A 72,089-nucleotide genomic window follows, 5' to 3' on the forward strand; every position below is an offset into this window, starting at 1 on the left:
CTCCAAGGGAGATGCTGTCTCATACATCATCAGGGAACAAAAGGCCTGGTTAGGGGGGCGGTAAGAGAGGAGGTGGAAGGAGGTGGGCCCTTCCTGCCCCTGAAACACACACACACACATACACACACACACAAGCCTCAGACCCTGTATCCAAACCTTGCCATTCCCCCTCATCTGTGTGTACCTTGGAAAGAGGAGGATTCGGTCTCAACTTGATGCTCATTTCAAGAATTTGAAAACAATGAGACCTTCTTTTAAATGGCGACTGATTGCACAAAATACAAAGCAGCATGTTTTTTTTGTTTGTTTTTTTTTTTAAGAGTTGAGGTAAATCTTTATATGGAACCCGACTGTAAATGAGAAAAAAATAGAGAAATAAAAGCAAGGGGTAGTGGGGGGATGAAGGGGGTCCCAGAGAAAGAAGAGGACAGCCCCTGGCCACAGCATCTGACAAGCAGCATATTAGCATAGCAATGGGAAACTCCACTGTCAATGACTTCAGTGGGTCTCACCATCCCACCCCCACTCCCTGATGCTGGTTCAAGTAACAATTCACTGTCTTGTATTCAGAACAGGGTATTTCAGTGGGAAAAGCATAAATGAATGCTTTCTCCATACTGATTTTTTGTTTTAGTCTGTGGTCGTTTTCATCTTCACCTTCAGGTTGAGGTGGTCATTTACCCATCAATTAACTTGGCACTTTATCAGACTTCAAGGGACCCCTATCAAGAGTAAATTAATTCACAAAAGAAAAATAATAGGATGAAATTTTCTGCTGATGACCATATTTAGGGAGAACAGGTGGAAAGATGTAAATTAACAAATTAATGTCATTTAATCAGCTCATATTTCAAGAAATCTCCTCCTTTCTGCTCCTTTTAATACATATTTGTGTGTGTGTGTGTGTGTGTGTGTGTGTGTGTGTGTGGATAGAGAACATAAGTTCATGCACTGGAAAAGGATCTACAGTGATTGCAGAAAAAAACAGGATGTAATTATTGCTGTTTTTTTTAATATAGAGACACAATGTTCAGGCATTCAAAGAGAGAATATTATGCATTTTGCATTGAAAATCTTCATGGATATTTTTCTCAGTCATCACACATTTGCTCTTTGACTGGCAGCAAAAGCTGACATTTGATTTCTGATTGCTGAGACTTTTTTCTGATATTTCCAGCAGCTCCACTGTGGCCTATATATTTGACCAGTTTTACATTGGAATAACAAAAACACTCGATCTCATGTAACGTAAAATTCAAAATCTAAAACTGAGTCTGATCTAATCAAAGTACCACACCAAACCAAAGAACCTTTGAAGAGCCTTTCTTTTTCCAGGGTAGAGTTTAGAGAAGTAGGACTCAAATCTCCCCCCTGTGAAAGAGACACACCGTGGATTGATGACTGAATTCTGAGAATATTTACACAATGTAATCCCTGTTATTCTCACCCTGAACTCTGACACACTCACCTCATTTAAAACTCAACTCAGATCCCACCTCTTCAAGATCACCTACGACATCTGACCACCTTACTTGTCTATTTCATTTGTGTGTCTGCTTTTGTAAAGTGTCTTTGAGTACTTAGAAAAGTGCTATATAAATTTGATTCATTATTATTATTATTATTATTATTATTATTATTATTCCATAAATACTGCCCAGTGCAACCCAGTGAAAGCACACAGCACATATCCCGCCAGGACACACTGGTGCAGTCTAATTTGAACAAAAGTAATCGTTTCTATAGAAGCACCAAAAGTGATGTATGGAGCCGTTCCACTCCATTGTTTTGCACTTTGCTGGCCCTGTTCTGATTTATAGGGACGGAGCTGCAGGTTATCTTCAGCCTCACCTGAACTTTGTTTTTTTCCCCAGAATGTGTCTCAGTGGAGCAGAAGATCTTCCGAAACAGTATGGATACCAAAGCTATGAATTTAGGCTCAGCTAATATAGTTATAATGATCTGATCTTTGAAAAAGCTTTTGGAAAAGCTCATTTTATTTCACTTCCCCTCCAGCTGTTCTGTAGGACAGTAGTGGTGCTCTCTTCCTCTCCTTGTTACTGAGTGCTGGATACTGGCTGGATGCTCCACATGCTAACTGTTAGCCTCCTGCCATTGAGGTGCACTTCACTCCTGTGAATATTCTTAAAAATAACCATCTTAATCCAATTTAATACACTCTAAGGATTTAACATCACTTAACGAGTGTTGCTTTCCAACACAAAAATGCATATATGACTGCTACACATCATTAAACTCAGGCTGATGGAAACTTTTTTTTTTTTTTTTTTTTTTTAACAATTTGAATGGATTCAGCCAATTATTTTTCTGAATATTAGCTGGGAGGAAGTCCAGTCATCCAGCCAGTAACCAGCTCTCAGTAACAATGAGAGGAAGATAGCACCACTAATGTCCTACAGAACAACTAGGGGGTAGTGAAATTATATTATTCATTTATTTATTTATTTATTTTGAAATGGGTGAATCCCTTTAAGATTGAGTTTGTTTGTTTGTTTGTTTGTTTTTTAGTGTTGGATTTGAACCAGCGAACTCAATTACATGTCAGTGTGTCTTTGGAGGCAAAAGCTGGGAACTGTTTTATGTCACGTTGAAGGCGTAATAAAAATGACTCCTTTTTGATCTATAAGAGTACGTTTTATGGTTGGATCTCTGTAGAAACAAGGCCCCTGCTATGAGCCGAGAATGAATGAGCCTCATCAGGCCAGAGGACAAGGTATCTACCTCCACCCTGCATCTGTCTCCACATCCTCTCAGAGGACAGGGAAGACTGTCCAAATTACACTTTTCTCCTGCTATATCATCTATGTGTGTGTGTGTGTGTGTGTGTGTGTGTGTGTAGTTTATCATCTTTTCTAATCCAAAGGTCTCAACTGGTCCGTCAGGGTCTGCAGCCCAAGTGTGAAAGACACAGGGAACACAGTATGACGTGTTTGTTGTGTGTGTGTGTGTGTGTCTGTGTGTGTGTGTGTGTGTGTGAGTCAACACACTTTTGCTGTGATAGATGGGGTATTAGAAGTCCTGTCAACTTGTTGTAGTTAAACACACGGTGTGGCCGGGTGACTTCATCAAGATGTGAAGAGACCGATTCATGCAGTGGAGAGACAGAGCATCCATTTTATGTGAGTGGCCCTTCAAATCCCCGTCCACTCCATCTAATAAATGTAATGATGTTTAAGTGTCTGCAACTTCTCCTGCTCTTACAGTTACGGGCTAAAGTGTGAGCATTACAGCAGAGAACCTAAGTCGCTCTTGTTCATGATTGGCAGAGTTGTTTTCGTGTCAGAGGGACCCATTTATTCATATTGTCATTCGTTCACTGAGTCTCATCTTCAGCGTCAGGCTCCCGTTTGTTTTAAGAGTGAGTGAAAAATAATATGTCAGTGGGATTAAATAATCTCACTTGTTTCAAGTGCGGTTTCACTGGTTTCCGGATTTTTTTCTGGGGGCAGGAATGGGAAGATCAGCCACCAGGATCAAGACAATGACACTTGATTTAAGAAAATCTGGAATCTGGATTTAAAAAAATCTGGAATTCAAAACCTTCTATAATTACAAATTGTACGTCTATCTCAGTGCTGAAATGTAGACTTAAATATCTTTTAATAAATGACTGATTTTATACTCTGTATCTTACCCTGACATGAATTGAGCTGTTTTCTTAAAAGTTTCCATTATTGTTAATATTGATGCTATTTTTGTATTATATTGATTTATTGTATTGATATGAGATGTTGATACATATGGATGGAGTGATGTGTATGTGTGTATATATATGTGTATATGCATGTATATGTATGTTTATATATGTGTACATATGTAAATGTTGTATTGAATATTGAATATTAGTATTGTTATTATTACTATACTGTTATTGTTATTATCATATAGCATTGTTGTATTGTATAGTATAGTGTTATTATGTCTCTTTTGGGGTGAGGCTCCTATATAAGGCGTTTGGGTTTGATGTCTCACCCTGCACATGTTTTTAACTGCTTTGTTGTTATTGTTTTTTGTTTTGTTTTGTTTTTTTGTTTTTTTGTCACTTTTATTGTGCAAATAAACAAACAAAACTAAACTAAAAACTCTGGAAAAAGTTGATTAGCGTTGGAAACAAGTGGGGTTATCTCAACCAACTGGCCTAGAATGATTTGTTAAAATGAATATGTAGCTGCTAATCCTCAATATTGTATTTGTGTTTCTCCATTCACTTCCACAGTGTAATAAAACAGCTCCCAAAATAACGCTTTTAGCACATAGGTGAATGTGAAAAAGTGAACTATGTCAGAATAAAATACAAGATGTCCTGGTGCTTTGGAGGTGAATGGAGAGATGAAATTATTGTACTCTAGATTAGCAGCCCAGGGGAGCACCAAATGAGGATATTTCACCACCATGTGGACCTGTTTCACTGTAAAAAAAAAAAAAAAAAAAAAAAAAAATGTTTCAGTGCCATAATTTAAAGTATATGTAATGTAGTAATGTCAAATACAAATCTTTGACAGCCACAGAGTAAAAAAAAAGAAATAAAAAGCAGACACATTTTGGGAGATGGGACATGTTGGGAATCATGTATCAGTGAAAGGGACATGCTGCAAAAGAATGACCGTGGTGTTGAGTACAAGCGCTCAGGCTGCTGTAATGTTATAGCCACTTCTGTTTTATACATCAGAGCATTGACCTTCGACCCTTTGACAGTGCTAGAACGAGTGACTTAAAGTTCTGGTGTCAAAGCTCAGAAGTACAGAGCCAAATAAAGCACCATTTATTGCCTACAGGAAATTCTACAGTACAGTGCACCCACACTGTCTTTATTGGCCTCCCGCTTTATTTTGCTCTGTTCAGTCCCTTGTTTGCAAATCTTTCTATGAAACAGAGGACTATTCCAAGAAATATTGTAGACTATTTACTGTAAATTCAACAAATACAACTAAAAAATGTATTGTTTTCATGGTGGACGTGTTTTTCAGGAAATGGAGATTTTTGATTTTCTGTCATGAGGCAGGTTTCGGTGCATGTTCACGGCTGTGTCTCACAAACCTACACGAAAACCTTTGCCCAGAAAACCTTTGCCCAGAGAAAGAGGCTTTTTAATGCAAAGAACAAACATTAGCATTGCGTCGTCTCCTGCCACTGCCCTTCGAGTTATGCAGACATTTTTTCCAGGGAGCTAATGAATTTTGATCTTTGGCCGGGACTGTTAGCGTTCTTTGAAACAACAACAGAGTTTGCTTCATTCTCTACGACGGCTCAACTGAACGAGGCCACAGCGGGGCAGCGAATGAAAGACTCCTCATATCTTGAACAAGTGGAATACATCACAAAATAATGACAACTGTGATGAAAGACAACAGGGTGCCTATTGAGGGAACACAAAGGCCACGTTGACGGGTTGCAGTAAGTGATCCATAAGCAAGCAGACTGTTGTCATTGTCTCATTGTCTCAAGATGCTGATTCCAAAGGACAGAGGAATATGTGTGTGTGTGTGTGTGTGTGTGTGTGTGTACGGATATGCACTTTGTGGATATGCACTTTGTGTACGTGTAAGTTTGTGTGTGTGTTTGTGTGTGTGTGTGTGTATGCTAATTCTGGACAACCCGAGAATCACTCACTCCATTCAGAGTTCCTTGGCCGCCGCTGTGAGGAAGGCATGATGATGAAGCTTGCTTGACTTCTCTGCAATGTCAGTCATGCACATTTTAAGCAGCCAGGGAATAATGTTGGCTTTATGTCTGGGAAACAGCAGTAAATGCAAATAAGATCTAAGACAAACAGGGGTTTATAAAAGTTTTCCCTCAGTGAATGCACAATTTCTAACAATGTTTTTTCTTCAAACTTACACTCTGCTGCGCTATGGGACCCCAGATAACGAAAGCATGCAAATGTGCAAATGTTCTTTTCATAGAAAGACCCACCAGAGTCAAGTTGGCCAAAAAAGGACTTTAAAGGGATAGTTTGTCCATTTTTCAAAACGTGATAAGAGATTAGCCCTTAGCTGTTATGTATAGTGGTGCTATCCTCCACTCATCACTACTTATCGTCACTTTACTTTCAAACTAAAATGCACAGGTGACTACTACAAAGCACAATGTGTTTGTGAGAATACAAACTGAATTTCCCTATGGGCAAAAAATGCTGTCATATCAGATACATACAGGAACCATATGTATGGTTTTTAATGTAACTTGTATGTTTTTATTGTTTATGGGATCTTTCAATAGCTTGTTTTATCATTGTTTTATGCATTTGTATTATGTTTTATTGTTGTATGGGATCTTTTAGTAGCTTGCTCTATCATTTTTTATGTGTTTTTATTTGTGATTTGTTTTTATTGGAAAGCACCTTGTAACCTTGGTTTGGAAAGGGTGCTTTATAAATAAAGATATTATTATTATATATAATTATGCATACACACTCATGTGCATAACAGAGCTCATGGAGCATTCAGTATCGCTGCTCTTTCTTGATTCACTCTTATTGTATCTCAATCCACTGAAATGAAATGAGTTTAAATATTTCCTTTAATTCAGCCTTTACCCTTCTCTCCCCGTTTCCCACCTCCCACTTCATTCATCCACCAGGCCCGTATCTGTGAATTGAGTGAACCATATCATTATGATGCACTTCATTCAGTTGGGCACTATTCACCATCCCTCCCACGTGTCTCACTGTCACACATTCTCTGCCCCCCCTTTTTCTCACTGTTAATATTGTTTAGTTTTATCAAATGTCACACAAATACATGTGTTAATCTTATTCAAATGTCAGGTGTTTTCATTCAAGTATCATTGAGTTGAACAGTTGTTGAGGTTGCCCCATGCTCGCCGCTCCCTCTCGCTCTTCCCTCCGGTCCCTCTGCATCGGGCACTTGTCAAACACAAATCCCCTTCAGATCACCTCCAATACAAAGACATGATCTGGCCCTGGCTTTAGTTTTGTTCTTAAAATAGGTGAAATCATGTAAGTGGACATGACATATGAGAAAGGTATTCAATATTTTAGCATATTATTGAATTTCTTCAATCACTGGGTGGATGTTGAAAACAGATTTTGGGTCACTGGACGTGGAATGGTTGTATCATGAATTCTGTTCTTGATACAACATGAATAGGATTTGGTGATGCAGCTAATGTCACTGCCAAAACTTTGTTTCTTTGCACATGCTCCCGAGACACTGACCTCAAACAGCTGCCAGTTTCATCATTCTCTGTTATTTTGAACAGTTTGTATTGTGCGTACTGTATGTGTAACATTCAGTAGTCTCTGCCTCGTTGTCTGTGCATGAACACGTCCATTAGCTGTGTTTCCATAAAACATTAGAATTAATTGTCAATGAACACTTTAGTTTCATTTATCTTTTAACTAAGACTATGTCCGCATCCCAAAGAAGTACTTCTGTGAAAATACAGGCGTGAATATCTCCACTGTCCTGAAGATATTTTATATGAATGCAGATAATGTGACAGCTGTTCTGTAGGACAGTAGTGGTGCTCAACTCAACTCAACTCAAACTTTATTTATAGAGCACATTTAAAACAACCGGGGTTGACCAAAGTGCTGTACAGATTAAAAGCAGCACAGATGATAGCAATAATTACAATAAATAAAATAAATATTAAAAATACTAAAATAAAATAAAATAAAATACTAAAAATACATAAACACAGTACTATAAAACAGAATAAAACAAATTAAAATTAAAAAAAAAAAAAAATGGATACTGGCTGGATGCTCCACATGCTAACTGTTAGCCTCCTGCCATTGAGGTGGACTTCCCCCCAGTTAACATTCTGAAAAATCCACTCAAATTGTTCCATAAACAAAGTTTGATGATGTATAACAGAATTTTTACTGGACAAAATTCTGTAAAAAAAAAAAAAAAAAAATGTAAAAAATCAACAATAGAACTATTTTCTTCTGTGGTCTAAGCTCTCTGTGCTGGTCCTCAGTTACGACAGCGTTCAGGCTCCTGCCAGCCACTGTTGCTGCTTCACTGACAAAAAAAAAAAAAAAAAAAAAAAATGAGCAAACTCAAGCACATGAAGTACAGTTCCTAACTGCTCAGAGCAGAATTGAGAATGGCAGTTCAGAGGTTTGACTACCTGTCGGTCTGAGCCTCTGATTTCCGATCAAATGAAACTAATTGATTGTTGCTACACTTTTTTTTCCACACTATCTGTTATAGTTTCCGGAAATGAGGGTGGGTTTCTAAGCAACATGTCTCATCTTCTAGAGCAACGCCATTGTGCCTAACTGAATCATCCTGACAGAAATGTGTGAGTGTGTGTGTGTGTGTGTGTGTGTGTGTGTGTGTGTGTGTGTGTGTGTTTGTGTGTGTTTAGACCTATAATAAGCTGGCCTCATTATTTCTCAAGAGGATTTTGTGTCCCCTCACTCGTCATGCATCATGCATAAAGGTGAACCCAACACTCATTCACTCACTCACTCACACACACGTACAAACACATACACACACAGAGACACACAGACACACACACACAAATGCATTGAAGTGTTCACACAAAAACAAAAACAAAATGCATGCATGTAAAAAAGCTACTCAAATCTAAATCCGCCTACAAGTGCGCCAGTTGTTTAATGATACACGTGTAAATCCACGCACACACACACACACGGTTTGTATAGTTTGCTTGCTTGCAGAGTGTTTGTGATTCCGGTGACTCAGCCCCCGTGTTTGGTTGTTGTTGGTCACACCATGCTCACTTCCTTCCTTCCTTCCACTCCACAGAGCAGCGACAGACAGACAAACACAATGACACACTGGTTCATCTTCATGGAGATCACTGGTTTTGTTGGACACGCAGGAAAGAAGCAGTCAAAGCCTTACCTTCTCACACAAAACAGCGATCCATCATGCTGATTTGCATAATATTTCATTTTTAGCTGCAACCAGCGGCTCTGTAGCTCACGCTGTCGGTTGGTTGATCAGTCAGTTGGTATGTAAAATTTCTCCGCCCTTTGGTAGCCACAGTTTTTATTCAAGGAGGCTGAAATCTGGCATGGATGTCATGTCTGTGTGTGCGTCAAGGTGTGAGTGTGTGTTCTTGCCAGCTGACTAAAAGCAGACTTGGCCATGGGAGTATCCTACTGCAAAAAGATGTGTAACAGATTCACAGACTTGCACAAGATATTGTGGAGAGGTTGGTCATGAGCCGAAGGAGCTGATTAACTGTACAAGCCAAGTGGCAAAAGGAGACTGTGGCACTGGGAGGGGCCTGTAACAAAAAGGCACATTACTGAACTAGATTCATGTAACGTGGCCAAACTTCGTAGAAAGCACTTCCCCCCACGCAGACTAGAGTGTGGATACGTGCTTATTCAGCTATCTTTGGTGCAGCGCCAATTGACCATCAGATTATCAATAAGCATAAAGACATTATAGCATTCTCCACTCTACTTGCCCGTAGGAGGATTCTCATGCATTGGAAATCCTCGATTCCGCCAAACACTTCATTATGGATGAGTGATCTTATGCTCTACTTAAGTCTTGAAAAAATTAAATACACACTTACGGGGTCCAAAGACCACTTCTACTCTACCTGGAACCCAGTGATGTCTTATTTTAGCACACTTAAATCACTCCCTGATAACTCGTGAATGTTTAATGTGATGACACCCGGTCCAACACAACCACTTCTTGTAAATCAAAAAAGTATGCCTGTATTTATATGCCTGGAAATCTTTCTTGCTTTCAATAAAAAATAATGTTCAAAAAAAAAAAAAAAAAAGAAAGAAAGGAATTCTGTCCGGGTTCACTTTGGTTTGGTCACATCAGCATTATTTTAGTGACAAATTATGGATCTACTGTCTGTTCTGGGCAACTTCCTGTATAGTGCTGGAGTTAACATGATGACACTGAAGGCAACACATAGGCTAGTTCAGGTGGTAAATGTAACTCAGCGATGGAGGACAAGCAAAGTCTCAGTTGGGTTGGGTTTGGACCCAAACAAAAGGAATGCCTGTGGGTTTTTGGGTCCGGCTCGGTTACTATGCTCCCATCTCGGGTCGGGTCCAGACAAAAATGTGCGGCCTGATCCACACTCTAACGCAGACACACACACACCAGTTTGTCATGTTCCTTTTTGCAGCCCCTGAACCAGTTGTCAGACACATGGGAGGCATCTCTGGACTCAGCAGAGGTTCCTTTTTCATTGGTGAAGGTTACCTTTAATTTAGCCCCGCCCCCATTCATAACTCATGAACTGTTTGTCATAGAGCATTATTATTATTATTATTATTATTATTATTATTATTATTATAGAGCCTTGAGGGGTGCATCGCTGGACTTTCGACCTGCAACTTTCGACCTGAGGCTGAGGCTGATATTTACCATGGAGGTCAAGTGTTTGTGAGGTTGTGTGTGTGTGATTGCACGCACACCTGGAGCATGCATTCACACACACACATTGGACGCCACTATTCTTGATGCATCGCAGACCTGACTTGACTTCATTTTCTAATCTGGTCATGTGTGATGACTCTCTAATCATAGAAAATAAATGGAGGCAAAAGGTTCATCTCTCAAAACAGTTTGGCACGCAGCTGGCATAAACTAATAATTGATCACAAATCATAATATCTTAGCAAACCATTTGTCAGAAAATCTGTCCGAAGATTAGGTTTTGGACATTTTGTTGGTAAAGATATTTGATGCAAGGACTTTGCTGCAAGATAAAGTCGATAACTGCTTAAATAAAGTTAATAACTTTACATGAGTGGTTTTAGCCTCTCAAACCATGCAAAACAACTCTCTACTTATCTAGGCTATCCATTATCTAGGGGCCTGACGTGTATTATAAAGGTTTCTACAGTCTCTATTGTATATACTTTTAATTTTAATTTTTAATTTTTTGTTTTTATTGATGATGCTGCTGTAACGTGTGAATTTCCCAGTCTGGGATCAATAAAGTATACCTATCTATCTATCTATCTACCTATCCTATCTATCTATCTACAGGTGTAGTTCTTTGATAGGCAGAATGAAATAAACATTGCCTTATGAGCTCAAAACCCATCCCTGGATTATAATTCCTTTAGCTTTCTCATAAACCCAATCATTATCTTAAAAGAGAAAGGGGAGTGAGAGAATACAGCATGAAAAAACTGACAGAGGATGTGATGGAGGAGGGGGGAGGGGTGCGGAGTTCAATGGCCTGTCTGGCCTTCCCCTCTCCAATGGTCATCCAGCCTCGGGGATTTCTGGGAATTGTAGTCTTTTGAATGCCACGCGACATTCATTTGATTGTTTTCGGGCACATCGGCATACATTGAAATCACACGCAATCATAAATCAATTTCGGTGAGATGACCTGGTGAGCGCGCACGCCACTGATGTTGCTCTCACGCACGAGCGACGCGCTGTTAGTCGCGGATGAGAACTGCAATATCCCATGCTGCCTCGCGTTTCATGCGCAGGCACCGTGAGCGCAGACGAAGAGGTGAGACGGGGTGGAAAATGACTGGAGGGAGGTTGCTATCTGGAGGTGGAATTATACTTTATCATCATGGAGTTCCTCATGTTTTCACGATAAACGCATTTTTATTGTGTTTGAACGTGGACTTAGCACGCCGGGGTGAACTTTGGTGAGATCCGGAAAGCTGCGGGGCGTTTGTTTTGGGCAGGGTCGTACCCTGAGCGGAGCCAGGGCAACACCGATAACCATTACGTTAGTTGGGTGTTTTTTTTTTTTTTTTTAATTTTCTGTAGCCAAAATGCCGCGGGACAACAAAACTCCTCTTATTCAGAAGATAGCCAGGAAAGCCTACTCCACCTTTAAAGACTTGAACAACTCCTCTAACGGGGACCACAAAGCCCTTTCGGATAAAAACAGTGAGCTCATCGCGTTAGTGACCGCGGTCAGAGCTGCCGACCTGAAAATTGCTCCAAGGAAAACGAAGGCTGGCTCCGGGGCGGCGGAGCTCCAGAGCCCCCCGGTCACCTACATGCACATCTGCGAGACGGACGCGTTCAGCATGGGCGTCTTCCTGCTCCGGACCGGCGCCTCCATCCCGCTGCACGACCACCCGGGCATGAACGGGATGCTGAAGGTCTGCAAACCTTTACACACTCTCTGCATGGCCTTCTCCAGCGCTGATAAGATCTGCATGGAGAGGACGTGACGCCAAACTCTTTTACGAAAAGCTGCCACTTTACTGTTCCCTTGCGTAAAAGACACTCCTTATGCCACCTGGAACATAGATTAAAACTCTTTACGAATCATCAAGAGCTTTTTTTCAATTCGGCATATAAATGGTAAACCAAGCATCACTTAACTGTAATAAAAAACAAACTTTTACGGGGGTGAGTGCTCGCTACCGCCCTCCATGGTGTATTTTAGTGGAATGGCGTGAGTACCTGTGAAAGTTGACATTTCATTGAACGAACTGCAGCTTGGTGTATTTGATTTATGCCGAATTGAAGAGTGGGTTGTGATGATTTGCTCGAGGTGTTTTGTTGTGTTCTGGGAGGTGCTCACTTTTACTGGGCAAGACGGCAGTGACTTGCCCGATTTCCGAATGATGTTTGTTGTAACACCATACAGAACAGGATGGTTCAGACCAGAACCCTCTGTAGACCTGTTATATAAATTAATTTTTTTTTTTTTTTACTCTATATTCTCATTCATATACAGATGAATAGATAAAGAATCAGAATTTTAAAGATTTTTTCCATTTATTCCACTCACTTTTCCAATTACATATTTCATACATTTGAAATTTTTATGTAATACAGATTCAGGGTTCATATTTTTTCTTTGTCTCTCTTTGTGCAACGTTGTAATCCATAGTTTACCCAGCACTTGCACATAGTCTGTGTAACACATTGTAGTGTTATTTTCCTCTGCAACAGCCCATTCATCCCACAGGATTCATTAAAGTTTCATCTTATGTTCAGGTGCTCTATGGGAAGGTGAGCATCCGGTGTTTCGACAAGCTGGAGGACAGCCTGACCGCCAAGACGCCCCCGCCTCTTTTTGAGCCTCCTCTCTCCCCGTTCCAGACCGGCTCCCTGCGGCGCTCGGTGCTCCGCTCCATCGGCGAATTCTCCGAGGAGAGCGGGCCGTGCCTCCTCACTCCTCAGCAGGATAACCTCCATCAGATTGATGCGGTGGAAGGGCCCGCAGCTTTCTTGGATATCCTGGCACCGCCGTATGACCCGGATGACGGGCGGGACTGTCACTATTACAAAGTCCTGCGGGTTGCGGAAGAAGCCGGGGCAGACGTTAAGGCCAATGAAGAGCAGCAAGGAGAGGAGAAGGAGAAAGAGAAGGAGATGTGGCTGCTAGAAATCCCCCAGCCAGATGACTTCTGGTGCGGTGGGGAACCCTACCCAGGCCCTCCTGTCTCTATTTGAATAAAACGTCCTATAGAAGGCAGAGGACCGCAGCATATAATAGTAATGTAATGATAAATGTGATACTCCGCCAATTCCCCAAAGGGAAATTCTTTTTTTCTCCAGCCCCCTTCTACAGGAAGGTCAGGGTCAAAACATGGAACTGGCAGGGATTCAGTGCCTTGCTCAGGGACACGACAGCAGGACAGATGCTTACAGACATGGGGCCTTGAACTCAGGTCATCTGGTTAAAGGACAGGTTCTCCAACCACCAGACCATCCTGACACCACAAACAGCATAAGGACCACTAAGTTGCCTTCTAAAACCCCCAGTAGCCTAACTGGGACAAGTGTTGCGTTCGTGGAAACATTTGGAATCAGTATTTGTGCCCTGTTGTCTGTTGCAGACCACAGTGTTGGCCTGTAAACATGTGATAATCATTGACCAAACACTATTTGCAGTGGTGGGATATGTTAAGCGAGGCTTCACTTGCCTTTTACACATCATTACATATGTTGAACATTTCACTCTGCCACGGAGGACTTCCAAACACTGACATGTCTTAATGCCAAAGCCTGTAACTTATGTCATCCTTCAGCCTTATTCGTGAATATTGAATGTATACTTGTGAAGAGTGTCATATTGTACACCCTCATGTCTTCTTCCAGAGTGCACACACACTACATTCTATTCATTTTGTTGTTTTGTTTTTAATTTATTCCAAAGAACATGGCTACACAGGCCTGAAAGGTATGGGGGAACACTGTTTTGTAAGATGGATTTACCACACAATTTATGAGGCAGTACATTCACTACCATGTCACATATTATTTCTCTTTATCTATGCAGTGATAAGGATTATATGATATTCATATTGCCCAGTTATGACGAGTGTGCATTAGAGATGTCAAGTTTGAAATGTACGATCGAATTGTTCTGGCACGTGATGTCACATCCTGTTTTGGAACGAGTTCTATACAGTTTTGAAACTTTAATCATGTGACTTATGATGTATGGGTTAAACATGGCAAAGCCAAAGTCTTTGCAGTTGGTTTGGACGCTGGGAATTTGGGACCAGTTGTACAAATGAAAACAAATGGGTGGATTTTCCAGCAAGAGATAAAAAGGAAAGGGTGTACGCTAGGTGCAAAAATTATATCTCTGTTTTGAATGTTGAAGATTTGTCACAGCTCTCATTCCAAAAATCTTAAGGTTTTAAGCCTCAGCACCGGAGCAACTGTTTTGAATTGGAGAGCAGATACTTCCTGCCCTTGCGTTGTAATTATTGTAACTTAAACTTGATCAGGTTGAAAGCAGCAAATCTGCAGTGTCACTTTTCTGTTAATTGGTCCACAGTAATAGAGATATGATTCTTATGTTTTACAATTAAAACGCAGAAAGGAAAAGAAATCAAGAAATGAATGAATTGAGTGAGTTTGCTTTTCCCAGGGTTCCCACACACCCACAAATTGGGAAACTGATAAAATATCCTGGAAATATTAGTGAGAAACTTAGTGAGATCCTGGAAAATTATATTCAATTATAAATAATATTCAGTGTTCCCCTCAGCTCACATACATATTTGTAGCTGCTGATGCCTTGTGTGAGCACCTGTTTGTAGCCAGCTAGTGCATTTTGGTGTTCTGCAGCATCACATGTATGAAAGGCCAAACATGCCTAGGTTAATGGGTTATTTTTTTTTTTTTTTACACGTTAACAACATGGTGGAAAAAATGCTCAAAATGTTTTGATAACATGTCATTTCAGGTGTCAGTTTTGCTCAGCTTTGAGCTATTTAGCCACTTTGTTCATCATTCTTAGATGACTTGTGAGCAACAGCTAACATGTAGATAGGTCATTGAATATGTCCTCGAAAAGTCCTGGAAAGTGATTTCCAAAAAAAGAGTGGGCATGTTGTTTTCCATTTAACATTCCAGAGAAGAAAAAAGCAAATTTGTAGCTTTTTGTTTGTTGTAAAGGTACACACATCGGCATGCCTCATGAAAAGTCCAGTCAAGAAACTGGTGTAAGAAAAGGAGAAAATGTGTAGCTAAATCCTGAAAAAAAAATAGTATCACTACGTGTAACTCTTGGTTAATATTTTTTAAATGTTGAGCAGCTTGATGAACCTGCCTGTATCACTCCTGTCTGTGTGTGAGCTTCAGTGTGTATCGTGAGCCTGTTTGGGCCCTACATTAGATTCCACACAGGTCCAAATCTATCTCAGTTCTCCTAATTGTTCTGTTACTCTCATGCTGAATGTACTTGGAGCAATAAACTAGATGTGAATATTCATGTCAGATCTTATTGCATGGTCTCTCTTTTACTCTGTCACCTCACAACACTGTGTTTAAATGAGAGAAGCCTCCACATGGTTTCACACTGCTGGAAGAGGAAAACGTGGCTTTCCTCAAAATCAGCTCCCAAGTGGTGTGTGTGTTTTTTTTCTTCTCTTTTTTTCTCGAATCCAGACAAGCTAAGTGTCTACTCCCCATCTCTGCCAGCAGCTAAATTGTTATGGCTGCCTTCCTTGATTCCCAGAACCCATTAATTTAATGGCTGATGATGTCAAATTACTCGCTGTTCCCTGCTCCGACCCCGCTATGCCGCTTACATACGGAAACTTTTTATCTCCCAAAAGCTCACTTTGATCGTGAGGCATGTGGCACGTTTTCATCTATCAGACTGAGCTCACAGGATAGACGGCTGTGCACGACCTATTTTATTTAACATACGTCCTCCATGGCAGGGTTCGACCCTGAGCACCCAAAGGTCCCGACAGCGGCCACATGTCCACCCCTGTCTCTGAGCAAGACAGTGAAGATTCCCTCTGAGCCCTCCGGTGTAGTGCGTACATGTTAATTTATCTCAGAGGGGGTTGTAAAACAACTAATGTAATTACACATTAACATGCTGACTGTGTGCTTGAAGCATTTTTCTAAACCTGAAACAACCTGCTAACATGACTAAAAGCAGCCTCTGTGTAGCATTACACAATATCAGGACCACCTGTTCTTTCCATCAAATAGACAGACCAGATGAAAGCTCACATCACTTTCTGTCTTTAACGCCACATGCCGAGGGGGGATATATTGTGGAAATAAAAAGCAAGTGGGTAGAGTAAATCCTTGAAAGAGTGTGGAAAGCCTTAACAATTGCGATGAGGATGATGTTGGAGTTGGTATGGCAGCATAAAAGTGAACAGTGTGACCATGATTTCCGGGCTTGACAAGATCACAAGTAAAAAAAAAAAAACAAAACCAAACAGAGGCCTCTGGAGAATTTCCAAGATTTAAGTGGTAAATTTATGAGAGAAAAAAAAACTCCAATTCATGAGAAAAAAAAAAACGTATAAATTCTGAGATTATACAGTCACAAATTTATGAGAAAAAAACTCAGAAAACTAATTTTTCCTCTACTCTGGGATTTAGTAAGAAAGAAATCCTGGTGATTTTTGCCCAGAATCACATTATTATCACCAGCATCCAGACTTTGCCATGTGCTTCCTTGGCCAAAAAAAAGAAAAGAAAAGAAAAGAAAAAAGAAATGAAATGAAAAAAGAAAACAATTAAAAAAAAAATTCACTTATATTTGTGATTTTATAATCTCTGAACTGAGAGTTTTTTTCGTGGAGAGTTTTTTCACTTGGCTTTATATATATTTTTCCCCATAATGATTCCAGTGCGCCGTCGTAGATAAAACATGAAAAATGACTACTGCAAACTCCAAACAAGACCTTGCAAATCATTCTTGAATTTGATGTCCCAGGTGAATGTGAGGATTCTGGACTAAAACAGGACTGTTCCAGTCTGCAGAATGCGAGGACATAGGTTGTGTGAGAGGTGTTGAATTTCAGTTATTTAATACTCAAAGTGTTGTGTCATCTTGTGAAGTGTTGTACCACAACATCATGCTGATGTTCAGCCTCTGAGCTCCCAGGGCAGCCAGCAGCTTGGAGCTCCATCAGGCAAACTCTCACTCAGTTTATTACCAGCTATGAGCACATGATTAGCCACAAGTAGGGTTTACGCTCTCAAAAGCCATTGGGCCTAATTGGAATTTGAGCAGGCATTTTTGTGGTTTGAGTGAGGTCAGGCTCAAGGTCTAGGCCCCCCCCACCCGCACCCCCTCCATGGGTGCAAGGGGCTGGAACCTATGACAGCATAAATTAATCCCAGTCTATCTTGCATGGGATATGGTTTTTTTTTTTTTTTTTTTTTTTGTGGTGCTAATTTGACTTAATTTGACTTAACGTACCCAAAACATGTAACATGAAAATTCCCATTTTATATTTTAAAATTTCACTCAAATAAGACCTGGAAAAATCATAGTAAAGTTCTTGGATTTTGATATCCAAGTGAGTTTGGGAACTTAGGACCAAAACAAGAATACTGAATAAAGTCTTGTGACAGCCAGGACTAAGACTGTATAAAAGGAATTTATTTATTTATTTGTTTGTTTGTTTGTTCTCTTAATAATTTATTTAATTTTTTTGTTGTTTTTTGGGGAGGAGGTTGCTTTTTTATGCTAATATTCTGGTCATTTTCTTGTAATTTGTACTCGCTTCTCGCTACTGGTCATTTCTTTCTAATTTGCTAATCACTTTTCCCCATGTTTTTGAAAGAAATTAAGTAAATTTGCTCAGGTTTCAAATGGTTAAATACCTCTATAGCATGTCTGATTTTCAAGTTGCCCACTATGCAGGTATAGGGTTCTTGTCTTAAAGCAAAAGTCTTCACTTGATGTCTGAGATTTGAAGCAAAGAGCTGCCCGTTCAGTGTGCCCTCTGTCTTATATTGACTGACAAAATGGACATTGTTCGGCCACCAAGCCAGCTGTGGAATCACTGAGGGGGCATCTGAAATGTGGCAATTTCTCAACTGCTGGAATCTGAAGGAGATGGAAAACTGAAGGGTACTATAGAAGCGAGGATGCTGTGCCACTTCATAGCCCTGAATAAGTCATCAGAGGGTCACTGCACTGCACAAAGAAGTCAACTGGAAGTTAAAAACTTTGAGGGGGGACGTCAGGACAGCAGGGTGTTCAGCCGATCTCTCGAATAAACAGAACAGCCCACAACCTCACTTCCCCTGAAGATAAACCACTCAGCTTCAGCTTACAAAAAAAAAAAAAAAAAGACCTGTTGTCACAAGGATGGGATTTTTCTAATTTTGTATCGGGATTACAAGTGTTTTTGGACCCTGACCTCCCATGGGTTCCTAATGAACATTCCCCTTTCCCTGCCTCCAACCCCTGCTTTATTGTTCTGTCCTGAGTGATTCCATCCTTAAAGTATTAAAATGACCTCAGTTTTGGATGTTTACTGGAATAGCACTTAACCTCGTGTTCAGGTGTCTTTAGGAAACAGAATCGAGTTCTGCTAAGGCTTAGTTACAGTCATTCCATAAATGCACAAATCATGCACATTGATCTGGATTTCTGCTCTTAGTGTTTTTTTTTTCATATCTTGACGTTTTACAGCATCTGACCATGACAGAATCAACAAGGCTCACTGTTACACAGAAAACTGCTCAAATTCAAAAATGAAAATGGACTTCTACAAATAACAAAAAATAAATTTAAATAAATATATAGATATTTCTTGAAGATTCAGACATAATTTTTCATTAGTTGGACAGACTGTGGGTGATTTAGATGATTTCACTATAAGTATACCTGTTTGTGGAAAGTCCTACAGTTGATTGGAACATTTCATCAAATAAACGTGATCGTAAACATATAAAGAAATCATAAAGAAATGATTCCAGTGAATTTCCTGAAAAGCACAGAGCAAAGGATGAAAGCCTTCCCCTAACCCTGCTTGTCTGCATTTGAGTCTTGAAGGCTTTTGAAGACAGAGAGTGAATACAACAGTGACTACAACAAAATACAAGAAAAAAAAACTTGAGGAGATCTGCTGGAGAACGTCAGCTTCCATGCGGGACAATGACCCCAAACCAGATCTAAACAGAAACTTCAGAACAAGCCTTCAGAACAAAAAGGTCAACGTACTGGAAGGGCCAGGCCAGACCTCAAAGCAATAGAGAATTTGAGGCGGGACTTGAAACTAGCTGTTAATTTCTGGTTCCCATCAAACTTGATCAGTCCTGGGTAATGTAGCCAAGAGGACTGGGCACAGCTCCTGATCCACATGTGCTGCGCTGATTAAGGCTTATCCAAACAGAGTCACTACTGCGATTCTGCCAGTGCTACTTCCATTAAAGGGACTGGAAACTCGAAAATATTTCTCCCATGTTTACTGATATCTGGGTGTTTCAGATAGAAGAAAGTAATGCTGGGCAGTAGCACCACATATAAGCACATATGATAAATTACTGTTTTAGGCATGAAGTCAATAACCCTCTCCTCTCCTGTGTTAAAAATCCAAAGTGCGCCAACATCACTGGATGTTTTGTAATGACGTAGTTTAGTTTGCCTCTGTGTAATGAGATTTATTTGAGATCCCCATCCTACACACACACACACACACACACACACACACACATACACACACACTTTTCAGGGTTGGAGGAGGGAACTGGGAATGCGGTCATGTAATAGCACTGCCTGGAGGGGAATAGTTCATATATCAATTATTCCGTTTTAACCCACAGAAACCGGTGCAAATTCATTTGATTTCTGTGAAAGCTTATTAGATAATTTATCAGATAATTAGTAACCTATGACCACAGAATAGCAAAAAACAAAAGTTTTAAAAATACAAGAAAACTATCCATAATTCTTTTTTAATTCCAATTTTATATTTAAAATTAAATTGCGAGACAATTCCAAATAATTACCTTAAAAATGTAAATAAATAAACACAATTGAAAACTACCTCCAGAGAATTTAGAAATAAAAAGAAAAGAAGTGAATTTTGTTTATATGGTGAAAGAAAATAAAAGCTGATCCCTGGGCTCCTGGGATTCTTTATGGTAAAAAAAATCTATTTTCAGTCTACAGTGTGAAGAGGTTAAACAGTGTTTAAATGTGCTGCATGTGGAATTTTCAACATCAGTATGCCATTGTCAAATTAATTGTGATATCTACATGGAAAATCCAGACATATGAGACATTGGTAAAGATAATTTGTTAGCCTCTTTCTTATTGTTAGTGCTAGAGTTTCATAAATTTGAGAACTTTTTGTCCCTCCTCCCATTTCCCGATGACATTGTCTGAATATCCTGTTTATCCTGCTGTATAGCATAAACATGTTACAAGTTATTTTACCAGCGGCCTTTCACTTTTTTTCACCCTCTGTCCTTGCCTTCTGTTTGAACAGTAAAGCAGTGTTTCATTGTGCTGTAAAGCGATGCAACAGTTTACCTGCCAGGTTACTGTCGGTAAACAATGAAAACATCAGTGTGGAGAGCAGAGGCTGTTCATCTTTAAGGGACGGGTCACTCATTTTGAAATGTTGATATTATTTCACTTCCCCTCCCAGCTGTTCAGTAGGACAGTAGTGGTGCTCTCTTCCTCTCATTGTTACTGAGTGCTGGATACTGGCTGGATGCTCCAAATGCTAACTGTTAGCCTCCTGCCATTCAGGTGCACTTCCCCCCAGCTAACATTCTTAAAACTAACTGCCTTAATCTGTCTAATCTTACTGGATGTACATAACGGGAAAAATACAGCTTTAAACAGTAATTTGAACCAAACTGTCAGCTGCATGAACTCAGTAGCTGCATGTGCATTTTGGCTTTGGAAAGCAACACTTGTAAAGTGGTGTTGAAGACCCCATTTTACTTTCTTGATTTGACGTATTTCCTGGTGAAACAGGATGTTTGGTGCAGGGAACGATCATCTGCAAGTGCAAACCAATAGGATATCAGTGTGGGGATCATTTCATGGGGACTTCAAACCTTCTTTAAATGGATTAAGGTGGTTATATTTAATGGGTGAACTGTCCCTTTAAATCACAAATTACCTGCGTTCATATAAAATATCTTCAAGACAATGAAGATATTCATGTCTGTGTTTTCACAAAAGCTCTTATTTGGGATTCTGACATATTGACTGCGTATCACTCCACCAAAGACACAGCAGTTTCTCTCACCCCTTCAGCCAGGTCAATGGCTATGCTTCCAATTAAATACAATTACAGTCAATTTCCAGTGTAAAGTGTATCAGTCCAGTACATCAGTATGAGGCATACTTGTGGTGCAGCTGGAACAAGAAAAGCCATTGTGCTGTCAGCTGCAAGGAAGAGATGCCAGAGTTGATCTGTGTGTCTTTTATCCCATTGTGCGCTGCTCCTCATGTATGAATCAGTTAAAGATTTAGTGCTCATATTCAGGAAATTTATCCTGTTCTGTCATCAAACAGGTACAGCGCAAAAGTGCTTATTCATTCAGACAATGAGACAAAGCAGGACTAGCAGTGGGCATTAAATATCATGTAATATAACATAAACCAACACAGTGACAGGGGGTGATGAATAATGGGGTCCTTTGTTAGGTTTTTGACTTTCTCCGGCATTAGCGATTTGTTCTTGTGGTCAAGTTAGTATCATTATCTTTGCCACAGTGTTTCTTAAATCTGTGGACCCTAAATGAGTCAAGGGACTGAGAACATGTTTATTCCAAGAGCATGAGTTCTGCGGTAAGACTATTTTTACTTGATTTGGTTGGAAAAAAATGTAAGAGGCTCTGCTTTCATATGTTTGAGCAACTCCAATCTCACAGAGACACTCATCCGAAAATGTATGCTTCTCTAGTTTGTTTTGAAAAATGAGAATTTTTTTTTTCTTTATGTGAATGTAGACAAAGGCTGTAAGGCTGCATCGCAATTCTGCATTGTACACACTCTATTCCTGAAACAAAAATCATGGTCATAAAATGTCAAAGCTTTCTTTGCACAAAAAGAACCACAAGGTAATCCAAAATCTGTTGAAAAATTTTTTGTTCATAAGATGTTTTTTTTCCCTTAATAATGTAAAGTTATGAACGGTGCCTGGCATCTTTCATCCGATGGCCTTCAGCAGAGTGAGCAGGTGTGTGTTCTGTGTGTCGCTGAGAAACTCTTTTACAGGGCGCAGGAGGGGCACCCAGTGTGCTGCTGTGCAGCTCGACCCCATGACCAGGAAACCACCCTGCTGCCATATGGGCTGTGGGAACTGCGAGGAAAAAAGGGCTTTTTACTCAAATGCCATTTGCCTTCTTGAATTTAAACAAGTTTCTTATTTCTAAATGCAGAATTCATTGATGGAAGATATCCACCTCAGAGAATCGGGTCCGTTCCAACACTTGATTCAGTAATTTATTAGCCAGAGCTGACCTAAATGTTACTATCTCATATAACAAATGAAACAGGTCATAGGTATGGGTGTAGAAGCTTAAAGAAAACAGTCTCATATCAAAACTTTTTCAGTGGGAATATTCAAATCTGTCCCCTTTTATCTAGATATAGAAAAAGAGAGTCATTCAAGGGTTTGGTAGATCTTGGTTAGGTGACTTTTCTGACTTGATCAAATCTAAAATCCCTTCTTGCCATTACTGTTTTGTGTTATTACACAGAACCCTTTTTGTTCAAAATGTACAGACTTTAGGGAAGTGAAAGGTAAATGGTTAGTCGCCCACTCCTGAAGGGTGATCGAGGAAAGGGTAAAGCATAGGTGATCAAGAAATGACAGTACAAATGAACTATGAAGTGCATAAAGAGGAAATGAAAAATGCATATGAACGCTATTTTTAGATAAGCAAGCCAGGGTGATAGCTCAGTATTGACTGACAATTGATTTTTCTACAGTAGCGGCACTAAACACCTTTATTTAATGTGGATCATGAGGCATTAAACACATTGGATTCCTTTTTAACTTGCTCCTAAAGCCTAACAGAAACATGCTGTTCACTGTTTTAATCAACTGAATATGTATATATATATGTTTTATTTCTTACACACCTGGGACTGATAATTTCATTTTTCTTCTGATTCCTCAAGGATATTTCTTTTCTGTCCCTTTTCTCTTCTTTTCTTCTAAATTGTAAAATGAAATCACATCTTAATAGGCAGGTCGGAGGTTGGTTCTTTCCACAAATTTGTCGAAAGAATGGCGAAATTGTACAGTCCAATAAACTCCAACTTTACTGCGGACAAACTGTGAATTTATTCTGATTTGGCTGAGCTCAAAACAAAATATTTTCATATTAGATCACAGAGCCTGAGGAGAGTTGCAGTTTAATGTTCCATTTCCGTTATCATGGCTTGCTGTTTGTGTAACCTTAGGTGATAAATAAAAAAAAAAAGTGAGTGGGTGAAAACTGAGTCAGAAATGGGTGACGCAACGTGGGACTTACCCACTTTTATTTTCCAACATCAGCACAGTTTTTTTTTTTTTTTTTAATTGGATACGTCTTTTTCTCCTTTCTTGGTATGCAGATTCAAGAGACTTTTGACCATCCGTCGGTTTCGACCCCTCGACCTTTTTGACGACACTAAATGCATCTCATAACCAATCACACAGATGCCACCACGTCTCTTACTCATCATCACGCATTTAATGAGACTCCAAAAACAACCACAACACAAACGTCAAGTCAGTATGAGTTCAACTTATTTACATCCCGTTTTTCTTTTACATGTGAACTACAACTTCTCAACACTTTGAGTTACACGACACGAAATGTGTACAAAAATAGAATAGATCCCATCTTTCCATATTAAACGACACATTTACATTGCATTCAAAGCGTCCTTGAATCAGTCAGTGTACAAAACAGACACAGAGCAAGGCACTAGAGGGGGAGTATAGCAATCAACAAACATGTTAGAATGAACACTTTGTCAATTCAATAACTTAAAACACATTTTCAAAAAGTTATTGCAGTTATTTCACATTTCAACGTGCAGCTTATTGCACGTTCACACCGTTGGCCATATTAGAAATGTCCCTTTTATATTACAATTATGGTCCTTGTATACTGTTATGAATTAATGGCTATATTTACTTGTATATTCAGTAGACTGTGCAGACAAAGTGCATTCGTGTCAGTCTTTCCATCCAGCCCAGTCCCTGGAACGAGGAATTGTGCTCAACTGTGCGTAATTGCGCACGGCTGCAGGTAGCTTGCAGCTTCTGTTTTTTTTACTCCCACCCCGGAGTTGCGGTCGCTTCCTTTAGTTCATAACAATATAAAAATCACTTTTGATACAACTGTTCATTCAGGGGTTAGTGTGCGTCACGCTACCGGTGTGACAACCGAGTTTTCCGGTAATAACTATGAACAAATCCCGTTGGTTGCGCTGATGCCGCCGGACGCCCGCTCCAGGCCAGAGCTGCTTGATGAAGAAGACGAGGAGGAGATGGTGGAGGACTTCCTCTCCTTCTGCCTCAGGTGGATTTTAGTGTGTCTCTTCCTCTCGTCGCTCCTGGCGAACTTGCGGCCGCAGAAATCGCAGGCGAACGGCTTCTCTCCGGTGTGCGTCCGGATGTGGGTGGTGAGGTGGTCGCTGCGGCTGAAGTTGCGCATACAGATCCGGCACTGGAACGGCTTGTGTCCCGTGTGGATCCGGATGTGTCTAGTCAGCTCGTCGGAGCGGGAGAACCGCCGGTCGCATCCCTCTGCAGGGCACGGGTACGGCCGCTCATGAATGGGCGTTTTGCTGGGTCTGTTCGGGTACTTTCTGGGCCGTAGGATTGGCCTAAGTGGCAGGTTCTGTGGGCTGTATGCAGAGGGAAGCCTCGCCGGCCCTCCCTCACAGCCGCTTCCACCTGGGCCACCCAGTGTAAAGTTTCTGATAGTGTTCAGCGGGGTCAGAGGTGGGGGGACGCGGAATGTGTCGAGCGGGCACGGGCCGAACGGTTTCCGGTCCGGGATGCCCGCCGTCTGCATGTCCCGCTGGCACGCCGGCTGGAAGAAGCCGGAGTAGTCAGGGATGATTGGGAAAATCCCCGGTGCGTCTGAGGTACTTGGCGGTTTGGGTGAAGAGTAGGAGGGCGGCGGGTAGGAGGCGATGGGGCAGGTAGAAGTGGACAAAAACGCTGAGGGGTCCTGGTAGACCTCCCCACAGCCAGAGGAGTAAGGAGGCGGGGGGGAGTAGAGGTGGTGATGGTGGTGGTCTATCTCTCCCTGGTTCTGAGCCGCCATCGTGCAGCTCAAAGCTCCGTTGGAAAAGTGATTGGGAGATCCAGAGGAAGCCGGGGAGGAGGAGGCCGAGGAGGAGGGAGGAGGAGGGGGAGGCGGCGGTTGGGCCATGCCGAAGATGCCCGCGGAGACGATGTTGATGACTCCCTCGGGGTTCCAGTTGCCCGGGTACTGGGAGTCAATTGAGAACTTTCCCATGTAGGTGAAGGTCTGGTTGCGGTGGGAGGAAGGCTGAGAGAAACCGCTGGAGTAAGAGGAGAGATCCAGCGACCGCTTCTCTGCGCTCATGTCTGCGCTCATCAGGCCATCTGCACATAAAAGCAAAACAACTCATCAGCAAGACGGACCCTTGAAGACGACAATTAACCTTTCGGCACGAGCAAGGAAATCGATTTTTAAAGCGGGAGAAAAAAAAAGACACAGCAGTCACGCTGGTGCGTCTCCGCTCCGTTACGCACGGACTTTGTCACGCTGATGTGCGTCCGGTGCGCTTCAGCACACAACTCTGTGAATTTTACAGATTGTCTATACATTTTACAAGTTGTTTTTATTAATGAAACGTATTTCGACCCCACGTTTGAGTGTGTATGTAATAACACTATCCAAATAGCTGACACGTTTCAATATTAGACTTTGTAAACTTTTTGAATAAGAGCTTCATAAAGCTGACTACTGCTGTAATTATTATTTCGAGTTTTAATAGCGACACCAAAATATATGCATATATTATGGGTGAAATAAAACTAAACAGGAGACAGACTACCTTGTACAAAACAGTAAGGCACATTTATTCTGAATAACTCAGGCGGTGACGACCTAAGTCTGGTCTCATCTTACCTGCTGCCCCGTTCATCTGGTCGTAATGCCCTCCCAGATCGGTGTTGGGGAAGATGGCTACGGAGGTTGGCAGGCTGGTGGCGATGTCATCCACAGAGTAAACGGTCTCGGCTACGGGGTGCGCGAATCCCCCGAGACTCACCGGGACTTTCTCCAAAGTTTTAGCCGTCATTGTGGGGAAAAAAAACTATACCGAGTCTGTTGTCTCTTGTCTGTTTTTCCTCCCCCACAATATCTGTCTGCCAGCCCAAACAAGTTTGTCACTTGAACAGGCTACCACTGCATTTCTCTTTCTACAACAGCACCAATGGGTGTGGGAAGGAGTCCGGGTATCTGATTTACTTCATGCGCTCTGATGGTGAAGTTACTCTGTACAGACACAAACACTGTTATTGGGAACAGGGGCCCTGCTGCTACTATGTATATATGGGGAACCTTTTGAATGCGCCGCCACGTCATTACCCAAATAAGGAGTGGGAGGGAGACGGGTAGAGGCGCTGCGATCCACGATTGGCTAGGAAACTCTGTGACGACACCAAAGGGAATCACTTGTCAATGGAGAACCCGCTTCTCCAGTGCAGATAAAACGGACTTTTTTCCACTCGCTGGTAAACTGTTAAAAACGTCTTTAAAGAAAGGTACTCGTGGAATCATGATTTAAACTGCATAACAGTGGGGTTACAAAACTGTAATGCCATCATTTTTCTTTATTATAGCCTACTCGTAAAAGTTTTTCAAGTCGACTGTTTCCTCTATCTAATCGCACTCCGACATTAAAAGAGGAATTCCGGTTGATCTCCTTAAGCCATAAAAGGGTTATCCGGTGAATCAAAAAACACCCCTGCGTCCATATTTGGCTGGGGATTCCGGAATATAAGCATCGAACCAATAAGCTGCCATGGCAAAACCACAATCAAATGAGAACAGAATCACGGAATTTACACCTATGGGTGCGCTAGGCTGCATGGGCTCGGAAACATTTGTCAGTCTCATTTGACTATGCTTTAGGAAAGAATATGTTTGGTTTACTGAGCAGTTATTTATAGGCTTGTTGTAGTTATTTATAGTCATCAGCAAGAGGAGATAATAGCATACCGGTAACTGAATAATTGAATAAAAATCATCACCGCATCTGAAAAGTGGAAACAATATTTATGTTTTTATCATTTCTAACTTAATTTATTCCTCATGTATTATAACGTGATACATGGTAACAGTATAATTGTCAAATCGAGGTTACTAAAACGAATAGACTATTTGAACCTGCTGATATATTTTACCCTTATAGGCTAATTATTGTGATTTCTGGTTACTGCTCTGACCTGTTTTCCCCTTAGGGAAGTGTTGCCCTCCTGTGGCCTCATTAGGAACTCTCTCTCTCTCTCTCTCTCTCTCTCTCTCTCTCTCTCTCTCTCTCTCTCTCTCTCTCTCTCTCTCTCTCGCAGGTCACAGAGTTGTTCTGCTGGTCTGTTTGATGGGTAAAGTCCCGTCGTGGGTGGTGGACAAAGTTGACAGACAGAAAACAGAAAATATTGGGGTGCTTGGGTGGAATAGAGTTTCCATCGTGTGTGTGTATGTGTGTGTGTGTGTGTGTGTGTGTGTGTGTGTGTGTGTGTGTGTGTGTGTGTGTGTGTGTGTGCGCGCGCGCGCGTTTGCTGCGCGCCTGCATCAAACAATCAGCACCGTGTTGCTGTAATCTAAATATAGAGTTATGACTCAAGATTGGTTGTCACACTTTTGAAAAAGTCCAAAGCGCTGCTCAGGGGAAGAACTCTCACTGCAGGGTCAAGTAGAGTGAGGTGCCGCCTACAGACAACAACCTGTTGATTACAATAATAACATCAAGACAACCACTACCAGTAACAACAACAACGAATAATAATAATTATTATTATTATTATTATAATTATAATAATAATAATATCTCTGCTACATTAACAGTTCCACTACTAATAATAATACTACCGTTATTAAACGTACACACTTTTTTGTTGGTTTTTTATTCCAATTTCTGTTTTATTTTGTGAGGCACTTTTGAACTAAGTACTTCTTACTACTACTACTACCACTACTATTACTAATAGAAACATGAATGCGGATTCTAATTTTAATAATAGTATTGCTACTGTGCTGCTACTACGAATATACTAATTCTACTTCTACTACAGCTACTACTACTACTACTACTACAATGCTAAATCTAATACTAATTCTAAATCTAATACTAGCGCTGCTACAACTACTACTACTACTATACCACCACTACTGCTATTTCCCCTACTACTATTACTATAGTGGTAGTACTATGCTACTACTTGTACTGTTCTACTAGTAATACTGATGCTATTACTACTACTATAATACTTGTATAATTATAATACCTATTCTAATTCTAATCCTAGTACTACAACTACTACTACTGATACTACTACTATTACTATACTGTTACTGCTACTAAGACTGTACTACCATCTCTATTTCTACCACTGCTGGAAGTAACAGTAGCAGTATTTGTAGTAACTATGAATATGAACAGCTGTGGCCTCAAGGTTAGAGAACGAGCATGTTAGTGGAAGGTCGCCGGTTCGATCCCCTGACCAGCAGGAAAATTTGAGTGCGGTGAGTAAATGAATAGCGCTCTCAACCAGGCTGATGTGCCCTTCAGCAAGGCACTGAACCCCCAACAGGGCAGACTGTGGCTGCACTGGGCAGCTGGGCAGGGCATAGCCGACTACCCTGGCTAAATAAAACAGCAATAATAGTGATAATTTGAAAGGAGTAAGAAAGGCGATAAATACAATCAGTTATACTCTTTCTTTAAACCTGTTTACGTGTCTTTACATTGAACAAATGGTTTGACTAATGAAACATTTAATTGTGCTTTATTTTAAACAGCCTCTGAGCATTGTGTCCACACACATTCCTCACATTAATCAATGAATTGGTCAATAAACTCTGTCAATAACAGCTCTATTCATTTAACACATGTCACAAGCCTCTGTGTGGCTGTGTGTGTGTGTGTGCCTATCTGCATACCTGTCTGCTCCACTGTGTGTGTGTGTGTGTGTGTGTGTGTGTGTGTGTGTGTGCATTGTGATTACCTTCAGTGGGGATATGACTTTGAATTAAACTGCTCATTCATTGTCCAATGGCATTTGACTGAAATAGGTGGGGCCCTTTGCTTTGGGTGAAGGCCTACTAGGCAATACAACACGCAGGGAAAATTCCCCATTATTTCCCCATCTATTCTCCCTAAGAGGTATGACCTATAAACCGGCGCCTGTATTAAAAAAATGCACTATCAAAAAGGATGTTATCCACCTCCAGAGTGTGGGATGTCACACTGTAGCAGAGAAATGAAATCATTTTGAATAAGTCATCCAATGACCTCAAATGACTTCCTGTGGTATAGTATAGATTTGCTGATTAACTCAGTGTTGTTTGTAAAGGCCTGCAGGTATACATGGCACTCTCACATCACATTAGCTGTTTATAATGTCCATTATAGTGGGATATGATATTTTAATTTCATTATTCATTAGTTTACCTGAATAGGGACAATACAAATTTACATACAACATTTTGTTGGATTACACAAGAGATTATAGCTAGTGTAAAAGAGGTATCTAGTTGAGCATTCGCACAGCAAAGCAGAGTATAGGCATCTCTTTTTTGATATGTAGAGTGTGTTCTCTCACCAGCAGGCCTAAACTGAGCCTGGGAACTTTTCAAACATCTCATATAGAGGAAAAACACACTTTCTGTATTAGTATGCTTCAGCCGTAAAAAGAAGGAACGTGTGTGCTACGTTCCAGAGATGTCGTGCCCTGAAAAATCCAACACGCTGATCCTTCAATTTGAAATTCAAAACGGTAGATTTTTCCACGTTTAGGTTTCCATGATCTAATCTGATGTCTTTTTGCATATTTAGATTCTGTAAAAATGCACGTCCATTTGATTTTCAGCCTAGCATGACTTTAATACGCCTGTGTGATCGGTTAAATATGTAATTGTAAAAGGCCAAGTCATGCTTATAATAGCTAACATTCTATGCTAACTCGCTAACTTTTCCAAATATCATTAACTCAAAATTAGCTATGGCACAGTGCACAGAATTTCACTTGGGGCGAATCTACTTTTTTCCGGTGTCCGTGTTTCTTTTCGGGTGTTTCTATTCCGCTAATTCCAGCTCTGAATGATTTTCACCCAACAAAATAACACAGAAAATAAAATCAAAGCTTGCCAATTCCACTCGGGTCTGCATATCAGCCCACAGGCTAGTTAGGCTACAGCAAACCCTCTTCTGAACTAAGACTACACCACTGGCACGAAGTTGATATGAGAGATAATAGAATTGTTTTCTAGCCTACTTAAACTGTCACATACAACATCAAGGCAAAACCCACACTGGATACAGTTTGCTTTTATAGCCCACGTACTGTGAGCTCCCTTTCTCCATGTGGGAGTACAGCAGCAGGGGTGTGTGCATGCCTATTTGTGAGTGTATGTGTGTGTGTGCTGGGAGGGGGGGGGAGGGGGGTGTAGTGAGAGAATGAGTGTGCAACAGTGAGAGAGCAAATTTGGTTTGAGCCTAAAAGCTCCTCCACCTTCAACTGACAGACTGTAAAGCACCAGTGGAGTAAACTTCCCACATATGAGAAGTATTGCACATTATGTTGGACTGCTCCCACATACGTACTTTTCACTTGTATTTTCTGACCTACAAATGCGCTTAGACAGATATATGGAGCTGATGATAGTGTTTTATTAAATATCACAAGTCATTTAGACGCTGTTTGTTGTGTCATCCACCTCTGATTGATGGAGCTCACAGCCACAGAAAAACAGCCTGGAAAATTTGGCAGTGACATTTGATTTTCTCTCTTCATTTATGTTATGTAGCATAGTCGTGGTGCTGTTCCTCTGGATGCTCGAATGCTAAATGTTATCCTCCTGCCATTCTTGAAAATTTATATCACTCAAATTCATAAATGCATGAAGTATGAGCAGGACTCCCTGGAAGAAGAGACATTGTGTCTCAATGGGACCTTCCTGGTAAAATAAAGGATAAATAAATAAATGAGTTTGATGATTTTTTTACAGCCCCGAAAAGGCATAATAATGTTGATTGTTTAGGACAAACTGTATCAGCGGTAGAAGTATAGTTGTCTTGTGCAGCCTAAGCTTTCTGTGGTGTGGCTGGCAGGTTCTTGAAAGGTAGGTGAAACATGAGCAACAGAGAGGAGCAGAAGAAAAGAAGAGGTTAGTTACAGCATTACTTGCCAGTTATCTTTTACTACTCAGAAGAAAGTTGTTATTTTTGTCCCCCGACATGCGTACACGTGTTCAGTGACAACAAATGATTGCTCAAGCGAACTCAAGCGATCTACTTGCATCTCTGTGGTCGCTACTGCTCTGTGGTGATACAGGAAGGGCAGAAGTTACCGGAAAAATACAGTATAATTTTAGCAAAACTATTGTTCATGTGTATACTGACATGCAATTGAGTTTGCTAGTTCAAATCCAACACTGAAAAAAATAATATGTATATGTAATATGTAAAATATATATATAATAAATATATACATGTGTGTGTGTGTGTGTGTATAGATAGATAGATAGATAGATAGATGTACAGTATATATACACATGGTGGTATCTATATATTGGTGGTAGTGGTGGTATCTTCCTGGTTACTGGCTGGATGACTGGACTTCCTCCCAGCTAATATTCAGAAAAATAATTGGCTGAATCCATTCAAATTGTTAAAAAAAACAAAACAAAAAAAAAAAAAAAAAACAAAGTTTCCATCAGTCTGAGTTTAATGATGTGTAGCAGTCATATATGCATTTTTGTGTTGGAAAGCGACACTTGTAAAGTGATGTTAAACCTTTGAAAGTCCACCTCAGTGGCAGGAGGCTAACAGTTAGCATTTGTAGCATCCAGCCTGTATCCAGCACTCAGTAACAATGAGAGGAAGAGAGCACCACTACTGTCCTACAGAACAGCTGGGGGAAAGTGAAAGTGATCACATTTTTTGAAATGGGTGAAGTATCCCTTTAATAGTTCAACACTTAATGAAACAATAAATGATACATCTAAAGGCAGCAATGTATTTCATTAGTGTGGGTTTCAGTAAAGATGTCCTGTAATAGTGTAAATGTTGTCTCAGAGACTCTGACAAGGATGCTCTCGGAGAAACAACGAACAAAATGGTTTAAACATACTTAAATGGATTATTGGAACAAAACATTGGCTATTGGCAACTTCAGTCTTAAAGTAGCAGTAATAATGGTCTTTAAAAGAATTGGTTGGTAGAACCCCACCTCCTGATGTCGCTGTAGCAGATGTGGTTTTGCATGCTCTTCCACAAGAGGAAACCCTGCAGCACGACTGCAGGGCTGGCTGTTTCCCCTGCACCAACAGTGAGCAAAACGTTTGAGGTGACCCATAACCCCATAATATCTACATTGATATGCATATTGGTTTAGGTATATACATATGTAGATATAGATATGACATGGTTGGAGAATGTAAAAAACACAGTATACTATATTGTCACTGTAACTGCCATAGTGAAAGGTGCTTGGATCCATTCTTGCAGCAATATTCATTCGTATAACAATATGCTGTGTATGTTGACCATAAAAGCCTTGATATGCTTAAAATTTAGTTTTCAGCAAGAATGGGCAGTAGTAAACAGGAAAATCAATGTGAACAGCAGAGAGACTGGTAAAACAAAAAATCAGTATCAAGACAAATGCATACATAAAGAATCTGGGTCCAAGTGCATTTTATTATTCTGTATTTTGTTTGGATCATGCTCTGCATTAAATATGTTTTGTCTTTATGCAGAGGAAAGAAATCATGAGCCAGAAAAATGCTGGTGAAAGTAAATGGCTGGGTCAGCATTGCTAAAGCCAGAGATGGCCTCTAGGCAATAAGGTGCCATTTTAACTGCTATTTTCAGGCTTAAATCATGTAAATCCCCTGCTCTCCTTTCTGTCATTAACCCACAGCAGCATCCTGGTGGCCCTAACACGTGCTCTTAACTTTGTGGCTTAATACCTCACCCACATCACTCCTACCCCATCCTCTATCCTTCCTGTAGTATACATACAAATATTTATATATATATATTGTGTCTAATAAAGCAAGAATGACAGAAATAATCCTAAAACAGAAAAATAATCCACAGGCAGCCTATCATCCAGCCCATCCAACCTCTCCCTCCACAATAGCCAACATTAATCCTTACAAAACAACTAACATCTTTCCTATCCTTAATAATAAGCCTATTAAAACAATTCATCTATTCAACGCTAAAAAAAATACATATATATTTTTAGAAATATGTCAGAGTTTTTTTTTTCATTAGATAGCAGATGCCCACTTGTTAGTGTGAGTTTCAAGCCCTCCAACTACAAAATGCTCCAAAATGAGACAAAATATAAAATATGATAAAAGCTGAACTTTATCTACCCCCTATAGCAAATTTGAGCAACAGATATAGGATAGGGCACAAGAAAAAATATTAATATGATCAAAACAAATGGCTGCTAATTAAAAATAATATAGCTAACGTTTGAATGAGCATACTGAGGCAAAAAAAAAAAAAAAAAGTGCACAATATGAAAACATACCAAAAATGGGGAAGACTGTATGCTACTGTATATGACATGACTTAATGTGGTGTGTTCTTGTTTGTGTGTCCTTTCCTGATCAGGTTCACAGGCCTTTTAAACCAACAGAGATGCAGCTCCATTCCAGTTCAAGAACCTATTTCTGACCAAAAATAAACTGGAACCCACAAGTTTGTTTCCCAGCTGGAACTGAAAAGTAGTAAGTAACAAGAGTGGGTCTGTTTTATTCTACATGGAAGATGAAGACGATGGAGAGATGGGAGAGCATGCAGTTGTCAGCCGAGGAAAATTAAACTTTCACTTTCAATTTGGACATCTCATGAGTTTCAGGAAAAGATGGAACTGCTAGGAAAAGCAAACTATAGCTTGAAATTGCTGAAGAGTTGGTGAAGGCTGGGCTCATCAGAACCCAAGGCCAAATTATCACTTAAAAAACTGAAGGGATACAGGGACTCATGAAAAGCGGTGTTGGATACGGTAATATAGGTCAGTATTATGAACTCATGCGGCAAACCAGCAGACTGAGGCCGAATTTCAGCCACAGCAATGCAGGAGTCAGTGGCCAGTGACCCGGCTACACCTCCATCACACTGGTTCTAATAAAACTCAAATGCAAACACGGACTGGTTCACTAGTCAGCACCTTGGATCCAAGACTTCTGAATGAAACCAGTTCAAGAACCAGAAGTGTTTTGGTCAAAAAGAGCTTTCCTTCATCTGTGTTTATGTTGCCTCTGCTCAAACTGCTGCTGCTGAGCTAAAAAATCTGCAGCCAAAATTCAAACCCACAACACATGCACATGCTACACATTTCATCTGAGGCATTAAGCTGACACTTTTATTCAGAACAGCTTACAGTGAGCAGCTCAGGGTTCAATGCCCAGCTCAAAGACACTTCAGGACAGTCTTTCTAACCACTAGGCCATTGCCCACAGGGAAGAACGCCAGTCTCATTTTTCTTTAGGGGTCAATCATTACTCCATTTCTGAATGAAGTCACTGCTTTTAAATCCATAATTCTTTCTTTAAAGCAGCTTTCCTCCTACCATGACTGTCAGCTTTGTTGCTTCACAGACCGACAGCTTTCATCACTTGCTGTGTGAAACATGAAAGACAAGTAGAATTGCTCTGATATTGGTCCAAGACACAGAGAGAGAGAGGACAAGAAGAGAATACCCAGAGAGGCAGAGAAAAGAAGAAAGCTCTGGAGAGGTGAAACCTCCCTCCTACAGTTCTCAGATGCCTTGAACTAGTTTGGCTGGGGCAATAGTGAAAGTGTTGCTCTTAACATTTATAATGTTGTTCATTGTTATTCAAGATACTGCATATTATTCAAGATAGTCACCAAGTGAACAAGAAATTGTATAACTAGAACATTTTGGCATGTACTTTAATCACATTTTTGGGGGGTAGTGTAATGTTTATACTCCACCTTTTATAATAAAAATATACAGACAACAGAGATTCAAGTGAATTATGTGGCAAAATAGTCTATAGATTAGCCTTAGGATTGGAGTTAATATTAAAACTAAGGCAAAGTTAGGGGTGGGGTTAATCGGATCAGGTTAAAGCAAACTTGAACTGAAGTGTTGGGTTGTCTAGTTGCCTGGGTGTGATATGAGTCCACATGGTGGTGAAATCTCCTTTTTAGTTGTTCTGTGCTCCTCTGGGCTGCTAATCCACAACACTAGTCATATCTCTCCATAGCAAAACAGCCCCCAATTAACACTTTTAGCACATGAACAGGTACCAGGTCTTGTTTGTTGAGTTATGATCTACTTTGTTTGCATATACATTCATGTTAAAAGTGTTATTTTGGGTCACCGGTGGGGGGCTCGAGCCGTGTGCCGCGGCTTGGTCCCGGACGCGGTGGCCGGGGTTTGGGGTCCTTTTCTCTCTCTCTCCTCTGCCTTTCCTGTCTGTCTCCACTGTGGCTGTCAAGTAAAGCAGAAATGCCACAAAAAATAATCTTTAAAAAAAAAAAAAAGTATTATTCTGGGAGCCGTTTTGCTGCATTATGGAAGTGAATGAAGAGATACCAATGTATTACTTTGGAATAGCTAGACAACCCAACACTTAACACAAGTTCAGTTTTGTTTTAAGGTTGGGGTTAAGTGTTAGGCCGAGTTCAAGTTGAGGTTGTAATAGTCTGTGTGGTCACATCTCGAGGCATTAGCAGACGCATAGATGTGTGTGTGTGTGTGTGTGTCTGCTGAAACACTGTGTAGCAGATTGTCACCGGTCTGCTTTGCACACAGTTAGACGTACACCACAAGAGCAAACCCACACACGCACACACAACAAACACACACTGAGTCAGTACTTGCTCATCTTCTTTCTCTCTGCCTCACTTTCTTGCTATTGATTGACTTCCATTCAAATTTTTCTTCGCATGAAAAGGAAGAAATTTCTGTTGCCAAAGCAATATCTAACCAAGTGAGACATTATCATTATAGGCACATAAAACAGTGTTATTGGCAATGATACAATTCATTTTTAATTCACTTTGACACTGATATGTAGGATGTAAATTATAGAAACAGAATGGGAATATACAGACACTGAAGCCTCCCACCCTTGTAATATTACCATGTTGCCACCCCTGTAAGGTTCCATGGTAAAGTGTCAGAGCCGTAGCAGTACAGTCATCCTATCCATTCTCATCTTCCACTGCTGTACACTACGACCTGCTGACTGCTGCTGTGGTCTGACTGATAGGTCACACAAAACAACACTGTTCCACTGTGGAAATATCACCCTCTCTACTTTGCTGTGTCTCTGTTTTATTCTTCTCTTCTCTTCTCTTCTTTTATTTTTAAGCCACTTCTACCACAGTCTGGTCTAAGATGTTCTTGCCTGGCCTGGCCCAGTTTGGTTCAGGCAGGAACCGCTCCCACGATGCATCGGGTGGAAGGTAAGGAAACATCCCGGACAGGTCCCCAGTCCATTGTAAGGTCTGAACGCTGAAAGTGTCGGCACAAAATAAAAGATGTGAGTTCTGTCTTCATCATCCACCAAGATTTGAGAGTTCCTAAAAGTTGAGTTAAAGTGGAGCTTCAGGAACACCATAGGAAAAAAAATCATGATTTGATTCGGTATCAAAAAGATTTGACATTTAGAGATTTCTGTGAGAATTGCATTTTTCCTACACTGCACAGGTAATTCTGTTCTGGGAATGTGTCAGAAACTCACCCTTATTGTCAGTCTACCTGGAAAACCAGACTTCTTCTGAACGGCCTCGCTTTCTAGTTTGTGGCTGTAAAGTGTCATGAGGTTGTGATTATCCTAGAGGTCACTATAGGTCATTTTATACAGTGATGTCATGTTTGAAAAAAATGCTCTGACTGCAGTGAAATGGCTGCTATGGGGGCGAACATCATCACACATGAATCAGATGTGGCTCATTGAATCCACAAGAGTCTCCAGTCAAAGCCAACTGATACGACTCCAAGGCTGTTTAGACCCCAGTCTGCACAAACACACCATTTTACAACAGGCCACAAGAACACATGTGGACTGCAGGGTTTGTGGCTCAAACTGCTTTTAGAACTCATTTTCATTCAGATATCTTGAGGTCAGATGTCAAGGGACATTTTCCCCTCTCCAAAATCAGCCTAACTTTGGAGTGATATTTAGCCCCATTGCCGACAATCTAGCATAACATTTGCCTTATTACACCCTTCGTTTGATATGATACCAGCATCTAGTTTTAAAACTGAGCCCACTACAGCCTTTGAAAGACAGTGTGTTGGCCAAAGATGCCAGCATCCCCGTCAGAGTTTAAAATGTTAAATGGAGGGCACACACACACACACACACACACACACACACACGTACACAAACCTGCCAGTCAGAAGCCAAAATGTTTTCCTTGCTAATATCTAATCACATGTGACTAAATGGGAGTAGCGTTTGACAAAGATGTCAAGGCCACAATGATAGCCCAGTGCTAATGGTGAAGCCCTTTAAACATCCTCCCAATGCCTGAACACACATAATAATGAGACACACACACACACACACACACACACACACACACACACACATAGAGATTGCATATACATGAGCACACTCCCATCATAGCACACCTAGAGGGATAAAAGGGTGGCATGTATGTACGTAGACCACACCCCCAACCCCCACCCCACACACACACACACACACACACACACGCACACACACACACACTCATGCTGTCACGCCATAATGAAAGTTGTGACTAATGAAGCCATTCTCCATTTTACAAGCCATGTTAATTGTGTCCCTTGTCGCTCGCTGTAGATCATCTGCTGTCTCTGGCAGATCATGGAGATCGGCGCTGGCAGGGAATTAACTGTCTGTTAACATGCTAATTTACCTGGACTTAAAGGTTTATCACTGACACATAGATTTACCACAGATAACTAATGTAGACATCACTTCCTCTGTGTGTGTGTCACCTGACTTTAACCTGAAATCCAATTTCTTTAACGCTTTAGATATTTCAAATCGTTGACGGGGCCGGGACTCTCCAGGAATGATCAGCACCAGTGTGACTTCACAGATGGAGGAGAATATCGAGTAATCGGACGGTCACAGGTTTGATTCCTGCAATAGCCAATCTGTCCATCAGATTGGCTATCGCAATGATCAAATGTCAAATGCAATGATGAAATGTAAAAAAAAAAAAAAAAAAAAAAGAAAGAAAAAAGAACACCTTGTGCTTTAATTGAAAATCAAGTCAAATACTCATTACATGACAACAGAGAAGGAATCTATTCAAAAAGTGATCCATCAGTCACAGTCAACCTGCCTATATTTTGTTATTTGACTTTTTAAATGCATTTGCATATTTTGACCAAATTATACATGTAAATTTTAGTTTTGTCCAGTTAGATTTGCATGTCAGTTTGTAAGCTTATGTCATTATGTAGTTGTTTTACATTTACATTTTTTTTTTATTATTATTTAAGAGGGAAACTTTACTGAGGGAGGATCTGTTCATTCAATTAATATGATTTTAATCGTAAACTGTTGCTCTGCACTGTTGCACGTTGCAAATTTTGTAAACCAAAAGACATTAAAGTCGTTAACGTGTTTACAGTAAACGCATCGTTTGCTAGTTTATTTTGTTACTTTTCAACACACCACATCCAGCATGCCACTTACTGTATAACTTTGAATATTATAGTGCAAATGAACACCAGACCACTCTTGTGACATTGCTGCCTTTTAAAATTAAAAAACATCGAAAAGTAAAAACATGCCAGGCTGAGACTGATATGATATAAGCAGCACAGGTACATCTAATAAAACTGATGATGGATGTGTTAGATTGACAGGTGTGTGAATGATCAAGTATTGACAATAGTCAATAGTACTGGCAGCACTGAGGGGCCCCCAAATCAAATTCTGCTTAGGGCCCCGTGAAGGCTTGGGCCGGCTCTGTATACAGTATATACTGATTAGTGGTATGTCAGAAACAAAGGTTACACAGCTACACAAGTGACACAAAATGCCATGGGGTGCATGGGAGCCTATTTCTCTTTCCTGTATTTTCATACATTTTCTTTAACCAGCTCGCTGAAAAAATATTGATAGGGTCTTTAAATGCTGATATTGCCTGTCATAGATTTAGTTTGTAAGATTTTGTAATGATTACAAAATAATTTCTGTTTTTGAAAACAAAGTACCATAGCAATAAGTCAAATAGTGGTACTTTAGAGGTGGTTAGTCAAGTCTTTGTTCAACTTCCACAATGGATGAATTTCCATGTGGGGCTGAATTGTTCATTTTCATTTTTAATGCAGCTACATACCAGTGTATTGGTTCATCCAAACTACACATTCAACTGCCACATTTTACCTGAAAGTCTAGTCTAAAATTCAAACCTATAGCATGTGTATAATGCAAAGAATATTGAGGGAACTTTTTTTCTTGTCCTTTCAATGTCATGGACCAGAAATGTCATTAGTAGTTGGCAAGTTCCAGTGTAAAATGGTGAGACGGGAAATGTCTGAAGAAAAGTGAAAATACCGCTTTGAGTCTGAAAGCTGAAGGAGGGAGTGAGTTTCACATCTGTTGTCAAACGTCTTTGAATAAATGTCCTCTCCATTCTAATCAAAATATTAGTCATGGGTCCCAGATAACAGCATTGTTATACATTTAGGCTTTTGCTCAAGGGCACACTGACACTTCTTTCAGTTCCCCAAACTCATACTCTTTATCCATTATTATTATTATTATTATTATTATTATCATCATCATCATCATCATCATTATCATCATCATCATCAGTGGTGGTAGTAGTCGTAGTATCATCTAATTTATCAATTTATTTATTTGCAGAAGGCACAATACAATACATTTTTTGTTTTAAGTTAGTTTTAATTATGAAATTATAAATATCACAGACATAGATAGATAGATAGATAGATAGATAGATAGATAGATAGATAGATAGATAGATAGATAGATAGATAGTGTTAATTCTTGTCATTTTACTGATTTCTTTTTGGGTTTTTTGGCAATTCTTAAGGGATTTTTAAAAATAATTTTGGCTAACTTTCTTGGGTTTCTGGGTCATTTTTGGTAACATTTTATCAGTAATTTTGTTTCAATTTGATAGTAATTTCTTGTCATTTAACTGAATTGTTTTTGAAAGAAATCAAATGAGTTTGCTCAGGTTTCAGAGGGTTTATCATCAGCTGTTTTCCTCATCAAACACATTCAGAGGCTATGCCTCTGCAATAATAAGCATCACATGGTTAACCTTCTATACAGTAGGTCATTCATAGCTGCTGTGTTTAGACTACAGTGGGGCTGCTCAGTCTAAAAACCATAAGACGCTGATTGTGTGAAAGCCCATTGACAATAGCTCAGCAGCCGCCACAAAAGCTCCTAAGTTTTTCCAGAACACTGAAAGCGTTTGAAAAGCCCTGGCGTTAATAAGCCTCATCTGAATGTTTCGCATTTTCAGGAATGCTTCTCGTCCGCCTCCACAAACTCAGATGAGGAAACGGTTTGGCCACAGGGACGTCTTCAGATAATGCGGCCTGTTTTTCTCTCGTCTCGCCCACGGACGCAAAAATGTTTGCACACTGTGGCAGAAAAAGTGAGAGTGGAGTGAATGCCCCTGCCAGATAGGAGATGAGGAGATGAGGATGTGATGCCGGTGGAGGAGAGGAGGGAGGGAGAGGAGTGAGGAGGGAGGGAAGGGAGCAAAGCCAGGAGAAAAAGGAATGAAAGGACGGAGGAAAGAGAAGGAGAGGAGGAGGGGGGAAGGGGAGAATGGAGGAGAGGATGGTCACTGAGAGGCCTTTGGGGTTTGATGGCCGAATGCTGGACTCGCCCACGACACACCAGCCACTCCTTTGCTCGTCTTTTATTTCAGCGTCCGCTCCAAAAGTCACCCGGGGCCTAAACCAGCAGGGGGGCCGGGGAAGAGGGGGGAGGTGGAGTACAACTTCCACATAACAAGATCAATGAAACAATCCGCCATAACTTGGACCGCCTTACATAACTCCTCTGAGTTTCACTGTGGTGGGGTATCATTTCTGTGTTACACAAGTTGTCAGCTAATACTTCTTGTTAAGAAGCCCCGCGTGGAGCGTTGGCCCTCATGAGCACTTTCCTTTATTTTATTGTACACTTATTTTACACGGCAGTTTCATCTTCTCCTCTGCCCCTCTGGGTGATGAAGTTAACTGGACTAAACAAAGCCAGAAGAAGCAAACACAATGTCTTTTATATCCAACAGGGAATTCAGGGATGTGACTCAGCATCTGAATTCATCTGAATTAGCATCAACTTGTAATCAGTACTTTCGTCCTGCACTGTTTGAGATTCTCTCCGTTTTTCATTTTGTTACCGTCCCGATCAGAAACTAACTTGTTTTTGAGTGATAAGGCTGATAGCTCATGTTTGCTTCTTGAAGAACACCAGATTATATTTTTTTCATTTTAATCATATTGTCAGCAGACAAATGCTAGAATTAGTGTCAGTATAAAGTCAGTCACCATTTGGTTGGCCCATAATCATTTTCTAGAATCAAGAGTCATTTTCTTGATCCTAGAGGCTGATGTGCATTATCCTGGCCTGTTTCAACACATTTAGACTCGCTACCACTAACAAAAAAAAAAAAAAAAAAAAAAAAAAAAATGAAATAAGTGAAAGTGTATTGGAAACAAGTGGGATTATCTCATTCCTCTGGCAGATTTTTTGACTTCTTGGAAGAGTTTAAACACGGAATCTGCGATTAAATGACTGCACTCTGTTTCTGATGCCATATGATGCCCTCATGTAAGCCATAACTGAATTCTAAAATAAGCAATATATGAATATTTGTGCAGTGTCTGAAAGTTATTAACAGAGTGTTTGCATTCTCTGTTAATGTTTTGAAACCTAAATAAAATTACGTTCATTTCTTTAAAAAAAAAAAAAAAAAAAAAAATTAAAAATCACTACTGTGGCCCATGAAGATGCTCTATTTTTTTTTTACTGATTTTATTTTAAGTTGTCCAAAAGTGTAGAGTTTATCAGCTATTTTAATGGTTTTAGAATTTTTTTTGCACACTTTTCTATTTTAGAAATGTTGTCCTTTTTCCTTTTTATAGATGTTATATAAATTGAATATTTGATATTTTTAAATATTTTTTAGTTGCGGATTTTTTCTTTCTTTGATGTTTTCTACTTTTACATTGTAAATAAGTCTTTTTTACGATTATTAGTTTTACTTTTTACTGTTTGTTTTAAAAAAAAAACAATAAAAATAAGTCAGAGCTTTTCAACAAAAATACATTTTCACAGGCATCAATTTGTATTTTTTTTTTTAAAGATTCTATAATTAAAAAAAAAAACATTCTATTGAAGTGACTTCAACTCATAACGAGTTGCAAATGGACTCTGAATGTTTCTAGGATCTCTTAGCAGCAGAGCAGGACAGGAGAGGGGAAGAGATGGTGGGTAGGTGGCTCGTAAAAAATTAAAAGATGGTGCTTAAGCTCTCTCTCTCCCTCTCTCTCTCTGTCTCTGTTCACAGGACCTGTCACTGTCCACCCACGTCCTCAGATTCCCCCTGTCACCCTGCACTGCAAGGAGACCCCCAACTACACACACACACACACACACACACACACACACACACACACCTAAATGGTTTTGGAGAGCTGACCATGTGGGAGATGGGTTGCTGTATGGCCGACAGAATCTCTTTTTTTTCCCTCTCTGGCCGTGGGAGGGTTCTGTTTTTCTTGGTAATTTGGTGTAGGTGGCTCTTTCTCTATTGATGCTGACCATCAAAAGCTCACTGCGATCTGAGAAAGAGGCCGGTGAAATAACGCGTGACAGGGGAGAAGTAAAATTACCCGCCGTCTTCCTGGGATTACCACAATGAGACTGCTCCTCTGCTGGAATTATTGTGCTATTATTGCATTGGAATTAATGTTGAAAATCTGATTAGCGTTCAGACAACCACTATTTTGGGAGAGAGTGATGGATGGGACGCTTTGTGCTTTGTGTTTTTTACCACTCAATCCAACCGTAACCTAATTATTTCCCTGTTATTCTTTTGATATTGTTTGATGTTTCGATGCGCGGCGTATTTCATAATGAAAGAAAGAAAAATCCCAAAAGACAATTAACGATTTCTGGTGTGGCTAAATTTCATTAATCTGATTACTCGATGCTTATGAAAACATGTCCTGGAAATATGACATTTACATGCACAATAACTTTAAACCCACGCAGGAAATATTTTAAAATATTATGGGGTTAGCAAAAAAATATATAAAATAAAATTATAAATAAATAAATATTAAAAAAAAAAAATAGAAAGAAAGAAAATACCCCATTTCTGTTCCCTCTACAATCACCATCCTCTCAGTATAAAGAGCCTCTTACTGTTTCAAAGGTAAAAAATTGTCTATCCCCTCACCTTTAAAAGCACAGACAAGCCTATGCTAATTCCATCTAACAGTGTCAAACCCATAGTAGCAGAGAAAAGCACTGAAAGGGAGAGGGTTGAAATTCCTAGATGTGAAAAGGACAAAAAAAGGGAAAAAAAAAAAATCATCAAAGTTTGGTGGTAAAAAGCACCATAAGATCCAAAGTTTTTTTTTTTTTTTGCAGTCAAATCCCACACAAACCAGCAGAAGTGATGCAGCTACACTTTGTTTCTTCTCATCAACACAGCCTCTCCAATTTGCTGACTTATAGCCTTGCCGCCTGGTTGCCACTTTGTCTAAATGCCATTCTGTTTAACAAGCCATTTGACTGCCTTGTTCACTTGCTTGCTGCCTGGTTTCCCTGCTGGTTTCAGTCAATATATGAACTGACTCCGACTTCCAACTCGTGTAAATGCCAGTCAGCTGTGCCTGCCGGCCGCACTTCCCTGCATTTTGTGCCTGTCCTTCCTGTTCAGCCGAGATTCCCAACCCTCTTTTTCCCCTCACTTTCTGCCGGCGTGCCAAAACGGTTGTTGCTTTTCAGACTTTCTACCTCTGTCGAATTTCTTTTTTTTTTTTTTGCTGCATGTCTGCCTCGCTGCTCTGTTTTTGTTAGTTCTGTCTTGCTGCCTGTTTTTCCTGGCTGTTTCTGTAGCAAAGGAAGCTTCTACCCACCTCATCTAAACTCTGCGTATGTGTATTTGTATGCATGTGTGTGTGTGTGTGTGTCTGTGTGTGTGGAAAAGCATCATCCGCTTCCCAAAGAGAGCAGGGAATTTGTTACATGAGTAGCGTGTGGGATGCAGCAGTGTGTGTGTCTGTGTGTGTGCATGTGTGTGTGTGTGTGTGTGTGTGTGTGTGTTCTTCCAGAGGAGAGATGGGGGCTAGAGACAATGCTGGTAAAACAGGGCTGAGACTAAGAGTGTAGGTTACGGCAAAATCATCTCTGTTGACGCCTTGACATTGAAATTGTCATGGAAATAGGGAGAACATAAGAAGCGTGCGCGTGTGTGTGTGTGTGTGTCTGTGTCTGTGTGTGTGAGTTAGAGAGGGAGAGACACGCGCCATCCACATTTCCACTCCAGACATGCACCGGGTGGGCGAAGGCATGCCGCGCATCTTGAGGAGAATTCACAGAGAAATCCTGTTGCTTTGCTTTGCTTTGTCTCTGTAGTCCCAATCCACACTCTCTATCACTATTGTTCATGTATCCTGAGCAGATATGATGACTCCCTTTAATATAAAATATCAACATATTTTCCTTGAATTATAGGTAGAAATATGTAGTTTGGTTTGATTTTTCTGTTGAAGTGTTATTTTTTAAATGATATTATTGATTTTATGTTATTAATTCATTTCCAAAAGCTAAGTAATTTGTAATAATGAGTAATTTGAAGGAGAATATATAGGGAAAAAAATAGATAGATACATAGATAGATAGATAGATAGATAGATACGTTTTTAGCGCATGCTAGCTATTAGCGTGATGCTTATGCTGCATTCCTTTGGGTAAAAAAAACAAAGTCGGAACTAAAAAAAAAAGTGTTGAGCCCAACTTCCGATATAAATGAACTAGCGCTATGGCTAACTCTTTATATGTGAAGCTGTGCTCTCTGGCAGACACTAGCTGTTAGCTGGTTGTTTAACGTTAATAGCACAGCAAGCTAACTAAGGCTGTTTTCACACATATTTAAGTGGACCCAGTCACATATGTGGGTCGACCCAATATACTATGTATCAATTTTCAACTGGAGCGGCTCGGTTTCACATAGCTTTTTATCGCCATACCAAGTCCACCGCTCTACAGAATGGAGCAAGGCAAGGCAAGGCAAGTTTATTTGTATAGCACATTTCAGCGACAAGGCAATTCAAAGTGCTTTACATAGAGCATAAAGCCATTAAAACAATATAAAAGCAACACAAGAAAACATACATAAAAACAATTAATAAAAAGAAGCTAAAAGGAGAATAAGATAGAACAGGAAATTAAAAGTTACAGTGCAGTGTAAAATATTAAACCTTAATGCGGTTTAATGGAAGGCAGCAGCAAACAGAAAAGTCTTCAGCTGTCATGTATCCATGGCATGTATCGATGTATCCATGGCAACCAGACTGAAATGATGTGTGTAGCACTTTTCCATGCGGGAAAAGACGGTTGAAATGAAGCCTCGAGATGTAAACAGAGCACACGTGAACGATGGAGACTCAACAGCAACGCCGTCTCATATGCCTAACGTTACTGCTTTTGGCAATCTATATAGTTTGTCTCGTTCAGTGTCGGGAAGTTATAACGTTCGAATTTGAAAATGAGGCACGGCTGCGTGTGGAGAACAGTGTTTTCTTGCACTGGAGACGGCGAATACGAATTGCCAGACAAACCAGAACAAGGTGCAGATTGATTCTGTTGAACCAGGCTCCCCTCACCATACGCAGATATCAGCGAACAGCCAGGTAAGTTGTAACGTTAGACATGAACGAACCATTGATCTTAAATGCAGTTACATTTGCTAGCAAACACGTGATAATACTAAACGTTACATTAGGCATACCATGTAACCATATGGGCTCATTCACACCTCGCTTGTATCCCATTTCAGCTAGCTGATATTTTACATTATAACCCTATGGCGGTGGAGAGGAAATTATGAAAATAACAGCTGTTGCTGGTGTTTTCTTTGTTCAGCTCTCCACCATAGGGTTATAATAAACCTGTGGAGTACACCAGGCTTGGGCCGACCCCGGGTTCGCTGCACGTCCACACCACTGGTTTGGTGCGTCGCTCCGAGAGTCGAGACCACGCCTTCCAGCTGCTCTCGGTACGGCTGTTTAGTCGACCTCGGGTGCGGCTAGTTGTGTTCACACTACCCGCACCCCACCAATTAGGCTGGCCAAGAGAGTTAGGTCGACCTAAACACCGTATGTGTGAAAACACCCTAAGCTAATTTCATGTTCACAGTGAAATTTGAATTACCATCTTATCATTTCCTATTACCTGCTGGAGCAAAGAGCGTTCAGGGTCTCAGCAGGTCACGTCTGCATGAAGATGGAGGACTGCATCTCCAGCCCGTCGCGTTGGGTAAGTATTTCTAACTCCCTGTTTTACTTAAAATGATTAAACTGCTTCCTGTCCCTTGAATAGAAGAATTGTTTGTTTTCATTTTGTGCTGTCAGTTCATCTGATTTTGGGACAAGACTTAATTCACTTGACTGACAAAGCTCCTAACACAAGTGTGTATGACAGTGAACATGAAAATCTAAAGTCCTCAGTGATTCGAGACCAAGTTTGAAATCAAATTGATTTCCAATATAAAAAAGTGTGTTTGTACTTAAATAATAATAATAATAATAATACATCTGATTATTCCATCAAAAATCTTTTAAACAATTTCATCTTGTAAAAAAGATGGATCTTTTGGATCTTTGTCAGTCAATACATTCATTAATAATATTCATTAATAATTCAACAATAGCTGGCATGGAGCATTTTTTTTTTTTTTTTCAGGGATCAGCAGCAAAATAAGCTTTAATAAATGTACTTTAATTTTTTTTAATAGTATTATTTCATTAGATTTTTTAAATCTCATTTACTGAAAGGTGTCTACATAAATAAAATGTATTATTATTATTATTATTATTATTATTATTGTCATTATTATTACTATCCTTATCATCATCGTAGCTATATTATTTAGGAATGAATTTCTTTATGTATTGTCTCTACCAGGTCTAGAGGTTCAAATGGGATCAGCCAAAGATCAGCAGGTCAGAGGTAATTGCTTTCCACTCGTTAAAGCATTCCCTTGCCTCTGTCATTAGACCAAGCCCGGCTCCACCATTGACATTTGACTTCTTCAGCATCATCAGAAGACATTAATGCTAATGCCCTGTAACAGCAATAAAGAGTGAAAAAAAAAAAAACTCCCTCTTCATATCAAAGTCATTAGAGAAAGACGGAGAAAGAGAGAATGTTTGTGTGTGGATGAAGGTTTTGCATACATGTATGTAAGTGCATTAACATCTTTTGCTCTGTGTGTGTGTGTGTGTGTGTGTGTGTGTGTGTGTGTGTGTGTACGCGCACGCATCATTATTATGAGAGCTCCATCAGTATCCATCTTCACTGTGTTTCAGTGTGAGAGGTTTGACTGGGAATGATGGTGCCGCTGTCAACTAATGGATACTTCAGCGGGCTGCAGCTACAGGGAACGGGAGTCTTATAGGTCAAAGAGTTCGCTATCATTTTGGAGCGGGGTTATTCATCATCTTTATTTCACACCGTGTTCAACAGAATGAGAGGGATGTGCAGGAGGATAGACGAACAGGTTGGCAAATGGGCAAAGAGAGAGACAGACAGAGACAAAAAGGCATGGTAGAACGACACCAAGCGACTTTGCAGTGTCATATCTGCGTGAATTTTGAGGAATTCATTACCCAAGAATCCCGTAAAGTGACTCTTTCTGCATGGGGCAGTTGCTGAGGTTTAGGTGGACAAGCCTGAGACTGTGTTGGGAGCATCATGGGACCCAAAACTGTCCTTTGAAAGCCAGACAATACATTCCCAGCACACTATGTTTCCAAGATCCACCATTTCTGGTTTACTGGACACATATTTTCACAGGATGCAGAGTGTGGTGATGTACATAATGCATAGTGCATTTATACTGCATTGCAGGTTGACAACTCATCATTTCAGCTGATGAGACAAATTTACAGACTTACAGACTAAATCATAATACTTATAAATGTCTATAAAAGTGAAGAGAAACTTATGCACAGCAGATTGTCTTGGGCCTATTAACAAGTATTATTGGTGACATTTCCATGATTAACTGCATCTTTGTCAAGATCTTCCATGTAAGGACTTCTTTAGAGACTTCAGTTCATGCCACATACATCCTCCTAGGTTTCATGTTCATTTGTCCTAGATTGTGCAGGTAATATGTTCCAATTCAGTTTGTTTAAAGGATTTTGTCACGCAGGCCTATCTTAAAACTTTATTTATGACTATTACATGAAATCCTGTGGCAGTTGCTATAAAGCTCCAACTCAGATGTTTGCATGTTCATGTTATTCATGTTATTCATACTAGTTACAGTAATAATGTAGGATAATGTCTGCTCTTATTTTACATTTTTCTGCCTCTCTGGAAATACCAGTTTCAGGTGTTATATTCACAAAAATACCCTAGTCCTTCATTTAATTTAGACCAATTTGTTGAGAGGGCTGTTAGATCTCTCTTTGTTAATTAGCCTCTTGTTTTTAAAAAGAGGATAGGTGCTCATGAGGACCAATTTTATTTTAGCTTTTTTTTTAAAACGCTATAATGGATTTAATTACATGTTTACAATTCAGTTCTATAAGAATGCTCCTATTTACATTTTGCCGTCTGTGGGACTCAACTTGCTCAGCTTAGTCACTTCAGTGTTTGCATTTCTTTGTATGTTAATAACTTCCTGGGGATTATACTTTGTGGTTGGATGTGGGTGGGAGGTGAACAGTGGTTAGAGGTGTAGGATGTGTGAATGTGTGTTGGAGAAAGGTCTGTAAACCTTCACGCTGGTTTTAGATGTTATTTTTGTGCGATACGAATGTCTAATAAAGATTAATGGCAAGTCACATCTCAAACCATATCACATTTAGGACAGGTACAGCTGTCAGGTTCATCACTTGGCTCATAAAGGTGTGGGTAGTCCAGTCAACAGATCCAAAGTCTTCATTCATTTAAAACAGTTAAACATCAATACTGTCTTTTTTATAGGAGATACTTAAAAAAAAAAAATTAGGATCACCGCTGGCTACACCAGGGGTCATCAGCTACACTGTCAAAATGGAAGACACTACCAAAGGGTGGTTGAGGACCACAGAGCCAAGATCCTGTGGGACTTCCAGATCCAGATGGATAAGCTGGTGGTGGCTAATCAACCAGACATTGTGGTGGTAAACAAACAGCAGAAGAAGGCAGCAGTGATGGATGTAGCGATCCCAAGCGACAGCAACATCAGGAAGAAGGAACACAAGAAGCTCGAAAAATACCAAGAGCTGAGAGAGGAGCTAGAGAAAATGTGGGGAGTGAAGGCAACAGTGGTAATCAGAGCTCTCGGGGCTGTGACCCCCAAACTGGGAGAGCGGCTCCAGCAGATTCAAGGAGCAACATCTGAGATCTCTGTCCAGAAGAGCACAGTCCTCGGAACAGCTAAGATACTGTGCAGAACCATCAGGCCTCTGGTAGAGGACCCGAGCTTGAAGGAGACACAAGATTGCCCAATGGGGGAATTTTTCTTAGTAGCCTCTGTGAACAGGCAAAACCTTGGAAAGTCCATAATAATAACTAGATACTTAACTAGATTATGCAGTTCACCAAGTAGTGATGGTTCAAATCTGTTATTACAGTAATATAATTGCAGAATACTGGGCTGATTGACAGGAAATATTAATCGATTTTAATTTTGGTTTTGACACTATTATGCCGTGTAATGCTTGGTGGAAATGTTGTCCCCATACTTCCATGAAGATGTAGCTCAAGCTGCATTCCATTCATGAAAGACGGGAATTTGTTTCACCTTGTCCTAGCCACTGCCATTAAGTACAAAACCAGCAATGCACAGCTTTGTGAGTGAGGTAGGCCTGACTCCTACATTGCTATACATGGATAACTAATAATAAACTCACAGATGGATTTATACATTTTTAGAACCAGCGTGTCAAACCCACATATTTGAGGTCAACGAATCGTAGCTAATAAAATGACTTCCATCTCAATTGCTTTTGGTGTTGTTTCAATATAGGAACGTCAGTATAGGAAAATATAGGTGTTGTAGTTCTAATTGGAAATACAGTCCAGTTCTCCACTAAAGTTAGTTATAAGTAAAAGTAAGTTATTGCTGATAAAAAAGGTTGGTATGTTATTGTAGCTGGTGTTCTTTATCAAATTCCAGTGTTACTGGTCGATGAATACTTTAATTTTGATAATGTCAGCTTTGCCTTCACATTACTCAGCAATCTTCCTTTTCTAAACCCTCATCTGGAGGGGATTTAAATTGTGTCATTTACCCTGTTTTAGACCATTCTGGTCTTTGCAACCTCTCTCAATCCAGTATATCCCCATCCTTTGCCTGATTTTAGAAATCAGAATGGATTTATTGATCCTTGGAGATTCCACACTCCCACAGCTAAAGAATTTTCTTTTCATTTATCAAGTACATCATTCATATTGCAGAGATTATTATTTTTTCCAGTGATGACATTAATTAAATTTGTGGTCCATGTAGTTCTCACAAAGCCAGGGACCTGGTGTTGTGCAGTAGAGTGCGGATCAGGCCATATTTTTGTCTGAACTGGCCCTGAGATGGGAGCATAGTAATCAAGCCTGACCTGAACCTGACAGGCAGTCTTTTTTTTGCCCAAACCCGACCTGAGCTTGAGATTTTGCTTGTCCTCCATCGCTAGGTTACATTTACAACCTGAAGTAGCCATGTGTTGCCTTCAGTGTCATCATGTAAAGTCCATGACAATATAGGAAGTTGCCCAGAACAGACAGTAGGTCCATCATTTTTATTTATTGTACAAAACCTAACATAATTTCTGAATTTTTGTCTGAACCTATCCACACTCTATTGTGCATGCTGGAAATGCTCTGTTACACTTAAATGGAACAGAACCTTAACTAATGTCATTAGTAACACTGGTGTTTATGTTCTTATTTCATGTTATTTCAAGATGGCTACTGTAAAAAGGTAGATTATTATTAGTTTTTATTATCAGCAATGAATCAGCAAGAATTATCAGCAAGAGTTAAACTCCAGGCTGTTGATACTGCAGGCCCTCATGCTCAGTTCTGAATTACTCCTCATATGATTTTTTTGGATAACTGTCCATATCTATTCTAGGATGTAACTCATATCCCACATCAATATGAACTGACAAAGATGTTGAAAAGACTTACAGACTAACAATAACAAAACATGTCACGTCTGTTTTTGTTTCACCACATTTGAGTCACATTATGTGCCAGTGAATTGAGGCGACTCCCTGTATATCAATCAAGCCGTTTGTCTTTCCTTCCATTGTCATGTTTTATTGTCCTCTATGCAAACGCTGCTCAACACAAGCTGACAAAATGATGGCAGCTGTCGCAGGTGAGTGATTTAAGGTTTACTTATGGTCATGAAAACAGTGATACATTTTGATCACATGCAGGTTACATACCTCAGGATAAGGCTTGGTGCCAAGCAGCTTTTGGCTCTTCACACAGGTTAGAAACAATCAAATATGAATCACATGTGAGGGTAAATAAATAAATAAATAAAAGGCTTAGTGCCCCATGGTCAAAATGCTCTTTCAGAGATTTTTACCCTGTGCTAGAAATGAAATTTTGAGGGGAAAATCTTATGCAGTGGGGAAATTTTGGCAAGAAAGTGATCAAATTTAAATATGATCGAATACCAGTGCAAATATCAGCTACTGTCAGATTCAAAACACTAAAGTATATATTTACTATTTGTTGTTGTTGCTGTTTAATGTTTGTTTATTTTTTTTATGTTTACATCCACACATGGTTATAAAAAAGGACAAAAAAAGATCCAAAGGACCCAGTGACTTAAAATTATTAATCTGAAAAACAATTCAAAAAAAAAAAAAAATGGACGCAATGTAAGAACACAGATACACACACACAGATACTCAAAACTACAATGGCATATTAGTGCCATTGTAGGAAAAAAGAGAAAAAAAAATACTAAGCCAAAGGAGGGGGGTTAATATTCTCAGAAAAAAACTCAGAATTTCCAAGATTAAAATTATACATTTTTTTTCTGGAAAACATTTTACTTTTTAATCTCAGAATTTTCACATTTTTTTTTCTCCTAAATTTGACTTTTTTCTCATAAATGTATGACTTTAATCTCAGAATTTTCAAGTTTTTTCTTCAAAGTTTTTCTCTAACCATAAAACAAACAACACCGTGAACTCTTGACAAACATTTAATCGCAACTTGCTGTCTAAGCAGGCCAGCAAACATCAGATTGCCTAAAGAAAGCTATAGACAGATATACACAAACAGGAAAGAGAGATCAGAGAGAAAGACAGAAAGAAAATGACAGAGAGATGGAGAGGGAGACATTAAGCAAATGGCATCATTAAAGCCAGTTAATCTTCACCTGTTGACTTCATACTTATGGAGCAGGCCATTCGTCTTCCTGCACCTCCCAGGAGCTGGTCAGGTGTCAGACAGGCTAACAAATGACCTCACCTAATCGCTCTTTAATTTACTACCAGCAGACATGAGCGCTAGTTAGAGTCCAGCCAATCATCTCCCTAGTGTGTGTGTGTGCGTGTGTGTTTGGTTTTATGTATGCTTTGTTAGGCTGTACACAAGTGGGCTGATGGTCTAAGTTTACTCATTAGTTTGTAAGTGCATCAATCATACAGTGAGCTCTTCTCAGTAAAAAGCTCCTGTCGATCAAAATAATTAATCATCAGTGGTGATAATTAATGCTTCACATCAACCATGTGTCTTCACTTGTCCATTTTCCTTTTTTCCATTGTTGCTGTTGTAGTTTTACAAATGACAAACACCACCAGCATTCTCGATACAGGGTTTTAAGGATACTGATATTTTGGACTGATATTCAGTATCTTTCAATTTGCTTTTGTTATTATTTTATTAATTAATTAAAACTGTAACTGCTGTGTTAATTCTAAAGGTATCACATGTGGTTAGACTGATTTATAGGCCTCATACCTGTTAAGAATGCCTGGAAACACTGAAGATTTTTTTTTTCCTGTGTTGGCCTTCATAAACCCTAAACATCCATACATCCATACATGCATCAAGCTCTTTAATTTCTCCAAATGCATTTGTTGGTGAGGACCACCATTTTCCATCAGACCTCATGATGTTTGATGAAAAATGGTGGAGATCTTTTTTTTTTTTTTTTTTACATTATTTCTATTCTTTATTTAATGAGTTTTATGTGATGCAACAGTGAAACAAAAGTACAAGCCACAAATAACCTAAATGCCCATCAAACACAACACAGGACCATAACATGCACACGTCACAGCACTGAGATAGCCCTGATTAAAGTTGTCAGCAATGTCAGGATTAACAGTGATGCTAACAACGTGTCACTCAGTCACTCGGTCACAGTATTCTTATCAAGCGCCTTGAGAACTTGGTTGGCCTCTCTGTGAGTGTTTTAAATTGTTTCCTCTCAGACATGTCAGTAGGAGTTTTTTGTCGCTATGGGAGATCATGTGTCACAGAAGTATGACTTAACTGTTGGTGTCCCTCAGAGAACCTGCATTGGTCCCTTACTTTTCTCATTATATATGCTTCCTCTGGGTGATTTTATCAAAGAAGATGAGCTTAATTTCCATAGCTATGCTGACAACACACGGCTGTATACTGCGGTAGACCCAACTGATGACCAAACCACTTTCCTTAAATTAAATGGTGAGAAAACAGAAACTTGGGGTGGTTATTTTTAAGAATGTTTTCAGAATGGACAAAATAACAATAAAAGTAAAAATGCAGTTATAAACAGTAATTTGACCAAAACTATCATCTATGTGCACTCAGTATTTGTAACCTTTTTTGAGTGGATTAAGGTGGTTATATTTAAGAATGTTAGCTGGGGGGAAAACCACCTCAATGGCAGGAGGCTAACAGTTAGCATTTGGAGCATCCAGCCAGTATCCAGCACTCAGTAACAATGAGAGGAAGAGAGCACCACTACTGTCCTACAGAACAGCTAGGGGGGGAGTGAAATAATATCACATTTTTCAACTGGGTGAACTATCCCTTTAAATACATCATTGACCAATGAATTGATCAAAGTCATTAAAGCACTAACTCGACAACACTGCATAATCCATAATGCAAATTTTTGTGACAATAGCTGTGGCTATGCTGTATTTCATTATCATTCTTCCCCACTTACTCTAACAACTAACCCATCAACCTCTAGGGATTCACCTAGGAATAATATCCTCTGTCTATAGTCATTTGTGACACTGGTCATTATATTCTTTACACCACTAAAATTAGCCACGTCATCCTGTCTTAGCCTCAAAATTCACGTTTGTTTGATGAATGATGAGGAAACCACATAATGTTAATGTTCAATGTTGTTGTCATCTTATTACTGGATAAAATCAAAATAGTGGGACTGCCTCCAGCCAGGGAAAGAACATCAATCATCACAGCATCTCAGTGCACGAAAGCAATGAGAAAAACTCTCCTCAGCATTCACCTGGTATTTTGAGGAGTGATAATAACAGTAATGACTTCTTTTTTGGATTGAAAACTGTAATATTATCACAGAAACTGAAACAAGAATTTGTTGCACTACACATTAAAGGGAAAAATACAAATATTCACCTAAAACTGGTGATCACATTTATCCTTTCATGGGGAAATCATAAGGTGGTGTCTGTAATGAATGGCTGTCAATCTGAACCATTAAATCTACCTGGCAATGTTAATGAATCAAGCCATTGGCAGCCTATGAGGCTTTGTTCTTCCATAATAGCCTAGGTGATTAACATTCTGACCAGTCTAGTGACCTATATCAACATTAATGCACACGCACACACTCACTCACACACACACACACACACACACACACACACACACACACACACACACACACACACACACATTTGCAAGTGCATCCTTGTCCATTGATCCACTGTCATTAAAGTTTACAGCCCGGTAAATGGAAGAATTGTGCTCAGGCATTGTTAATCAGGTGTACCTCTACAATTACTTAGATTTTTTTAAATAGCCTTTTAATTCTCAATTTCATGCTTTATTTAAAACATGACAATAAATGATTAACATGTCGTCACAGAGGGACATCCCCCTGAAAATAGTTCATTTCTCCAAGTAGGAACTTAGCCTTGGGTTGCCACAAGTAAATATTTAAAACAGGCATGCATGTGTGTGTGTGTGTGTGTGTGTGTGTGTGTGTGTGTGTGTGTGTGTGTGCGTGCGTGCGTGTGTATGTGCATGCATGGATGTGTGTGTGGGAGGATGTCAGAAAGATGAATGGCCTCAGTGTCAGCCATGCGGTCAGGAGTCCTGTCACTACCAAAAAACACAGCGGAGGAGAGTGTGAGTGTGTGTGCGTGTGTGTGTGTGTGTGTATGTGTGTGTGTGTGTGTGTGTGTGTGTGTGTGTGTTGTGCCAACTATGACTTATTAGCATATGCCGCAGCATAATGCCACTCCAACATGAACAACACAGTGGAGCATTTTTTTTTTTTTTTTTACCATAGCATAGTTGGCCTACACACAAATTACCTTGATTTGTTCCCACTTGTCAGAGCCTCATGTGGGTCATCGTCCTCTGACAGTGATGGAGGCCCAGACACCCCAGACTACCTGCTACTCCATTTGGTAGCTTCAGTGGCAGTGCCAATGAGATTCCTTGTCCATAACATTAGAGGAACGTTGGAGGAACCGTCCCGAAGCTCCAGCAGTGCCTCTTCAAATACAGCGAGGTGATTGTTGGTCTGGTTTATATTCAGGTTTAAAAAAAAAAAAAAATCACTTGAAAACAATACCAGAAATTAACCACAAAATTACCTCAATAAAAGAAAAGAAAAGAAAAAAGAAATAAACTGATCTGTCAACTAATAAAACTAATTTAAAAAAGTCCACACTTCTACTATAAAAACAACAACAATAATGATAATAATGATAATACATGTATACATGTTATGGGTCTATCTAAAACATTTAATGAGGATCAATTCACATGAAGGGCTTCCATAGACAGTCATTGTAGTATTGATCATTTCTACAATATATCAATCAAACTATATCATACCCATCATCTTGGAAGGGTTCCACACTGGATCAGAACTGATTTTTAATAAAAGGACAGCATCAACTCCATATGTCAGACTAACATAGTCACACACACAGACACACACACACACACACACACACACACACACACACACACACACACACACACACACACACACACACACAGATCCTCTAGGCTTACTGTCCAATGAACAGATCATTAGTGAGATTCATCCCCTCAATTTCATGCACACACACATTCACACACACAGCCTTCCCCCTCTTCAGTTCCACATAATTGAGTGTAATCCTATCAGCACGTTATTGCTTTGACTCTCTCTGTGCTTAATAAAACTCATAACAAAACTAGGTGAGCTAATGAGGGGAGTTAATTGGTTAATTGGCCTGTCTGAGTGAGAATATAGCGGATCATGTTCTGTTTTAATCTAGGATGTTGTCACCTGTGCTCTAATACTTCTCCACAACTGTACAATACACATACACTCAAACCGATGAACTACATCATTAGTTCTGCTGGTTATTAAAGTTTTCTGTGTTTTTTATTCCAAATGAAATTGCAGCTTTCTTAAAGCCAACAGACACTGAATCATGTCGCTTGAGACCAAATTATAATTGTGATATCCATTTAAAATTAGATTATCATCAATAAAGGGCTGGTTAAGACCGGTCAGCTCCTAAAGGCCACATTTATGGCCATGGCCTCCATCTATTTCACCATCTTCATCATCTTAGCCTCATCATTCTCATCCACACATCCTCGTCTTCATTACTCACATTCTCATCATTGTCATCCTCCCATTCTCCTAATTAGTCTCATTCTCACATCCTCACTCTCATCCTCATCCTCACTATTCTCACCTCACCATCCTCATCATTCACATCATCACCATCCTCATCGCTCTCATCCTAATCGTCCACATCTTCATTTCTCTCATCCTCACCATCCTCACTCCATCATTCTCATCCACACCAAGCTCATCATCCTCACCATCCTCATCCTCATCATCACCACTGTTTTCCTCAGTATTTTCTCATCAGTCTGCTAACACAGGCCTGCTATCTGACTCCTACTGTCCATACACCCCCCCCCCCCACACACACACACACACACAGTGTGTAATAGGATAAGCCTTTTTTTATTATTATTACTATTGCTTGTTTTAGTTGAAAGTTGAATAAGAATGAATTAAAATACAACATACATTTAATCTTTTTCTTCATTTAAGCTTGCAAATACTACAATTTTGGTTTCATGGAAAATTTAACTAAACTTAGATACAGGGAGTACAGTGCATGGAAATTGACTTGAAAGGTTGACTTTCCAATTTCATTTCAAATCCACAGCATACCTAGGTGAGGAAACTGGATGAGTAACACTCCAAAAGCACTTTGGGGTGGTATCATGCAGCTGCTCAGTGCTCATTTGGAGTTGCTGAAGGTCCATGGTTTTACTCATGAGCTATTAGTGTGGTATTGAGGCAGCATTTTGCAAGAAAAGAGCATGGAGCTTATTTTCAGTTCTGTGAATAGGGAAAAAGTAAAAAATAGTCAAAGGGAACATTCTATTTCCAATGTTGTAGTTTTTTAAAGTTACAGTCACTTCAAACATGTCATCTGACAAAAATGTCTGAAAGCTCAGCTTTACTTTTGTCTTTTTCCAGGACTTTGTATTACTTTTGTATTTGATGTCTTCCACCTCCGTACTTCCTCTGTCTCCCTCCCAGCCAGCCGCTGACTGAGTTCCTGCTGCAGCAGAAAACTACAGACGTGGCCATTATGGCTGACGTGTCGTCATTCCTGTCTTGTCCCATCCAGAGGAACAAAAACCGCCTGAGATGGACGACTGTTGTGTTTCTGTGATGAGACACTGACAACTTCCTGAATCACGAATACATCATGAATGTAGAGTACAAGTTGCCAGAGTTTTTTTTTTTTTTTTTTCTGCAGCAGGCAGCCCTCAAAAAAAAAAACAATGGCGTGGGATTTTCCTCAGTCTTAAAGATGTGGGGCTGAATATTGTAAAGATAAAATGATGTTAAATTTTAAAAAAAAAAAAATAATAATAATATTTTCAATGAAAATATTTGATCATGTAAAAATCTTGCTGTTTGCATTAATATGTACCTATGCACAACAGTAAAAAAGAACTTTGAAGCTATGCTATAGATTGATAACTGGTTAGATAATAGCTAGTTATTTAATTACTCAAAAAAAAAAAAAAAAAAAAAGACAAATGCTCCAAGCAATGCAAAACTGTAAGAGGAAAGTCAGTATGTGATAACACAGTGAAATGCAAATTGAGAGAACATCTATCACGGTCCATAGCAGCTGCTAGTTTTGGTATATCAGGACTTATATCAGGAAATATTTTTCTGATATTGTTTCTACTGTCTCCACAGCTGTTTCAATATGAATTTATACCATGCTACAGGATAAATCTTACTGTGAAAAAACATACTAGTAGCTACTTTCTGACGAGAAGCTTGGTGATCCTACTAAAGTATGATTCTTCTGCCTATTAAGGTAAAAAAAGCCAACTGTAAAAACACACAAACACAAAAGAGCTGCTATGTTACAGTAACAAGAATTACTGTAATTTATTACTTCCATCCTGACATACACACACACACACACACACACACACACACACACCTTCACTTGATCTTGGAGAGAGCAGAGAGAGCGACAGGGGGCAACAGGATGTGTGCAGCTACAAGCTGGGAGGCGGCATGGTGAAGTACTACTGGCTGTCAGCAGGGAGACGGATGGCTGTCCCACCAGCACTCCCATAGGGCAGCACACTGACTGGGGGAGGGTGGCTGGAGGACAGCAGGGGGTACAGTGTGTGTGTGTGTGTGTGTGTGTGTGTGTGTGTCTGTGACAGAAGTTTTCAATTGGTGATCACAGGTTGAATCTAAATGGACTGCAGGCATGTGGATGCACTTAGTACAGTATGCAGTGCCAAATAAATAAATAATATAACAAAATGTCAGAAGACCTTTTTATAGTATAAAAGAAAGAAACTGGAATAAAATCTTAAATACTGAAAAATGTAAAAACAAAATAAAATAAAAAGAAATGAAATAAAATAAAATAAAATAAAATAAAATAAAATAAAATAAAATATAAATATAAATATAAATACCATGAACATAAAATATTTTTTAAATTAAATTAATAAAAAAAAAATAGCCTATAAAATTGGCCATGAAAAAAATAAATGTATGCAGTGTGTGATTGTGTATGCTTTATCGTCAAGATTTCTGTTTTAAAAAAATACCACCGGTATATGACAGTCCTAAGAGTTTATTTTTTACTTCATAAGTATGTGGTACCCATGTGCATGCACTGTGTCTGATACATGTATATTTTTGTTTGTACATAATCTGTTCCATACAGGTTATAAATACAGGTCCCATAGATATTTGACACTTGTGTGTGCCTGCAAAACCAATCCTATTTGAGAAAAACAAAAGTGCAGACAATTAAAAAGAGAGGAAGGGATGTGATGAGAGGTGTATCATTCCTCGTTGTAAGCACTTGCATCAGTTCCTGTCTCTGGTTAAACATTAAGAGGTTTTCTATCACAGGCCGTGGACTGGCTGTGGAGCCTGTGTACGTGAATGGAGGTGAATGCAGTGCCTCCACACTGCTGTATCCTGAGGCCCTGCTGAGGTAGACAGGAGGCTGCCAGGGGCTCGTCACAGGCCAGCTGAAGGGATCCTCTGTCTTTGTTCCTCTGGATGGGACAAGACAGGAATGACGACACGTCAGCCATAATGGCCACGTCTGTAGTTTTCTGCTGCAGCAGGAACTCGGTCAGCGGCTGGGAGGGAGACAGAGGAAGTACGGAGGTGGAGCGCAACCCAAATCAAATATTTCAGTGTCTAAAATGTAGCATAATATAGTTGCAGTTTGGAATTTAACTCTTAAACCACTATAATTTAAACAAAATAAAGTACGTTTCAGGAGTTAATAATGAAAGTGTTACCACCAGTTGTTTTTTTTTTTGTTGTTTTTTTTTTTTTCATTTCCCCATGAACCAAAATCTTCAGAATTCATAGAATTAAATACTGCTTAAGAAAAGTAATTCTTTCCACTACAAAAAATTAGGCTTGGGTGCTCAGTTGGCTCAGGTGCCTGCAATGTAACTGCACTGTCCTCGATCTGAACCTGTGCCAGGACGTAATTAAATGTCACCACTCTCTCATTGTATTTCCTTTCTTGAGCAAAAAAAAAAAAAAAAAAAAAAAAAAACTTAAACCAAGCATCCTATTTCTAATAAAGACCTTCTGCTGAGTGGGTTTTTAGAATTGAATGCCACAAGTTACATCACTTTCATCTGAACAATGTTCAGAATTTCAAATCAGATTTTTAAAGCATGTGTTTAGTGAGGCTGGACTGATTCATTGGTTTGCCAATACATCAGTTCAATACTAGATTTAAACAAAAAAGCATATATTGCTCTGTCAGTGGCACGATAAGTTCTGATATGAGTAGTATTTTCCTGCTGCATATTTGCACCTAAATGTCACCAGTGTCAATATTTCACTTTCCACATATTTGTGGTAGCATTGAACCTTTGCAATACCTTTTCATAATAGTGTAAATGCTGTTTCAGAGGCTTCATCACTCTGACAAGAATAACATTTTAAGAAAATCAAGCATGTATTCATAGGTCCATGCAGTCCACACTGTTCGGTCTGTGTGGAATTTTGGCTTTTGGTTTGAAGCTGTTTAGAGCAGCAGAAAATGTGAAACTTTGTTGCTTAATTAGGTGAAAAGGGTCTTGTAGTCGTTGGCCGGTGTCTGATCGCACGCACTCTGAGCTCATCCATCTCAGGGTGTCTTTGTTCCCCTGGACAGGACAAGACAGAAGCGACAACATGTCAGCCATAATGGCCATGTCTGTAGTTTTCTGCTGTGGTTGGCTGAGGAGGAGGGCAGCAGAGCTGAGAGGAAGTCCGGAGGTGGAGGGAAACTAAATGAAAAAATCGTAGACATTACTGACAACAAAGAGCACGCTGAGCTTGTGAGGGGCTTTTGCTGCGAAATGGAGAAATCTGAAGCATACATTTAAACTGTAGCCTATAGCTTGGATAACAAAGAGCTTTGTATTAATTTAGACAACAGGGCAGATTATATGCACAGAGAGCCATAGTTACATGCAAAAAAGAGAAAAAGCCTTATTTGCTCAATACAAACTCCCCCACACCATTCATAGATTTCAATCCAAAATACTATTCAGGGTTAGAGCAATTTTCACTTCCACATCAGCAAGTAAAGTACCACTCAGGTGCCCTTGAGCAGGGCACTTAACCTCCTCACTGGCTAACTACTGAGGCCTGCATTTGGGCTGGGCAGCTCCCAGATGTGAATGGCTCCATAAAGTGCGAATCGTCCTGAAAATAGGGTCCCCTAACCAGTGTAAAATAAAGGTTACAAAAACAGCCATAATGCTCTGGGTTATTGATCAGTGATAAGTTATGACCGGAGGGTATTGATCCAGGCTCTATGTCTGCAGCAGTGAGGCTGAGAGAATACAGCACTGACCATGAATATTTCAGAGAGCAGAAATAAGAGAGAGAAAAAAAAAAACAAGAAAACCCGTCTTCAGATCTGACAAGTTTAAAGCGTTAGCGCCCCGTGGTTTCAGCAGTGTACTGTCAGTGTTTTGTAGAGACAACTTATGGGCAGTAGGTATTGATCTGGCCAGTTTTGTGACCGCAGTACTGACACTGAGATAGACAGAGCATCCCGCTATCGATCTAAACGATGGAACATGGCCAGCATGCTCTGCCTCGTTTAAAGGGATAGTTCACCCTTTTTGGAAAGTTTGATAATATTTCATTTCCCTCTTATCAATACTCTGATGAATATGGGTTGGATGATCCAAACGCCAACTGTTAGCCTATTGCCGTGATGTTGATTTCCCCCAGCTAACATTCTTAAAAATAACCGCCTTAATAAAAAAAAATATGTTGTGGCAGAATTATTTTCCTCTGCACTAGTTGTCTCTGTGCTGGTCCTTGAAAGGTTCAAGTGATGGAGGGGAGTGGAGGACAAGAAAAAAAACAGCAACAACATTACTTGCAAACAATTTTTTAGTACTCAGGAGAACGTTTTTTATTTTTGTCCTCCAACATGGGTACATGTGTTCAATGAAGAAAACAGACAAAAGCAAACTCCAGCAACCAACTTGTGTGTGGCTGCTGCTCCTCCGGCGCAGAGTGATACAGAAAGTGCAGAACTTACTGGATCTTTCTGGACACTGATAAAAGCAAAAATGCAGTTATAAACAGTAATTTGAGCAAAACTATTCATAACTGTTTTTGAGTGGATTAAGGTAGTTATATTTAAGAATGTTAGCTGGGGGCGAGTCCACTTCAATGGCAGAAGACTAACAGCACAGTTGGAGCGTCCAGCCAGTATCCAGCACTCAATATGAATTATGAATTAAAAATCTCCAGTAATGAGTAGAGTTGATTGTATGATTGTGATTATAACTGATATGATATTTTAGCACGAGTGCTGCATTTGTCTATGTTCCTACACTTCAGCAATTCATGATGCCAAGTGGGAGAAATTAAAATCTAGGGGGAAAAAAATCCCAAATATCCCACTTGTGATTACCTTTGTGATTAGAAGGCTGACATTAATGCTTCATCCCAGTCAGCAGTTCATATTAATGGTAAATTCAATGAGACATGGATGTAATACAAGTCATTTGATGTTGAGATTAGATCTCCAGATTTCTTTGATTTCTGTCAGGGAAATTGGTGGGAAAGTACCGACAGACAACATGAGCTTGGGATATTCAAGTTCTGCACTACTGACACATTAGCAGCTGAAAGCTGCCAAGCTGTGGTCACTGAGGGATGTTTTGTTTTTTAGAATTGAAACATCTCAGCTTTCAGAATGTCCCTCTATGACTTTTCCAAGAACCAAATTCTGTACAAACCATTTAAAATATATAACCTCCTACAAGACACCGTAGGAGGTTGTAGAAATACATTTAGCTGCTCTGTTCTACAGTAACTCACCATTTCCATACACGTGTTTTCAGTGGTAAGAGCCATCTGCCTCTGCACCTTCAACTGGTGCTGCTCTATGGCAAAATCTGGCAGTAAGATGGGTAGAGATTCCCATGACAAGCAACAAAACAAGACACTTGGTCAAAAATGATCTTGCCTTGCAAATTTTGAACTTGTGTTATTAAAAGAAAATTTTTGACATGACCCTTTTTAGGACTGTTGTCAAAAATACAACAGCAATTAATTGTTATTTTATTTAATTTATAAATTTGTGAAGGTAAAATGTAACCTGTGGCAAAATTGGGCAACCTGAATTATGATTATTGTCAATATTTCTATTTTTATATCATGACCTCATTTAGTGTTCTTTTCATTTCTACCCCCACTGCAAGTGGAATGCCTTTTGGTAGACCTCCAGTCTAAGCAAGAATCTCTCAGTGCTCATTGGCGACACTTCCTGCCTGTGGTGGGGCCAAAAAGTTGCACTTGAACACATCAAACACTACAGCCAACGGCCACCTAGCATGTATGTTCTGCATCTGCATCAAATAACTTTCCATATCAGCAGGTGGCAGTAGTCTGTGTTTGTCATTCAAAAAGGGAAACCAGATGACACAGGAATGCAGTTATACAAACCATAAACAAAGCAACTCACTCTCACTCATCACATATGGTTTCATAATATAGCTACTCTGAAAAATGATAAGAAATTGCAAATGGAAAATGTGTTTTGTCAAAGAAGGAAGAAGAGGTGTAATACTTTTGTTTTTCTTCTCGTGCACTGATTCACTAAGCTGAACCGCCAGTTAGAGTGACCTCTTTCACTGATCGGTTCTGCCACTGATTCAGCAAAAAAAGCCACCAACAGTGGTCCGACTGACAGTGAAAACACAGCACAAGGTGTTGGGTCACCAGGAGCCATCACAAAAGCTTTAATGAGCTTTGGTGTGGATTTTCCAAGTCTCTGGAAGTCTCCTGGTGGATGAAGCACCATTCTGCCAAAAGATATCCCCTCATTTTGATGGTGGTGGTGGAGAGCACTGTCATGGCTCCAAAAGAGGTGTTCAGCAGGGTTGAGATGTGGTTAGTGCAAAGGTCATAGCATTATGATTTATATAATTTTCATCCTCATCAGATCAGTCAGTGTGCCCTCAGGCCTTGTGGATAGGGACACTGGCATCCTGGAAGAGACTAAAATGAATAAAACTAAATATAATGAAACCAAAACTTTTGAAACACAGACCATCCACTGTATCAACCAAAGCCAAGAGATGAATGAAAAAGTATGTGATGGAATGAGGTCGACGACATCAGCAGAAAAATTGAATACATTTCCTCCGCAGCCCCCAAGTCATTATGAGGTGAAAACGTATTGTCATTCTTGCTAGATGTGTCAAGGAGACAGATAACTGAATTGAGGTGAAATGGAATCACAGGCACTTGTGACTATTGCTACATCCATAAAGATGTCAAAGGACTGCTGGGAGATTAGAAGTGCTTTAGAGCAAATCTGTGATTCTGAAAACAAACAAAGAGGTCATCCAAGCTCATTAACCTGATGGAGAATCGCTGACAGAGCATAGGAACTGGCTTTAGGACTCATCTTAATATCTCAGCTGATTAGTGGATAGTAGTGTTGTGTGGATAAAACTGCGACCAACAGATTCCAAGAGTAAATGGTAGATTTGGGCGGTTATGGGTCAGCAAAACAAACTTATGAATAAATGCAGATTGGTTGCAGGCTAAAAGGATTAAAATGATAACAATATAAAGAACCATACAGAAGAACATTCTTTGCTATATTACCAAATTTTATCACAAGCTTTATCCCTTCTCACTTTGTGCAATGTTAGGCATGGAGGTTCACCATGTTGTGCATTTGCATTTGGGTGAATTGCTGATTTGGGCTTATTCAGCTGAATATCACATCACTAGTGGAAGTGAAGTCACCTTTGATGTACACTAAGGTTACGTTTACACGTACACGGGTATTTTTTAAAAACGGAGACATTTCCCTTCGTTTGTGCCCTTCGTTTACATGCAAACGGCGAATTCGCCTCTGAAAACGATTCTTTCTAAAAACTCAGGCCAAAGTGGAGATTTAGGAAAACTCCTGTTTCGTGTTTGCATGTAAACTGAGAAAAACAGAGAAATACAGAGTTTCAGGCAGCCGATGTCACATTATGCGCCAAAAGTGCGCGCAATGTTTATATTTGGCTATGGTGATCATAGACATGATATACGTATATTATGTCTATAATGGTGATGATCATGGATGCATTCACAGTAGCAGTCGCATTTCTGTCCATATGTTTGTATTTTCAAATACAGCAGCTTTTTTATATAGAGGAGCAGAGATGAATGAGGGCTCAGAGGTCAGTCTCCTCCCTCCAACACAAAGAGCCAGTCAGCAGCACCGCCAGCATCGCTTGGGTCCGACCTGGGCAGACTGCTGTCGGGTTTGGCTTCTGATTGGCTTGCATGGCTTTCTCCTTCTTCCTACACTGCTGCCCATTGGCTTGGTGTAGTTATGATGGCGCTCAATGGCGTATTTATGAGGGTTGATGTAAACGGAAACTTTTTTGAAAACGATGGTGCATGATGTTATTTTGGAAAACGGAGGGAGGGAAATATTCGTTTCTCAAAATACCCGACTACGTGTAAACGTAGCCTAAATGGAAACAAGTATTTGGCCACACCTCTTAATCATTGAAGCCAGGTGTTTCATTCAGTCCCATTGCCACAGGTGTATAAACTCCAGCAGCTAACCGTGCAGTCTGCCTTTACAAACATTAGTGAAAGAATGGCTCCTTCTAAAGAACTCACTGAACTCCAGCATGGTGCTGTGATAGTAATGTGATAGGAAGCCACCGCTGCATCAAGTCAGCTGGTGAAGTTTCTTCCCTCCTAGATATTCCACCATCAGCTGGATTATTGCAAAGTGGAAGCTTTTAGGAACCACAGGGACTCAGCCACCAGGGTGGCTTTTTTCCAGGTGACTTGGTTGCCATACCTGCGATTTTGAATGTTTGGCCATTTACTTCAATTTCCCCACATTTTACATTGCAACAAACCATTTTGCAAATCATGCAAGGGTCCTAAAGTTTTCACAACAAAATAATTAAAATCCCCCATTTCGCATTTGAATTTTTGGCTTAATCACCCACCTTATAAAGTTTTGCTTCTGCAGCTAACAACATCGCCACTGGCAAACCACAGAACTGATAATAGACTTGGTAAAGCAAACATTTCCCTCGGGCCCCTAATAGTCGGGGAGCCAAAGTCTCAAAAGCTCAATAAATTGGGTTGAACCTGACATGGTCTGCCATACTTTTTATTTGTGTTTTTTCTGTTAACTTTGACCCTAGGGACCAATAATTGGAAGGTCTGCTCTGCTGGAAATATCGTGGAAAAAAAATTGTGGCCATTTTAGTGTATGCACCCTTTTCTCACTTTTTTCCAATATTTTCATCTTTACGTCATTGGCAATCAACTATTCCACCAAGTTATGACATCAGTCAATATGCCATTCTTCAACAAACTGTATACTCATTCCACAGAGTTATTTTTTCAGTGGATGTTGTCAGCACATGTGTTCTGTTTATCTGGAATGCATTTATTGACAGCCTACCCAACCCACTGAGGATTTGAGGGGGGAAAAAAATCATTTTTCACATTTTTCTGACAAAAAATAAAGGGTGCATACACTAAAATGGCCACTTTTTTTTTTTTTTTTTTTTTTGGATATTTCCAGCAGAGCAGACGCTCCAATTATTGTTTCTTAGGACCAAAGTTAACAGAAAAAACACAAATAAAAAGTATGGCAGACCATGTCAGGTTCAATCCATTTTTGAGACTTTGGCTCCCCGACTATAAAGGGAGCGTTTCACTCCGCCTAATGTCAGGTCCTGAGAACACAACAGTGCTGCTGCTTTTAGGAAAACTAATGTGGAGGACTTTATTACGGTGATGTACCGGTGTGAGGAAAGTTTGAAGCCTCTCAAAGTTCATTTTCATATCGTAGTGGAATGAATGGAAACCAACGGCTGGATAAAAGGGAGGAAAAATGGTATGGCAGTTCAAAAATAAGACTGCTTGCTTTGGGAAAAGTTTAGCAGAAACTTGAAATGCACACATTTTATAGATTTATGCCAAACATGCTGCTTTAAGATCACTGCACCTCTTGTGTCACATACATGTATTTTTTAACCGTGTGTGTTCAAGCACTGTGGTGTGTTGTGTGTTTTGCCGCTCTACAAATGATCATAGTGAATGACTGATAGCATTTTGGTTTTGCACATCATGAGAAAGTTAAACTGTGGGCTCAACCTTCATATGCATCATGTAATATCCAAGCACATAGACAATAGACCGACAGACCAATAGAATCCATCTTCCATCTCCTTCCAGAGAATATAGAGAAACTTTAAAATTCTTTATGAGATAACAACTTAGGCCTATATGTTTCTTGGGATGCAGATTAAAGAATATTATTTGTGAGATAAGGGATGGAGATTTAATAATAACAAAACTAATAAGGGAAATTGTTTGAGAAGTTTGAGTGCATTCCTTTATTAAGAGGAGAGGGAGGGGTTTTTTTCCTTTTTTTTTTTTTTTTTTTTTTTTTGCTATTTTTGGTGCCCATCAGCTTCAGTTCACATCAGCTCCGCCATGCAATATTCTAGTAAATAGATCACCCATGGACACTGAGGCCTCTCTCAAGCAGAAACACAACGCACAAAAAGATTATCAACAGAGACAGAGGGATTCTTGATGATTTTGTAATAGGGTTTATTCCTCTTTCCTGTCATTAGTATAACGATGACAAATCCATTTGATCTCCACTGTGTGATGTTATATGAACTTCACCAGGGAAACTCCCTCCTCTCCTACCCAGATGAGCCTGAAATCTGAACCCTTGCATGCCTTTTTTCTCTTAATTGAAGCATCGAGAGGCAAATTAAACAATAGCCCGATGTAATTAAATCTCAGCAATACCCTGTTGTGGTACTTTGAGCCTGTAATGATGTTTTCGCCACGCTTCTCTTTTCCGATCCCAACCAATTAAAACCTGCTAAAGAGTGTAAAGACAGCTGGATCGAGTTCTGCTTAATGCCGGTGTTGCGGTTTTCGAGCTGTCCTCCAGAGGTGCTGAAATCCAATAAATGCTATAATTGTGGTTCCTTAATGACAAGACGCAGGTGCAGGGTGATTTGTTTTTCTTTATTTGGCGTGCAGGATAAGATTTACACAAGGCAAAAAGTTTAAGTCGTTTTATTGCCACAGAAACAGCCAATGAAGAGATACTAATGTGTGTAGGCTTCATGGCTGCGATGCTTAATTAAAGAACAATAGCAGCATTTTTGGCACGCCTGTATAGAAGTCAACACCAAATACGTTTACTGAGACACCTGCTAATAACTGCTGTGGGCAGTAACATAGTAACGAAGCATAAAGTGATATGAAAATACCACATTCAGTGAAAACACCAGACAAGATTTTGGTTGTTTTGCTATCCAGGGTAGCTCTAATTGCAGCAAAGGAGCACTGTGCATACATGGGTTTGTTAAAGTAGACGGTGATCATTTTTAATAGAAGCTACAATATTGAATTGTTTGTCATATTCAGTGTCTTTCATGTTGATATTTGACATTTGCATTTAGTTGCATTACGTTTTCAAAATCACACAAGGAAATGGTAATTACAGTTGCTATTTTTCAAGTATTTCAAACACCAAAATTGCAGGAGGAAATTGTTGCATGTCCAAATATTAAATGGATTGCGTTCCTATAGCATTTTTCTAGCCTGCTAACCACTCAAAGCGCTTTATCATGTTTTGTGTCGCATTCACTCATTCACACACATTCGTTTTTTTTATACTTTTATTGCAGGATTGCACAAATTGTTGATTCATATTCCATTACACATGTTTCTTTTTAGACATTGGAGCGATCCCACAAAGTTTATGTATTTTGTGGTGAAAAACAACAGAAAAAGAAGGGGAAACAAAAAAATTAAAAAATTAATAATAATAATAATTAAAAACAACAACAACAACAACAATAATGATAATAATAATAATAATAATAATAATAATAATAATAAATTAATAAATAAATGAAGAAAAATAAAAGGAAACTGAAAAGAGAGGAAACAAAGACAGTAAAATAGAAAAATAAGCATAAAATAAACAAAAACGTGTATGCATACAAACATATCGTTCTACACATAAAATTCACACACACATTCACACACTGATGCCAGAAGCTGCCATCAGGAGCAGTGAGGGGTTCAATGTCCTGCTCAAGGGCACGTCGACACACTTTCTGGAGGAGCCGGGGATCCAACCAGGAGCCTTCCAGTTACCAGATGACTAAATATTCATTTGTTCAAAACACTTGTTGACCTCTTTCACAAACAAAATCCACTGGGTTTTCCAGTTAAAATACCAAGGTGGTGAACAAAAGTTTTCATACATAAATCCAACAGAGAAACTGGCAGAGACGTTTTACAGGAGACTGTAGAAACACATTCTATTCTGCTTACTCTATTCTATGCCATTCTACTCTATTCTATTCTATGGTATTCTACTTATGCTATTCTATTCTATTCTACTTTACTCCGTTCTGCTCTGATCTAAACCGTTCTTCTCTATTTTACTCTATTCTATCTCATTCTATTCTATTTTACTCTATTCTCTTCTACTCCACTCCACGTTTTATTCTACTCTACTCTATTCTATTGTATTTTTTTCTGCTCTACCTCACTCTGTTCCATTCTGTTCCGTTCTGTGTGATGTGACTGGGCCAGTTGTTTAACCAGTGTCTGTACAACTGAATGGCATTCAATTATAAGCGCTATTATCAGCCTGGAGGTTATGTCCCCCGTCTAATTCACTCCCACTCTGTTGTCACAGCGTTAAGACCCCCCCCCCCCCCCCCCCCCCCCCCCCCTTCCTTATCTAAACTCCACACATCGGCCATCTGATAATAAGGCCTGATGATGATGTCTCCAGCCCCACACCCCTACCCCTCCCACTCACATGCAGCTAAATGAAAGCAGGGAGAGGATGAGCTTCTCCTACGCCGCTTTAACAGCATTAGGATGACGTTGGGGCAGGTACGGTTTCCTATCAATTTTATCCAGGAGGAAACACGAGACTCACCAGCATCATTAGTGAGCAGACATAATGGAATCACTCATGAACAGTGTCTGTGTGTGTGTGTGTGTGTGTGTGTGTGTGTGCCGGGCAGGGGGTTAGTAGGCCTATATTGTGCTCATCAGCAGCTGTGGTTATTAAAAGTGAACTTTTTTTTCTTTTCTTCACTTTTGTGTGTGTTTCTGTGTGCGTTTGGAAGAAATGCATATTTGATTGCATGCATGTGTGTGCATGTGAGCTCATATTGGCACCAGTTATTAAATCTTTTTTCTTTTTTCTTTTTTTTAGATAAGAGAGTGAGAGAGATAGAGATAGAGAGCAGGATGGAGTGAGGGATTGCGTGTGTGTGTGTTTGTGTGATATACATGCTAAGCATCAGCATCAGTGATTAAGGATGAACTTTTCTCAGGATTTGGGAACTGAGAGGACTGGAGGTCAGAGGTCGCACATTGATCACATTCAGATCACAGATGCATGTCGTGGGTGGAATTCGGTGGGTGCATTTGTTTACGTATCTGTGTATGAATGTCAGGGGGATAATTAAAGGATCCTAATGATATGAATTATATTTGTCCAACTTAGTAACAAATGCAGAGAAGAGAAGAGAAGAGAAGAGAGAAGAGAAGAGAAAAGAGAAGAGAGCCTCTTTACCAATGCGCTATCATTATACTCCACTATGCTCCACATTCTGTGTGTGTGTGTGTGTGTGTGTGTGTGTGTGTGTGTGTGTGTGTGTGTGTGTGTGTGTGTGTGTGTGTGTGTGTGTGTGTGTTCATGCGCACTTGCTCGTGCTGAAGAGGGTTGTTTGCAATAGATGTCGTCCTGCAATTTTCTACTTTGGCTCTTTTGTCCCTGTGGTTGTGCGTCACCGATACCCTCCATTAACTCTAACAATTCATTGTTTATTTCACATTTTCCTCTTCCATTTTTTTTGAAGGTGTATTAAGTAAGGTTTTTACTGTTCTGTATCACAAAGGATACATTTGTTGTGCTTGATTGAGTTGTTGATCAATAGCAATGACTCAACGATTACTGGTTGAGAGGTGCTGAGATTTCTGGCACTCAGAACTCATTTTCTGGCCTGTACCCAACATCTCTGCATGCTGCATCAGAGCTACAAGGCCCAGCCCTCACCAACCAACCCTAACCATCTGTTTCCCCATATTTATTGATGATCTGGGGTCAGATTCAGGAAAAAAAGAAAGAA

General features: G+C 39.8%; 2 protein-coding genes across 2 annotated transcripts; one reads left to right on the forward strand and one right to left on the reverse strand.

Moving 5' to 3' along the window:
* Positions 1-11,467: 11,467 nt before the first annotated feature.
* adoa (2-aminoethanethiol (cysteamine) dioxygenase a) lies at positions 11,468-15,674 on the forward strand. Its single transcript, XM_030077089.1, has 2 exons — positions 11,468-12,088; positions 12,936-15,674. Exons 1-2 carry the CDS (start codon positions 11,753-11,755, stop codon positions 13,392-13,394), a joined length of 795 nt encoding a protein of 264 aa, XP_029932949.1. The 5' UTR covers positions 11,468-11,752; the 3' UTR covers positions 13,395-15,674.
* An 8,192-nt stretch (positions 15,675-23,866) lies between these two features.
* Positions 23,867-26,660, reverse strand: egr2b (early growth response 2b). The gene is made up of 2 exons (XM_030077085.1): positions 26,295-26,660; positions 23,867-25,765 (listed from the first exon to the last, which is right to left on the reverse strand). Exons 1-2 carry the CDS (start codon positions 26,464-26,466, stop codon positions 24,591-24,593), a joined length of 1,347 nt encoding a protein of 448 aa, XP_029932945.1. The 5' UTR covers positions 26,467-26,660; the 3' UTR covers positions 23,867-24,590.
* Between the last annotated feature and the right edge of the window lie 45,429 nt (positions 26,661-72,089).

Source organism: Myripristis murdjan, chromosome 19 (assembly GCF_902150065.1).
Source record: "Myripristis murdjan chromosome 19, fMyrMur1.1, whole genome shotgun sequence".
NCBI lineage: Eukaryota > Metazoa > Chordata > Actinopteri > Holocentriformes > Holocentridae > Myripristis > Myripristis murdjan.

What these genes read in the sequence shown, in the direction of transcription:
- adoa (XM_030077089.1), top strand. Translation starts at nt 11,753, where the DNA reads ATGCCGCGGGACAACAAAACTCCTCTTATTCAGAAGATAGCCAGGAAA. An exon ending in GCATGAACGGGATGCTGAAG is followed by an intron (nt 12,089 to 12,935) that starts GTCTGCAAACCT and finishes TCTTATGTTCAG; the next exon opens with GTGCTCTATGGGAAGGTGAG.
- egr2b (XM_030077085.1), bottom strand. Translation starts at nt 26,466, where the DNA reads ATGACGGCTAAAACTTTGGAGAAAGTCCCGGTGAGTCTCGGGGGATTC. An exon ending in CCAGATGAACGGGGCAGCAG is followed by an intron (nt 25,766 to 26,294) that starts GTAAGATGAGAC and finishes TTTTATGTGCAG; the next exon opens with ATGGCCTGATGAGCGCAGAC.